We start from the raw sequence: 72,089 nt of genomic DNA, 5'->3' as shown, positions 1-72,089 counted from the left end.
TAATGTGGCGCTGGAGAAGGAAAAATGCTGTGCCATTTTTTTGTAACCCCTTGCACCATATTATGACTGCCGGTCAAGAGCTCATCAATGATATAATATGTGGAGTGATTAGCTGTGCATGGTGAAGGCATGAGCTATAGTTACCCTAGGGCATGAGTTATAATAAGTGGAAGAAACTCTAACTGCTAAATTTCCATGTTTTTTAAAGTGTAAATTCAGAACCTAACTACAACATCCAGGTAACCTTTGTTTTTTCAGTGAATTTCTATGGTTTTTTAACATAAAGTGATTTTGATTACTATGGCCCTCATTATGACTTTGGTGGTAACTGCCGCCAACCGCCACAGCGATGGCTGTCAACATACAGTTGCTGTGGCTACCAGCAGCCCACCCGCATTATGACCATAGACAGAATTCCGTCAGAAGGCTGGCCGAATACTGTTGACGGTCATGGTGGCATACGGTGGTAAGGTGGCGCTGCTGCCTGCAGCAGTGCCACACCACACCAGCAAAACACTGCCAACCGTATCATGAGCCATGATATGGCCTGGTGGTGTTTTGCTAGCGGACGCTGCTGCTGGCAGCAGCGCCGCGTCCCGTTTCCTGCTGGAAGACCCCCTGCAAACAGGTAAGTCGGGTTCTCTGACAAGAGAGGGGTGGGGGTGGTGTGTGTGTGGGTGTGTATGTCTGTTTTTGTATTCGTGCATGCGGGTGTGAGTTGCATTGAATGCGTGTGTGAGTGACTGAATGTGAGTGTACGTGTATGTTGTGTGTTGTGAATGCGTGTGTGGGACAATGTATGTTGGTTTGTGGGTATGTATGTGTGCATGTGTGGGTGTGTAAATGTGCGGGGGTGGCAGGACAGGGAGGGGGAGGGTTGGGGAGGACTCTGGGTAGGGATAGGAGGGCGGGGAGACCCCTACTAGTGTCAGAGAAGGAATTCTCTGGCACTGATAGTGCCTACCGCAATGGGTTTCGTGGCAGTACGCTTTCCACAAAAACCATGGTGGTAGGCAGGGTCATAATCCCAAGGGTGGGATTGTGACGGCCGTCTAGCTGGAGACCAAATTCTCCAGCCCAGCAGCTGTTACCATCCTGTCGGACGGAGTGGTACATTGGCAGTTTGGCTTGAGCCAAACCGTCTATGTCATATATTGGGAAAAGGTACCACCAGCCTGTTAGCAGTACCTCTCCCCAAATTACCTCCGTCCGCCAGGGTTGTAATGAGGGCTCATATGTTATTCCAACCTCCACCTTTAGCCGTGCGCGGAAGGGATTAGTCACAAGGCCTGACCTGCAGCCAGGTCTTCCAGTCAAGCACTTATAACCACCCAACCCCATGCAACGGGGCCATTCATATCACTTGTTGGCCACAAGGCTTGTCTCAGTGGATCTGTGAGTGGGTGTGTGAGTGTCTGGATGGGTATGAAAGTTAGTGTGTGAATCTATGAGTGGGTCTGAGTGGGTGCATGAGTGTCTGAGTGGGTGTGTGAGTTGGTGCATGAGTCTCTGAGTGCATGTATGAATGAATGAATTAATGTATGAATGAGTCTGTGATGTTTCTTGCAAGGGTTTCCATATATGCAAATATTTTGCAAATAATCTGCAAATATTCATGAATTTTCATGAATACCACGCATGCAAATGCAAAATTATTTGAAACCCATAATTTCCCCCTAAACCCACACCTATATCACACCCCTGGGGTCAGGGTGCCTGCACCCTGACCATATTATGCCACTTTCAATTAGGATTTTCACCCCTGGGGACCGTGTCCCCTGAAATAAAATGGCGGCTGCAACTTTATAGTCAGGTTGTGGTCAGTAAATTACAGTGCTTCCTTTCGTACATGTATTTGTGAAAACTTCACAAATTATTCACGTAGATGCAGCTGCCACAGATATACAAATTTAGATTTCTGTAAATTTCCCAAAAATGACTGAACAGATTTACACCAAATAAGCAAAAGTTCAATCTGAGTACTGAAAGCTAGCACTCTGCCAAATCTGGTGCAATTCTGTCCAGTGGTTTGGGCTCTAGACGTGTCTAAAGGTTCTATGAGAATTAACATTGGAAGATAGGGGGTACTGCATAGTGGCGAATACCTTTGAGTTGGATAACAGGGTGCATGTAATGAGGGAACACAGGATGTAAGAGGAAGATCCCTTATCAAGGGGACACAGAGTCTGGGATTGTTGAATATATGTGACCTGGAGTTGGCAAGTGAATCCCAGGTACCAACCTTTGTGGGAGAGGGGCTGGGATGACAATTGACTATATTTTTGTATCTCCTTCACTTTGAAATCTGGTCCGGCACGGTAAGGTCATAAGGCAGTATCTTAGTGACCATAACCCTCTTACAGTGTCTATAAACTTCCCATATAACATATGTAAACCTGTGTTCGGAGGGCCTCTAGCTGTGAGAATAAAGGATCAGGGAAGGAGAATTGGATGGAGACAGGCAAACATCCCACAGGTAGTGGAGAGGGTGGTGAGCCAGAATTTACCTTTGATAACAGGGAACCTTCTAGCTGAGTCCCCACACCGGGGGATGTTATTGTGACGGTGACGAGACTACATGAAGCCATTAAAGAATATATGTTTAAAACTGAAAAGCCCACTTCTAAGCTTCACTGAGGTTGGTTCAGTAAACCTTGCAATGAGGCGAGGAAATCCCTGTAGAAGGCTTTAAAGGCACAACCGAGAGATAAGGTTTAAGTGAGCAGAGCATGAGCTCAGTATAAAGCTGTCTTACATGAAAGAAAACAGCAGCTCAAGAAGCAGGCCTTGGAGGATCTGGAACGTGCGTCGCGCACCTAGGACTCAGCCATGTTCTGGAAGATCGTAAATAGGGGTGCCTTTGGGACAGAAAGGCCTGCAGGGCTGGGCTGCAATATTTTACCCGATGTCAGGGGGAGCCATTTCTGCAGCGTTTTAATGGGGGGTACCCAAGGGGACAAAATGGATGAGCTACAGGGACATACCCCTAACCTCGCTATTAGATTTACTCTTGATGAGGTGTGGAAGGTTATACAGGACAGCTCTAGCCATAAAGCACTGGGCCCAGATGCCATTCCTATGGATCTATAAAAATGCTGCCCTCAGCTATGGGCACTCATACTGCTTAATGTCCTAAATGCAGCAGTCAGTGTAGGGATCTTGCCCTCTTGGAAATTGGTGTAATTGTTCCTGTATATAAAAAGGGAAACCGGAATGATCCCAAATACTACCGGCCAATCTCACTCCTCGACTCCTCAGTGAAAATCCTGGGCAAATAGTTTTAAGATGCATTGAGGACTGGATGAGTGGGAATGATGTGCTGTAGTATTGGATCAATTTGGGCCAGCACCAGACTTGGTCGAGTCTACTGCTCCTTTGTTCTCGTCTGGTTTGGTAATTCGCCATGTTTATTCAAACAAATGTGACTAGATGGTTGTCTGTATATCAGGCTTAATGGGAGGGAGACATTACGTAATCCAAAAAGCAAAGTTGATATCTTTTCACTATAAAGATAACTATATACTTTTTTGATTAATCCCTATCAATACATAAATACTAATGGGATTGAAACCTTCACTTCTCTTCTCTCTGCTAGCACCAGTCTCATTTCTAAAAACGTCACAACTTTATGAGCATGAACCTTGAATATCCTTTTCTCATGGACACTCATCTACAGTTTATTTCACTGTATTGGGTTAGGAGTACGGGACTATCGCTTGGATAATGATCTTTAGTTAAAGATTATCTTTCCTTTTTTCCTTTATCACTTCACTGATTCAATGGGCTATTCTATGTTATTCTCTTTAGTTTGCACTCATCTTTATCATCTTGACTGTTTCACAATTTGATTTAACCACTATCTATTATTTGCAGCCTTGAAAAAGCCCCAGTGAAATTATCACAAGGGGCAAAACACGTGTCGGCTGTTTTCCTTCATATCCTTATGATATCTATATTGAACAAGATTTTTACAAATCTTCCTGATCTTTAAGTCAAATTGTCATCAATAAACGCACTTAAACTGAATGAATGGATTTGATGTATCATCATTGACTATAAACTGAGGCACTACTACAACTTTGACACTTTATAAAAGTGGGTTCTCTACGTTTTTGGAGCTCTATTTCTGATTTGGGGCGAACTGGTCCATACCCCTATTGACAACCCACCTATCGACTGAGAATTGAGCATGGACCTTTTCAACTTTGCATTTATTCTACATGTAATGATGGCGGCGGCTGGTTAAGGAATACAGAGACATTGGACTGTCGATGATTACCATGAATTACCAGACCTGTGGCCACGCCCTGAGCCCTTACAAGCACCCAACCTTGCACCATACACAGCCTTTGCTCATGCACAGCAGTAGTTGTCCACAAGAGCTTCTGGAGCCTGGCCCTGTGGCTAACACCCCCAACCACCCATCCCTACTCTGCATATGGTTCTTTGGCTGTGCGCAGTTGAGTTAGCCGCAGCCTATTTCGCTGGCTGTGAGAATAGGTGTAACAGGCTCTATCTGGGGGTGAGAGTGGCTGTGACAGTATTTGCCTCGGTGATGAGAGTGCATGCATCAAAGTGTTAGTGGGTATGTCAGTGTCTGAGCAGGTCTGTGAGTGGCTGCATGAGGGTGTCAGTGGGTCTGTGAGTAAGTGAGTAAGAGTTTTAGTGAGCCTGTGATTTGGTGCATGAGTGTCTGAGTGGGTCTGAGAATGAGTGCTTGAGGGTCTGAGTGGGGCTGTGAGTGGATGCACAAGGGTCTGAATGGTTCGTGAGTGGGTGCATTTGTTTGAGTGAGTCTGTGATTGGGTGTGTCAAGGTCTGACTGGGTCAGTGAGTGGGTGTATGAAGGTTTGAGTGGGGCTGTGAGTGGGTGCACTTGGGTCTTACTGCATCTGGGAGTGGGCACATAAGTGTTTGAGTGGGACTGTGAGTAGGTGTAGAAGGGTCTGAGTGGGTGTGTGAGTGGGAGAATGAGATTAAAAGAGAGAGAGAGAGAGTTTGAGGGAGATATATAGTTCTTTAGGCTTTGATGGAATGATGTACTTAGAATTAGATCTTTCTACACAAACTGAAGAGAAAAGTATTTGTCAATTGAAAACAGTAAGATCACCTTTCATTATGAGCCTTAAAGATTTGTAACTCAAAAAAGAAGAAAAGCAAGTCCAGCTGGACTCAAATCCTCATGCTCATTGTGGTCTGTGCCATTCATACATCAGCTATTATCTTTTTTTACATTTTGTTTAGCCCTTTATGGGCTCTCTGGGACCGCAGGGGGGTGCCTCAAGTCCTCCCCTGTGGTCCTTGACCATTTCTAAAATGTATTTATTTTGAAATATGCCCTTTACGGGCTATGTGGGATTGCGGGGGAGCCGCAAGGACTCCCTCGCTGGCCCATTGCTTCAGCAAGCAAGGAGCTGCTTTAAGTAGCAGATCTGTGCTTGCTGAAGTAAGTCTGTACGCTGGCCCCTTTTCTTTTTTTAAAACTTTTTTTCTGGGACTCAGCTGCTGAGTCCCAAGATGGCTGCCAGCACATCCTGGTTAAAGTGTTGACAGACAATCAGATCTCATCACGAGATTGGGAGGGTTCACAAATCCTTCATGTCCCTAAATATACTGTTTTTTCCCCTTAATTTCTCAAAAACTACAGGGCATATTTATACTCTGCGTTGAATTAGTGTCTATTTTTTTATGCTAAATCAGCGCAAACCTAACTCCATATTTATATTTTGGCACTAGGCATGTCTAGTGGCAAAATATTGGAGTTAAAGCCATTTTTTGCCTGGGGAAAACTACCTTGCATCAATGAGAAGCAAGGTAGGCATTCCTAGGCAAAAAGGACTGTAAGGCCTATGCGCCAAAATGGTGTATGGGAGGGAGGCAGACCTAAATAGCGCCATTATTTAACTTGTGGTTCAGGGCAGGCATTAGGAGACCTGTGGCCTATTTCCATGGTGGAGCACTGAGAATAAGCCCACAGGTACCCTCCCCAGACCCCAGTGACACTCCCACCTACACCAGAGGAACAGCAGAGGATGGGGGACCCCATCCCAGGTAAGTATAGGTAAGTAGAGGTAAGTATTTCTGTACTTTCTTAAAAGTGTAATTGGGGGCTTGAAATGCCCCCCATACATGGCACAAGGTGCAATGGCCATGCCCAGGGGACCCTTGTCCCCTGTGCTGGCCATCGGGGTGGTAGGCATGACTCCTGTCTTTTATAAGACAGGAGTCATGAAGTATGGTAGGTTTAATGTCAATAAGTGATGTTGGGCTGGTTAGAGTAATCTTTTTGAACTCTAACCACCCTAACGTCATTCTTTAACGCTTAACCCACTATTCCCATACCACCACCCCCACCCCGCTAACGTCATTCTCCAGGACGTTAGCTCACCCTTTGCGCTGGATTACACTATTCCATAAGTAAGATGCCCGGCCTGCGTCTTTGAATGGTGCTAGCCGGCTGTATGCTTTTTGAAGCTAAACTGTGTTAGCGCAGTTTAGCGTCAAAAAGTATAAATCAGGGCCTACAGAACAGATTTACACAAAAAAATTGCTTTCTTGACCAGGAACTATCTGTCTGCCAAAGTTTGGGTAACTCTGTCCAGTAGTTTTGGTGCTATTGCTGTTTAAAATCCCTACTGCAAAATGAATAGGCAAAAAGTGTTTTGGAACCCCCCAGCCAGTCCCTCCCCTGGATTTATCACCCCAAAAGATGCAGCTCAAGTGAGCATTGTACTTTCTAGGAAAATTTTGTGAAGATTTGTCAAGCCGTGCCAAAGTTAGCTCTTTCTATACAAACTTGGTCCTAACTATAACTACCTAGTGGTGACCATCACTAGGTAATGGTAATAAGTAAGTCAATGTAGGAAAGTACCATCTTGCCTGGCATGTTACCCCCATTGTTTACTTGTGTGTCAGTTTGTTTTTGCCTGTCTTACTGGGATCCTGCTAGCCAGGTCCCCAGTGCTCATAGTTGTGGCCTGAATGTGTTCCCTGCGTGGTGCCTAACTGTGTCACTCAGGCGCTGCTAACCAGAACCTCAGTGCTTATGTTCTCTATGGCTTTAAAATTGTCACTGCAGGCTAGTGACCATTTTTACCAATTCTGATTGGCACACTGGAACGCCCTTATAATTCCCTGGTATATGGTTCCTAGGTACCCAGGGTACTGGGGTATCAGGAGATCCCTTTGGGCTGCAGAATTTCTTTTGCCACTAATAGGGAGCTCAGACAATTCTTACACAGGACTGCCACTGCAGCCTGAGTGAAATAACATCCATGTTATTTCACAGCCATTGTACACTGCACTTAAGTAACTTATAAGTCACCTATATGTCTAACCCTCACTTAGTGAAGGTTGGGGGCAAAGTTACTAAGAGTGAGGGCACCCTGGCACTAGCCAAGGTGCCCCCACATAGTTCAGGGCAATTTCCCCAGACTTTGTGAGTACGGGGACACCTTTACACGCGTGCACTACATATAGGTCAATACCTATATGCAACTTCACAATGGTAACTCCGAATATGGCCATGTAACGTGTCTAAGATCATGGAATTGCCCCCCATGCCAAATCTGGTATTGGGTTGCCAATCCCATGCAAACCCGGGGCTCCAGCATGGAACCCGGGTACTGCCAAACTAGCTCTCTGGGGTTTCCACTGCAGCTACTGCTGCTGCCAACCCACAGACGGGCTTCTGCCCTCCTGGGGTCTGGGCAGCCCAGTCCCAGGAAGGCCGAACAAAGAATTTCCTCTGAGAGAGGGTGTTACACCCTCTCCCTTTGGAAATAGGTGTTAAGGGCTGGGGAGGAGTAGCCTCCCACAGCCTCTGGAAATGTTTTGAAGGGCACAGATGGTGCCCTCCTTGCATAAGCCAGTCTACACTGGTTCAGGGATCCCTCAGATCCTGCTCTGGCGTGAAACTGGACAAAGGAATGGACAAAGGAAAGGGGAGTGACCATTCCCCTGTCCATCACCACCCTAGGGGTGGTGCACAGAGCTCCTCCAGTGTGTCACAGACCTCTGCCATCTTGAATGCAGAGGTGTGAGGACACAATGGAGGCCTCTGTGTGGCCAGTACCAGCAAGTGAAGTCAGAGACCCCTCCTGATAGGTGCTTACCTGACTAGGTGGCCAATCCTCCTCTGAGGGCTATTTGGGGTCTCTCCTGTGAGCTTCTCGTCAGATAACGAATGCAAGAGCTCACCAGAGTTCCTCTGCATCTCCCTCTTCAAGTTGGAAGTTAACTCTAGGCCACCCTTTGCACCAGCTTGCACCATTCCATAAATATGGTGCCCCGCTGGTGCACAGAAATGGTGCAAGATGGTGCTAAACGTTTTTCAGCAAAAAGTATAAATAAGGGCCAATATTTTGTACGTTTGCGCCACTTATGCATCAAAAAATGATGTTAATGCGACACAAAAAAAGTATAAATCAGGGCCTTGGTGCTAGACAGGTCTAGCATCAAAGTATAAATATGGAGTTAGATTTGCACTGAATTAGAGTAAAAAAAAATGACGCTAATTCGGTGCAAACAGAGTATAAGTATGCCGCAGAGTATGAATATGCCCCTAATATGGCGGTAAGGCCATAGAGTCATTTTTTGCACGGGAACGCCTACCTTGCATCTCATTAAGACAAGGTAGGTCTCCACTTTCATAAAATGACTTTAACTCCATAAATGTGGCACTTGACGGGTCTAGCAACAAAGTATAAATATGGAGTTAGTTGTGCACTGAATTAGAGTAAAAAAGAATTGGCGCTAATTCAGTGCAAACAGAGTATAAATATGCCCCTTAGCGTCAAAAAATTATGCAAATCTGGTTAGAGTCATATATTTTGACTCAAACCGGCCTAACGCCATTTTTTTTAAAGCTAGACTACCCTTTGCACCGGCTTGCACCATTCCATAAATATGGTGCCCAGCTGGTGCTAAAAAATGGTGCAAGCCGGTGCAAAGCTTTTTTGTGCAAAACTGCGTTAGTGCAGTTTTGCACCAAAAAGTATAAATAAGGCCCTAGATCTCTTGTTCCTTTATAGAGATTTAAGAGTCCCAAATGAGCATTCCAAACAATACGTTTGTCATCAAAGACTTTAGCAAACTATTTCACAAAGTTTATAAAGTTAGCAAGTATCAGGGTATTTCCATTAATATGAAGTGCTGCCCCAGTAAGTGCTCCCTTAGTTAAACTGGAAATAATAAAGGTTATTTCACAGTATCAGTGGGAAATGCCTGGGGTCTGTTTAAGAAGTGTGATCTGCATTCAGCCAGGAATGCTTTGAAAGTTTGAGGATCCCCTGATTATTTGGAGAGAGGGTGACCCATGCACACCTGCTCCACTCAAATGATGAAATCATGCAGTCTGCGCCAACATCCGTGGTCTTGCCCACCCCAGGGGTTCTCTCCAAAACTGTTGTGGAGTCCCACACCTTACATCTATCGGGGAGTCAGATCCCTTGGAGCTGAATATCTCTGTCTCCAATTGACAGATTTTGACCATTGTGGGCTCATTGTGCTTTTGTGGTGAGCTCTATCCACTAGCAGGCCTCTTGGGATAAAAATACTTTCAGGGAGCTAGTTCAAAAGTAAAACTCTTCCCCATGCTGGTCCTTAGGGAGTGTGAGGGTACAGGCTTCCATAGTCCTGGTTCACGTGTAACCAGCTACGTGCCCCTTACCCTTGGTGCGTCACAGCAGCCTTATCTTAAAAGGTGGTCACTGGCAGTAAAAATGCACAGTCCATTCACCATGCATTTCCCATAGGTAAAAGAAAAGTATTGAGAGTCACCCACTGTAAAAAGGTCAAAACCAGGTGATCTAAAAAAAGCAAAAAATTGGGGAGTACTAAATAGAAGGCAACCCATTTGCACCAGTTAGCAATTGAAGTATTTTCTACTGTCCAATTCACATTGTTAATTTTTATTATCCACAATGTCAATTCATGTGAAATCTACATTTCTGACCTTATATTGTCACAATACATTGAAGTTAATAAAAGGCTATTGTCGATGATATTGGCCAATTGAGCTTCAAAAGACTCAAACTATTGAACAAACTCAAAGTCCCAAATTCATGAAAAGTTTGCACATCCTTTTCGTAATTTTGTTTTACGCAAAAGCGTCACAAACCTTAAGTCATATTTATATTTTGACGCTAGGCCTGTCTAGCAACAAAATAACCATGTTAGCTTCATTTTTTGGGAGCACCAACCCACCTTGTGTCGTATTCCGATAATGATATGCAGGGTAGCCGTTCCCTTTAAAAAAATGATGCTAGCCCTCCAGTGCAATATTTACCTCCAATGCAAAAACGACGCACAGAAAGGAAGTGGACCCAAAAAATTACGCCGATTTGCGTCAAAGTTTAACAGCTAGTCAGACCAGACATTGAAAAGAGGCCCACACACCACCACTTAAGGAAAACACACACCAGGCAACCTCCTGGACAACAACGAAGTGTTATTGCTCCAGCTTGGCACACGCCACAGACATCAGCTATGACAACATGTCCCTCCACCACCACCGCAGCAACCCCAAACTCCACCACAGCTGCCACAAAGGCAGCGCAGAAGGTGGGAAAGGATCTTTCGACAGTGTGCAACCATCCGTGGGCTCAGGGTACAAGATGTCATCAGGAATTACCATCTGAACCGGGAGTCAATTGTACGCCTGCTGCACCACATGCGTCAAACATCACTGCAAGAGTGGCAACTCCAACAAACATACCACCCATGACCACACTTCTTGCTGTCCTCACTATGCTGGCATCAGGATTTTTTCAGACAACGGCCGCACAAGTGGCTGATTTTTCCCAGCCATCCTCTTCGGGCTTCCTTCCAATGGTTCTGGACACAATAATACACCTCACACCCCACCACATCTGCTTTCCAAACACACAGAAACTGCAGGACAAGACCAAGCAAGATTTCTATGTAATTGCTGGGGTTCTGCATGTGTTGGGTGCAATGGACTGCACCCATGTCCAACTGGTGCCACCTGCAACAACAGAACACCTATGCAGGAATCACAAGCACACTGTTTCCATAAATGCACAGGCCATTGTGGACCACCGTTGGATCTTCTCAAACATCCTTGCCAAATACCCCGGCAGCGTAAATGATGCCTACATATTCTGGCATTCCACCATCAATGAGTGGTTCCAGGATGGGCAATATGGCAATGGCCTACTCGTAGGTAAGCCACCATACTAATCAGTACAACAAGCCTACCATGTGGGGCAAACAAGACATACACCACTCTAAACACACATAGGCAGGGGAACAAAGATGTACAGGCAACAACACATATGCTACATGCCACACTACACCACAGTCATTGCACATCACACACACATACACCACACATACATAAAACGGCCACAACCTGACTGGCACACCACGTGAGGACAGGTGAAGCTATGCCCCCTTTGTATACAGAAGCTGGGCACAAACTACTATAAGTGTCCACTGGTTGACACCTAAATACAAATCCTACACACATTACACCTAATAATGTATAGCTCAGCAATGTGAACGGTATAGGCCATGTCAATGTAAAGAAAGTCACACATAGGCACAGGCCCATATCCGTCATGGGGTTCAAGCATCTGGCTGCACCAATATCAAATGCCACCCAAGTGTTGCCATGACCAACTACATATCACATATCACCTACACATACCTGCATACCTGTACTGTGCACATTCACGTGTCTGCTGCATTGTGTTGCACACATAGGAATCCAACATTACCTGCCATGGGGCAGAATGAAGGGAAGACGTGCAGCACCTATTCCAGTGCCAGCTCATATGCACCCCTTAGCACCCCCTAATGCCACCATGTGTGTGCCGTATACAATGAATGGTCCACCATTGTGCAGAGTTTGTGTAATACTGTAAAGATCATGGATGCCATTGTAGGACTCTGTAGGCTTGTAGAGGATATACCTGACCTTTCATGCACCGTGCATAGGAACCTATGTAAAAGAATGGTGTGCCCCCTCTCAACGCCTGCACTGTGCATGTGTTAAAAGTGTCTGTGATAAATCATGTACAGAAACTTTGTAGATTCCATTGTGCCAATTTTTGATCATCCTACAATTGTGTGATTCACACCCTAGTACACTTGATGGCTGGCACATCCATCACCAGCCACAAAGGGTCACTATGTGTTACACTGCATACATAGTGCCACATGGTAACATGGAGGCCAGATTATGGCTTTGTAGGGCTACCATGGTGTCTCTACTTATGACACAACTGTGGTGCAAGGAGGTGGAAGGTTCCACCAATAATAGGATACTTCCACAAACATGGACAATACAACACATATTTGCAAGGGTTGAGCCATCTGCTTAGATTAAATATTACAATCCCCAGGTCCCTCAGCCACAACCATGTGTGGTACTCATTAAATCTTCCAAAGCCAGGCAATGGGATGGTAATTATCATGTAGCCAGCAGTAGAAGATGTGTACATCTACAATTTACACAAATTACACTTTGCATCCTGTCCATGTATGACCGGACAATGTTGCTGTAGAAGATGTATGCAAAGTGTAAGCAGCCTAAATGTTGGCAGTAACGTAGGAACCAAAATATTCCTAACAAGTAATGTGGTAATACGTGGAGAAGAGACACACATAGACCAATACTGACTGTGCAACACATCAATGTCTACATGTGATCACCCAACATATGTACAGAGACGATGGCTAGGTCAGTACATAACCCACGCATGTTTGCCACTACCATAACCTGGAGGCAGTGACAGATAACACCATCTGTCACTAGGTACATTCCCAAAATAGAAAAATAGAAGTCACAACAGAGATACAACCCCTAACCAAGCTGCCCATGGAAATTACTAAAGACATAACATCATGTCTGTTAGACCATGCCAAATGATGAGACATGTCCTACATATGCAAGTAGCCAGTCCTCAGTACATTATAGGGGAAGGCTGACATCAAGTACCCCAGAGGAAACATTTATATCCCAGTCTGTTTGATCACAATTGTGCATTTGTCTGTCTGCAGGGGACTGCACATTGCTCTGCTGAATTGCAATCATGAAAAGGCTAGATCCCCACCCAAAACACCCTAACACCTAACACCACCGCTCAGGTTGCATAGACTATTGACATTGTCAGGGGTCTGATGCATGTGCACAGTGGACTGAGTAGTCTGGAGCTCCGTTAACCTGAGTCTTCACATGCAACCATCGGTCGGTGCCAGCATAAAAACTCCCACAGTAGAGGTGAAGAGTAGGATGCCATCTTTGCCAGACTACAACACTGCTACATAGTGGTATGCCATTGTATGTGACAGTCATAACAAGCTTTATGTGGTTGATTACGAGTACCTAGTGATTTGCATGGACAAATATGCTAGATTTCTCTGGACACATATACCACTTAAATGGCACAGGCCGGGTAATGTGTAATGGAGTCTGCACAAAAGGCAACTTACCACAAATGTAAGTGCACATGTATCACAAGATAACTGACAGAAAAAAATGACCTTCACCTGTGTCCCGAGATATGGAAACATAGGTGGCACTGACATGACTACAATGGCATTTGTCAAAGTCCAACCTGTGTCCATGCGTGAATATAGATATGTGATCTTTCATATCCCATGAACATACTGCCGTGGTGCAATGTTACTGAAATGGCACTACACATATCTTTACACACATAGCACATAGCAACCTTCATTGACATATGTGTGTGTACACTATCTCATGAAAGCCAAAGCAACAACACACCACAGAGTGGACACACATGCACACACATTGCCAGAGGTAATGTGATTTCAACTCAACCATAGTCCATTGCATCCTATGAGTACAATTTGTCATGGCTGTCACATGCTTTACCATGTATTGGACATAGCCCATCATATCTATTGTGTTGTTGGCATTAGTACATTTGTATATCAGACATAACAATGTGGTACACCCACACAAAAGTGTTTGAACACATATGTACACTCATAGTACACATGTGCTAACATGTATTTGGACACAGTCTAGCTATATATGCACATATGCATACAGTATCAGTCATTGTATGCATCACACACATAAACAAACACATAGGTTAAACATATCAATGTCACTGTCAAGATTTGAAACGGACATGCACACACATGTAGCCATACCATACTAACAACAAAATTGCATAGCCACTGTTACATGGTTTGTGAATCAAGGTGCACTGTAAGCCTTTCTAAATAATTTCCATGCATTTCCATCATGCGTCAAAAGTTTTTGATGCAAGCAGCTAAAATACATACTCCGCTAGCCCAGAAAAATTACACCGCCCCTGTGCGCCAATTGCAGGGCCACAGGCCTTGTCAGTCTGTATGGGAATGAATACCACGCATGACCGTCATGTGTCAAAAACTTTGACACAAACACCTAAACTTCATACTTTCCTAAGCGGTAAAATGACGACTGGCCCCTGAGCGTGAATCGCAAGTCCACAGGCCTTGTCAGGCACAATAGGATAAAATCAGAGCATGACTGTCATGTGTCAGAAAAAACTGACACATAACTGAAAATGTGATGCACAGGCCCCGGAAGTGATGAAACAGGGCATCCTGCCTGCATACATGGTACAGTGAGTTTACTTTCACTTCTCAGTCTTATTGTATGGAACTGTGTGAGGGTGTGTGGAGTTGGTGTTGTTAGTGGATTGGAGTTTTTGCAGTGTTTTTGTGCTGTGTCCTGTTGCTGTTGTGTCATATTTGTCTTTTGTAGTGTATTTGTACTGCATCTGTCACTATATTGTGAGGTGTTTGTCTAGGTGTAGGATAGTTTGTTGGGTATTTGGGGTAGGCGAGGTAGTTTTATCTTTAATTTTTTTTTGTGCAATTACATTTGCATTATGCAAACACTGCATGATGTCTGGGAAAGGAAGGATGTCGAAGATGATGGCTGACGAACTGGGGGTGGGGGGCTTTATATGACTTGTGCAGCATTACCTGCCAATGATGCTGGTTTTGGGTGGCCACATTATCCAGGGCTACCCCACAGAGGCCAGGAAGCTGCAGTGGGGCAAGGTGCTCCATCACCTAACAAGAATTTCCAGAGCCGGATGCAATGCCCACCAACTTAAACACCATTAGGCTGACCTGATCTCACCTGGATCACCTGGTGATTCAGATTGGTGGAGCAGTTGGTAAGTATCTCATTTGCATAGCAACACCATCATTTGCATGTGAATCACAGGTGGTTATAAGGTTGAATGCAGCATATTTTTTTTAAGGATCTGGACATGTTGTATTGTGCCTGTAATAAGAGCCCTAGAACCACCTTAGGGCTGCCATTGTAATTAACATTAATGAAGCAGAGCCAGGGCAGAAGTGCCATCTTCCCTGTGCAATCTTAACAAAGTGGTGCGAGGCATCATGTATGGGAGGTGGGCCCTACACCTGTATTGGGGGCTAAAATACATGGCTCTGGGAAATATGATACATTTCCTATTGCCATATTTCCTGTACTTTGAACCACTGCTCAGATCAAGTGTTATAAGGTGACATATCATTTTATATGATGGGCCCCTATGTACTCAGTAGAAGTTGTGTTAATCTTTTTGTTGATACTCCTGCTGAGTACATAATTTGCGTCCCTCTAAATTGACGCAGTTGCCACCTACCTGCACCATGCTGTGCCGTATATTTCATAAGGTACACACATGGCAGGGGAAAGGGGTGCACTAAGGGCCACAAGAAACATAGGAGGTCATTACAACCCTGGCGAATGGTGTTAAAGTTGCGGTAATACCGCAAACAGGCCGGCGGACCAAAAAAGGGAATCATGACCCTGGCGGAAACCGCCAACAAAGACAGCCATTTTAACACACCGCCCGCCATGGCGGTACAGACAATCAGCGCGGCGGTCACCGCCAACAAACACGCGGAAGACAATGTACCGCCCATAGTATCACAACCCGCCTATCCGCCACCTTTTCCGGGGCGGATTCACTGTGGATAAAAACATGACGGAAACAGCAATTTCAATGGGAAAATGCTCTCCTGAACACATCCCACGAGGAAGGAGGACTCCATGGAGCCGGAACTCCAAATACTCCCTGCGCTTGTCTTTCTGCTCCTCTACGATCACCATCTACGTAGGCACCGAAGACAACGGTGAGTACTGCACCTATGACATAGGGGAGGGGGGAGGCAAAAGTCAGGGGGGGGGACACGCAACACCCCCACCCCCACCCTCGCATATTACAACACACACACCAATGCATTCACAAAAATCACAGTAACAACCCACAACCCCCCCGGAAGAATGCAAAGCCAAAACGAAATCAGTCCAAACATTGTAATGTATCAATATACATGTCTCAAAAATACACACATATGTTAGAAATTCATACAAAAGTATATATATTCCGAGAAGTAGTGCAGATATGCACATATCAATGTCCGTGCACCACTAGTCCAAAAATGCATGGGTGGGGCCCACAAAAGATACCTGTCCACACACGGAGAGAACACTGCCGGGGCATCAGATCAAAATACTACAGGCACCTCAGGGGGAAGGGAAGGGGGGCACCTCAGCCGGAGGAGTGCAAAGCCAGATCCACGACGGGGCTCCATGCCCATTGATGTATCCTGGGGAGTGCAAAGCCACAGTCTCTCAAGTCTCTACAGTGGGTGGCTTGCCCACTGTTCCAACCTGGGGAGAGCAAAGCCACAGTCTCTCAAGTCTCTACAGTGGGTGGGTTGCCCACTGTTCCATCCTGGGGAGTGCAAAGCCACAGTCTCTCAAGTCTCTACAGTGGGTGGGTTGCCCACTGTTCCATCCTGGGGAGTGCAAAGCCACAGTCTCTCAAGTCTCTACGGTGGGTGGGTTGCCCACTGTTCCATCCTGGGGAGTGCAATGCCACAGTCTCTCAAGTCTCACAAGTGGGTGGTTTGCCCACTGTACCATCCTGGGGAGTGCTAAGCCACAGTCTCTCAAGTCTCTACAGTGGGTGGTGTGCCCACTGTACCATCCTGGGGAGTGCAAAGCCACAGTTCCGCAAGTAGATAACAGCCTCCACTGGTTCTGGAGGGGGACTGGTGCCCAGACTGGATTTGTCTCCCCGTGGAACTTCCTGTCCCGTCACTGTCCCACCTGCACATGGGATAACAATGCTTGAAGTGGCGGCCTTTTCATTCTTCCCCGGTGCATGCCCTGTTCAGCGGTGCTTTGCCATGGCGGTTCTGGACTGTTCAGCGGTGCTTTGCCATGGCGGTGTCTGGACTGTTCAGCGGTGCTTTGCCATGGCGGTTCTGGACTGTTCAGCGTGCTTTGCCATGGCGGTGTCTGGACTGTTCAGCGGTGCTTTGCCATGGCGGTGTCTGGACTGTTCAGCGGTGCTTTGCTATGGCGGTGTCTGGACTGTTCAGCGGTGCTTTACCATGGCGGTGTCTGGACTGGGCATTAGTGTGTGGCATGACGTTCTCTGGACTGGGCATTGGTGTGTGGCATGACGTTCTCTGGACTGGGCATTGGTGTGTGGCATGATGTTCCCTCATTGCCCAGCGGAGCTGTGGCAGCTGGGGCCCTCCTGGGCATTGACTCCGGCGGTGGTCTCCTGACCAGTGACGATACTTGGGCCCTTCTGGGCACTGACTCTGGCGGTGGCGGTGGTCTCCTGACCAGTGACGATACTTGGGCCCTCCTGGGCACTGACTCTGGAGGTGGTCTCCTGACCAGTGACGATACTTGGGCCCTCCTGGGCACTGACTCCGGCGGTGGTCTCCTGACCAGTGTCGATACTAGGGCCTTCCTGGGCACTGACTCCGGTGGTGGCGGTGGTCTCCTGACCAGTGACGATACTTGGGCCCTCCTGGGCACTGACTCCGGCGGTGGCGGTGGTCTCCTGACCAGTGACGATACTTGGGCCCTCCTGGGCACTGACTCTGGCGGTGGTCTCCTGACCAGTGATGATACTTGGACCCTCCTGGGCACTGACTCCGGCGGTGGCGGTGGTCTCCTGACCAGTGACGATGCTTGGGCCCACCTGGGCACTGACTCTGGCGGTGGTCTCCTGACCAGTGACGATACTTGGGCCCTCCTGGGCACTGACTCCGGCGGTGGCGGTGGTCTCCTGACCAGTGACGATACTTGGGCCCTCCTGGGCACTGACTCTGACGGTGGTCTCCTGACCAGTGACGATACATGGGCCCTCCTGGGCACTGACTCCGGCGGTGGTCTCATGACCAGTGAGGACGGTGCTGGCGGCGGCGTACCGACCGCCGGGAAGGATGCCGCCCTTCTCCGCCGTGCTGCCCATACTAGGCTGTGCAGACTTCCTCTGGCCCTTCCCCACCTTTGGAGGAGTCACAGCTGACTCTGCAATCCCCCTGGAGCCCCTGTGAGTTGTTTTGCCTCCAGGAGTCTTCACAGGGTCCCGTCTCCCACTTTCCAATTTCAGTGCCTTTACAGGGGGTGGGCTGCCAGTGCCTTGGCTCCGGGTCACACTGCCTTCCCTGGTGGCCGGTGCACTCCATACACCTAGAACAGGAACAACTGGTTTTGGATGCTTTTTGGCTGAGGCGCTACAACGCGACTGATGAATTGGAGAGGGGGCAAAAAGGTCAACTTTACACAGGGACAGTTTCTGACAAACACTGGGGTGGGTAGTTGGAGGGGGTCTGGGAGTGGAGGAAGAGGAGGTGGTTGTAGGAGGTGTCACTTTAGGTGTTTTGGGTGCAGGTGCAGGTACTGGAGGCTGTCGTGTTGTGGATGGATGTTGGGTGTGTGGGTGGCCGCGTTTGTGTACTTTGGGAGGGGGTGTCACAGACACACTGGGAGAGGACCCAGGGGACGTGTAAATGGGAGTGGAAGTGGTGAGTGCAGGTGAGCGGGGTGTGGTGCTGGGTGTACTGCTGCAAGTCCTAGTGCCTGTAGATGTAGTGCATGCAGGTGAGAGTGTAGACGACACTGGGAGGGAGGAGGGAGATGACGAGGAGGGGGACACAGTGGAGGCAGTGGATGTTGCTGTGTCTGCACGTGGGTGATGCTTGTGTGTGTGCCTGTGGGTTGTGTGGTGCCTATGTTTGCCTGAGCTACTTTTGTGTGTTGAGGTGTGTACATGCTGGTCTGGTGGTGTGCTTGGGATAGGCTGGGGTACAGGGGACTGGGTCTGGGTGGAGGAGGTTGGAGGGGGGAGGCTAGACACGGGGACAATGGCTGCCATCAGTGCTGAGGCCAGAGATTGCAGGGTTCGCTGATTGGAATGAATGCCCTCCAGGAATGCATTACCATGTTGCAACTCCCTTTCTACACCCTGGATGGCATTCACAATGGTAGACTGCCCAACAGTGAGTGACCTGAGGAGGTCAATGGCCTCCTCACTGAGGGCAGCAGGGGTGACTGGGGCAGGGCCTGAGGTACCTGGGGCGAAGGTGATGCCACCCTCCTGGGTGAGCGGGCACGGGGCGAACGCTGAGGGGCTGCTGGGAGGGCGGCGCTGGTAGGGGAGGTGGCGGCTGTACCTGTTGAAGTGGGGCGCACAGATGGTGCCGCCCCCACAAGGGAGCTCCCATCGGCGGACGAGTCCGTGTCGCTGCTTGGTGATCCGGTGTCCGATGTGAAGCTCCCCTCGCCCTCCTTCCCACTGGTGCATTCTGAGTCCGTGGTGTGGCCCTCCATGGCCATGTGGGATGCAGCTCCCTCATGCCCCGGTACCACTGTACCTCCGCCTGATGATGCTGATGCACAAAAGAACAGGGAGAGCACAAAAAGGGGGGGGGAGACAGAAGAAAGACAGGTTGAGTGCATGGCATACCGCGACCGTTGGCGGACAATACAGACACAGCAGCCCCCTGCACTACGCCGTGCTCCTGGCCTCTACAGATGCAATTCCTGGGATCTGGCCTACATGGCTATGGTGGACATCTGCACACAGGGATGCCACAGGGGCATCTATACCTGTACATGGCACTCTACTGAGGTGGGGTAGGGTGCCACATGGCCTGCATTATGGAGGGGCCTAGTCTTCCTATTTCTGCCTGGCCTAGGTACACCCACAGGGCTCCTCCCCCACCCAGACCCCTCCACTGCGCACAAAGTCCGCAGAATGATGTTGTACTCACCCCCTTGTGTCTGCTGTGATGCCCTCAAGCACCCATCCAACTCAGGGTAGGCCACCGCCAGGATCCTGAACTTCAGGGGGGTCATGGGGCGACGGGCACCCCTCCCACATTGGGAGGCCATCCCCAGCTGAGCCTCCGCCGTCTTCTTGCTCCAGCGGCGAATGTCCTCCCATCTTTTCCGACAGTGGGTGCCCCGTCTCTGGTGGACCCCCAGGGTCCGGACGTCCTTGGCGATGGCATGCCAAATGTCCTGCTTCTGGTGGGCGCTGACCTACATAACATGCACAAGGGAAGAAGAGAAGTCATTAGCAACCGCACCGTCAATGTGCGTGGCCCCCCTCCCTACCCTAGCCATGTGGCACATTCATTCACATACATTAATGTTCCCTGAACTCTGCCCCCTTCTCTCTTACAACCAGCCCTCTCCACCCAGGCCTAGCCCATACAACGTGCTACCTGTGTACTAACCTGTTGGTCTGGAGGACCGTAGATTAGCGTGTACTGGGGGAGGACCCCGTCTACCAGTCTCTCCAACTCCTGAGCAGTGAAGGCAGGGGCCCTTTCCACAGACGCAGCAGCCATTGTCTCTTCCAGACCGAGGTCACAGCAGCACTTGCAGTGTAGGTCCTCTCCTGTCGAAGATCAGGTATCTAGTGATTCAACAGATAGAAAATGACGGTGACGTCCGCGGCGGTGACGTCCGTGGTGGTGCGTATCATCACTTCCGGCGCACTTCCTCATTGGCTCTTGGGACCCATAGGGTCCAATGTTAACCAATGCAGCATTGCGCCGCGGTCTATGACCGCCTACCGCAACGGTGTGCAACAGCAACGCAGTTGCCCCACAATCCCATTGTCCCAGTTTAGAGGTCAGGCAGCCGCCATTTCAAGGGCCCACATGTCTTCATTTACTTCTGCGTCACACATAGCTAGGCCTACACTCAACACACATACAGGAAGGGTTTTGTGTTTGGTGTCGTGTTCTGTGTAACAGTGGGTACATACCTGGAAAAAAGTTGACCCGATCCTCGCTGTTGTCCTTCCTAGGCGCCGTCAGCTTGGACATTTGAGAAGATGGCGGAATCCTCCGGTGTACCGACCGCTGGTGGACCTGTTGACAATGGAGGAGCGACATTTAATCGTGACCTACAGGTTTGACCATGCCACAATCCATGAACTATGTACCCAGTTGGAGCCAGACCTGATGTCACCAATCCGCCATCCCACTGGAATCCCCCCTGACGTGCAGGTGCTGTCAGTGCTCCATTTCCTTGCAAGTGGCTCTTTTCAGACAACAGTGGCCATGGTATCAGGGATGTCCCAGCCTATGATTTCCAACGTGCTGTCCAGAGTGTTGGCTGCCCTGCTGAAACACGTAAGGAGATACATCATTTTCCCTGAGGTGGAAGATTTGGCTACAGTGAAAGGTGACTTCTATGCCCTTGGACATATCCCCAACGTCATAGGTGCTATTGATGGGACCCATGTAGCTCTGTTCCCCCCCCACAGGAGTGAACAGGTGTACAGGAACCGTAAGAGTTATCATTCGATGAATGTACAGATGGTATGTTTGGCAGACCAGTACATCTCCCAGGTAAATGCTATGTTCCCTGGCTCAGTGCATGACGCCTACATCCTGCGGAATAGCAGCATCCCTGATATGATGGGTCAACTCCAGAGACACCGTGTGTGGCTATTAGTGGACTCTGGTTACCCCAACCTTTCCTGGCTATTGACTCCAATGAGGAATCCCAGGACCAGGGCAGAGGAACGCTACAATGAGGCCCATGGGCAGACTAGGAGTGTGATCGAGAGGACCTTCGGCCTCCTGAAGGCCAGGTTCAGGTGCCTCCATATGACAGGTGTTTCCCTATTCTACTCACCGAAGAAGGTGTGCCAGATCATCATCGCCTGCTCGCCTGCTTCACAATCTTGCTTTGCGATGCCAGGTGCCTTTTCTGCAGGAGTATGGTCCAGATGACGGTGTTGTGGCAGCTGTGGACCCTGTGGAGCCTGTGGACAGTGATGAGGAGGAAGCTGAGGAAGAAGACAACGACAACAGGGAGTCAGTCATACAGCCATATTTCCAGTGACACACAGGTGAGAACATTTTCATTTTTTACATTACATTCACTGTCACACGTCTTACTCTATCCTGTGTGTAATTTACTGGGATTATTTGGTAACTGAGTTGTTCCTTTCCATTACGGTTTCACAGGTGTGGTTACCAACGTGTGTCATTTGCATGCATCCTTCAAGGACTTGTGATGTGTGACATTGGTATGTTGCCTTAACAAGTATAAAAGCATTTTGACAATGTCATTGATAATACATTTTACAATATCACAGACTGACTCCAGAATGTTTTGTGGTTCAAGGGTGTTTATTTAAGTGCTCAAAAATGGAGAGGGGTTGTAAAATGGTGATGGGTGATGGTGGAGGAATGTCCATGGCAGAGTTCAGTCTATTAGTCTCACAGGTGCACTGCCCATCTGGGCATAGGAAGTGGAGCTGGGGCAGTTTAAGTATGGACAGGGTAACAAAGTGAGACAGTGGGGGGACAATCAGGGTGGTCTCATTTCCTGGCGGGGGTCTTGCCATCTTGCTCTGTCCTGTTCCTGGATCTCAGGGACCGCTTGCGTGGTGGTTGTCCGTCTGTAGGGGGTGGGGTGCTGGTGTGGTGGTCCTGTGGTGGGGCGTCCTGTCCACTAGCGCCGGCAGAGGTGGTGGGCAGTTCATCGTCCTGGCTAGTGTCAGGGGCCCCTTGGAGTGCCACGGTGTCCCTCAAGTTCTGCTGTATGTCCTTCAGCACCCCTACGATGGTGCCCAATGTGGAGCTGATGGTCCTGAGCTCCTCCCTGAACCCCAAATACAGTTTGTCCTGCATGCCCTGGGTCTCCTGAAACTTGTCCAGGACCGTCGCCATCGTCTCCTGGGAGTGGTGGTATGCTCCCATGATGGAGGAGAGGGCCTCGTGGAGAGTGTGTTCCCTTGGCCTGTCCGCCCCCTGTCGCACAGCAGCCCTCCCAGTTCCCCTGTGTTCCTGTGCCTCCATCCCCTGGAACGTGTCCCCACTACCACTGTCCCCAGGTCCCTGTTGTTGTTGGGGTGGTGGGTTATCCTGGGTTCCCTGTAGTGGTGGACACACAGCTGATTGATCTGTTCTGAGTACGGAGGTTTGGGCCCGCTGGGTGGGTGCTGTGCTGGTGTTACCAGAGGGTGGAATGTCAGTGTTGGGCTTTGCCTGTGCAAGGGGAACCGACTGTCCCAAGGCCCACGATGGTCCGGGCTGGTCATCAGGCTCCAGTAGGGCAGAGCTGCTATTGTCACTGTGGGCCTCTTCTGTGGGTGGAGTGGAGATGTCTGTACCCTCCGGTGTGGTGACGGTCCTTCGTGATCCTGCAGGGGCATAAGAGCATGATTATTGCATGTGTGTGTGTGATGGTGTGCAATAGATGGGTGTGCGTGTACCCCAGTGCTAGCATTCCTGTGTGGGGGCTTGTGTGATGATGGTTAGGGGGTTGTTATGGGTATGTGCAGTGAGCATGCTTTGGTGAGGGGTGACCATGCTTAGTTGTGTCATGCAGGGCTTGGTGTTGGGATGAGTGGTTTGTGATATTAGTACATTATTGAGGATTTGGGGTGATAGGGGAGGGTGTGAGGGTGGGGGTGTGTGATAGCATGCAGGTAGGGTGGGGGATATGATAGTTAAGATTTGTCTTACCAGTGTCCATTCCTCTACCGACTCCTCTGAGGCCCTCTGGATGCATGATGGTCAAGACTTGCTCCTCCCATGTTGTTAGTTGTGGGGGAGGAGGTGGGGGTCCGCCACCAGTCCGCTGTACCGCGATGTTGTACCTGAAGACCGCTGAACGCACCTTCCCCCGTAGGTCGTTCCACCTCTTCCTGATGTCCTGCCGATTTCTTGGGTGCTGTCCCACTGCGTTGACCCTGTCGACTATTCTGCGCCATAGCTCCATCTTCCTGGCTATGGATGTGTGCTGCACCTGTGAGCCAAATAGCTGTGGCTCTACCCGGACAATTTCCTCCACCATGACCCTGAGCTCCTCCTCGGAAAAGCGGGGGTGTCTTTGGCGTGCCATGGAGTGGTGTGTGTGATGTGTGAGGTGGTGTATGTGGTGAGGAGTGTAGTGATGTGTAGTGGTGTGTGGTGTTTTGTGCGTGGATGGTGTGTGGATGATGGTGTTGTGTGCCTCTGTGTGGTGGGATTGTCTAATCAGTGCTGTCTCTCTGGCCTTCGTCTCAAATTTTTGTTCGTAAGGGTTTGTGGGTGATGTGGGTGTGTGTTTTATATTGAATTGGGTGTGTGTGGGTGGTGTGTGTATGTGTATCAGGTGTGTGTATTTTGATTGTCCAATGTGGCGGTGTTTTGGAGATGTGTGTGTATTTTGAGCGCAGCGGTGTGTACCGCCAATGGAATACCGCGGTTCAAAGACCGCCACGTGGATTCGTGGGTCGTAATAGCATGGGCGTGTTTCTATTGGCGTGGAGGTTTTGTTTTCGCCAGTTTAACACTGGCCTTTGGTGTGGCAGACTTGTGTGGGTGACTGAATTTTGGCGGATTCCGTGATGTGTGTCATAATAGCTGTGGCGGAATTCCGCGGCCGTGTATTGGCGGTCTTCTGCACGGCGGTAAGCGCTTTTTACCGCCAATGTTGTAATGACCCCCATAGTGTTACACTTGGTGCAGCTCCACTTTCCTTAAATCTGCCCCTTGAGTCATTGGCCAATGCCATTTAAGGGAGCTTAACTGCGCGCTGGACCCAGACTATTAGCACTTTCCTCTTCCAGACAGCATGGGACAGACCTGCATCTGCACCAGCACTGCCACATTATTCAGAAACCTGCACCAACACAGGCATCCACAGAGCAAGTGTGTCTACTTTGAGGCAAAAGTCTATGTGCATGCTGGTTTCCCTTCCTGGAGAATTAATGGTATACCATGGCAACAATGGCCGGCCACACGGTATTGGCAAGACATCCGTAATTTCAATAAGTTAATGTGCAGTCAGGAACAACTTAATAAACATAAGTAAACTGGCATGGCATAATAGCTCAAGTGTGTGTGCCTTTTAAAGGCACACACATATTAGAGACAAGAAACAATGATGTCTAAAAAGCATTCTTCAGCACTTTGCAATACTCACACAACCCCAGAGCAGTTCAGCCCAAGGGGGGCAGAAATGGCCTAAATATAATTTGCCCCCTATGGGAGCGACCCTTGCCTAAGCATTTTTATCCCTGGTGCCTAGAGGTTTCTGCCCCCAGGGGGGGTAGAAAAGGCCTTAAAAAAAAATGCCCCCCCCCCGGGAGCGACCCTTGCCCAAAGGGTCACTCCCTTATGCCAGTTTCATTTTCTAAAATAAATCCCTGGTGTATAGTGGGCGTTGCAAAAGCCGGATTGCTTTGCAATCCGGCTTTTGAAACGCTCCGAGAGACTTCAAAGGGAAGGAAATTCCTTTCCTTCCCTTTGAAGCCTCTCTGGGCCTCCCCCACGTGATCGGAAGAGAAATGCTTTGCATTTCTCTTCCGATTCCAGCGCGATGGGAGGAGGCCCTGTGACAATCAGCACGCGATCGGGCGCTGATGTCACAGGGGGGGTCGGGGTGGAAGGGGAAGGGCTTCCCCTTCCATCCCTGCCTTGGGGGGATGAGGGGGAACCACAAAGAGGGAGCGCTAGCGCTCCCTCTGGGCTCTGTGCCCAGGACGTAATGGTTACGTCCTGGGCACAGGAGCACAGTGCCTCAGGAAGTAACCATTACGTCCTGGGCACAGAAGGGGTTAATACAAGCAATAGGAGCAGACCTTGGGACAATTGACACTTCTTTGTGTTCCAACATATATGCAGATATAGGCCCTCATTACAACCCTGGTGGTGGGTGTTAAAGCAGTGGTAATACCGCAAACAGGCCGGCGGAAAAAAATGGAATCATGACCATGGCGGAAACCACCAACATAGACAGCCACTTTAACACTCCGACCGCCTCGGCATTACAAACAAACAGCGCGGCGGTAACTGCCAACACACAGGCGGAAGACAATGTACCGCCCACCCTATCACAAGATGCCTATCCGCCAGCTTTTCCGGGGCAGAACTAACACGAACAAAAATACGGCGGAAACAGTACTCAGAAGGGAAAACACCCACCTCTCCACACCCCATGAGGAACCAGGACGCCATGGAGCCCGAATTGCAGATACTGCGATGCGGGTGTTCCTTCTCTTCTATCAGGAGCACCAACGATGGTGGCGACCCCCACGGTGAGTACTGCACCTACAACACATGGGAGGGGGGAGGAAAAAGAGAGTGACACACACATGCAACACGCAGCACCCCCACCCACACCAACAACACCATACACACAAATACATGCAGCAACAGTACACATACACACCCCACCCCCTGTAAGAACGAAAGGACAAAAGGAATTGATTTGAATGAATGTAATCATGTGAGTCCAGATAGTGCACCAATCATTGTCTGTGGACCACTGGGCCTAAAATGCATGGGCGAAGCCCACACATGATACCTGACTGGAAACGGAGAGAACACTGGAGGGGCATCAGATCGAAATAAAACAGGCACTTCAGGGGGAGGGGGGCACCTCAGCCAGATGAACACACAACGCCACTGCTCCACAAGGGCCTCCATGCCCACTGCTTTATCCTGGGGAGTGCAAAGCCACTGTCGCTCAAGTCTCTCCAGTGGGTGGTTTGCCCACTGCTGCATCCTGGGGAGTGCAAAGCCACAGTCTCTCAAGTCTCTCCAGTGGGTGGTTTGCCCACTGCTTTATCCTGGGAGTCCAAAGCCACAGTCTCTCAAGTCTCTCCAGTGGGTGGTTTGCCCACTGCTTTATCTTGGGGAGTGCAAAGCCACAGTCTCTCAAGTCTCTCCAGTGGGTGGTTTGCCCACTGCTTCATCCTGGGGAGTGCAAAGCCACAGTCTCTCAAGTCTCTCCTGTGGGTGGGTTGCCCACTGCATTATCCTGGGGAGTGCAAAGACACAGTCTCTAAAGTGGATAACAGTCTCCACTGGTTCTGGAGGGGGCCTGGTGCCCAGAGTGCTTCATCCTGCCAAGGACTGAGGTAGTGGATGTCAATCTCCACTGGTTCCTGAGGGGGCCTGGTGCCCAGAGTGCTTCATCCTGCCAAGGACTGAGGTAGTGGATGTATCTCTCCACTGGTTCTGGAGGGGGCCTGGTGCCCAGAGTGCTCCATGTGCAGTGTGGCCGGTACAATTCACTCACCTGGGTTTGTGTGTCAAGAGATTGCCGAGGTACAGGTTGCATGACACTCCATGGAGGCAGTGACATACCCCACACTGCTGCGGCTTCACATTCCACCTGCAGGTGGCAACAGGGATGACAGTAATGCTTCATTGAAGCTGCCCAGGAACCTGGAACTCACCACCAGCCTCGGACGACTGACCACTGGGGATGGTAGGCATGTCAGTGGAGGTGCCACTGTCCGAGGATGTCGCGGGCCTCTGCCGGTGCTTGCGGCGGTGTCTGTTGTGGTGGTGCTGGCAGCGGTGTCTCTTGCTGCGGTACTGGCTGTGGGGTCTGTGGCGGCGGTGCTGGCGGCAGGGTCTGTGGCAGCGGTGCTGGCGTCGTGGTCTGTGGCGGCGGTGCTGGCTGCGGGGTCTATGGCGCTGGTGCTGGCTGCTGAGTCTATGGCGGCAGTGCTGGCTGCGGGGTCTGTGGCGGTGTTGCTGGCGGCGGGGTCTGTGGCAGCGGGGCATGTGTCAGCACCTGCTGAGGGAGAAAGCAGGCTGGGGACTGTCGCAGCGGCTGTAGACGTGCCAGAGGCAGTGCAGGAGGCGGTGCAGGTGGTGGTGTTCGCCGCTGTACAGGTTGGCGTGGACAGAAGGTGTGACACTGGTCCCTCAGTCTGTGCCACCATGCCCTCTCCTGACCTGCCCTTCTGTTTTTGGCCCTTCCCCACCTTTGATGGTGGCGCAGTTGTCTTGCCACTATCCCCTTTCATTTTCGCTGACCCCATGGTGTATTGTGTTTTCGGCTTCTCCTTCCGGGATGTGGGCACCTTTTTCACCTTGGCAGGTGGCGGAATATCCTTGCCCTTGCTACGTGGCACACTGGCAGCCCTGATGGTTGGCGCACTCCATAACCCCGCAGTTGCTGGCACCACTGTGCCTGGGAATGTGGTGGCTGGGGTGCTGGGCTGGGACCTGGAAAGTCTGGCCCTAGGGGAAGGATGGGGGGAGGTGAAGGGAAGAGGTTAAGGTTTGCCAGGAAAAGTTTTTTAGACACACTGGGACTGGTAGATAGAGGGGGTTTGGGAGTGGAGGAAGAGGTAGTGGTTGTAGGAGGTTTACGTCTGCTGAATTTGGGTGAAGGTGCATGGGCTGGAGGCTGTTGTGAGGTGGATGGCTGTTAGGTGGGTGTGTGCCTGCATTTGTGAACTTTGGGAGGAGGGCTCACAGACACACTGGTAGAGGACACTGGGGATGTGTGAATGGTAGTGGTGGTGGTGAGTGCACGTGAGCGGTGTGTGGTGATTGGCGTGCTGGTGATGGAGGTAGTGGCTGAGGATGTAGTGCATGCAGGTGTGAGTGGAGACGAGACTGGGAGCGAGGAGGGACACGTGGAGGAGGGGGACACAGTGGAGGAAGTGGATGTTGGTATGTATGCATGGGTATGTTGCTTGTGTGAGTGCCTGTGGGATGTGTGGTGCTTATATTTTCCTGAGCCACTCTTGTGTGCTGATGTGTGTGCATGCTGGTCTGATGGTGTGCTTGGGATAGGCTGAGGTAGAGGGGATTGGGTCTGAGTGGAGGAAGTTGGAGGGGGGAGCCTGGACACCGGGACAATGGCTGCCATCAGTGCTTAGGCCAGAGCCTGAAATGCTCTCTGTTGGGCTGCCTGGCCAGAATGAATGTCCTCCAAGTATGCATTTGTTTGTTGCAAATGCCTCTCAACACCCTAGATGGCATTCAGAATGGTAGACTGCCCAACAGTGAGGGATCTCAGGAGGTCAATAGCCTCCTCACTGAGGGCAGCAGGGCTGACTGGGGCATTGCCTGAGGTGCCTGGGGCGAAGGAGATGCCCACCCTCCTGGGTGAACGGGCACGAGACACAAGCTGAGGGACTGCTGAGAGGGCAGTGTTGGTAGGGGGTTGGCGTCTGTACCTGTTGATGCGGTGGGCACAGAGGGGCCCACCACCGCAAGGGAGCTCCCATCAGAGGAGGAGTCGCTGTCGCTGGTCTCTGCTCCTGTCCCCGCTGTGGAGCTCCCCTCACCCTCCGTCCCACTGGTGGCTTCAGAATCCGTTGATTCACCCTCCAGGGCCAAGTGGGATGCAGCTCCCTCCTGCTCCGGTGCCAATGCTCCTCCGCCTTATGATGCTATTGCACACAAGAACGGAGAGACCACAAAAAGACGGGGAGAGACAGAAGAAAGACATGTTCAGTGCATGCAACACCACTCTAGTTGGCAGACACAACAGACAGTGAGCAGCCCTCTTCAATATGCCATGCACTTATAGTTCCTAGATTTATCGCATGCCCATGGGGTACGAGGCCTAAACCCAATTTCTGCACACCTGGATGTCACAGGAGCCTGACTAGGTGTAGATGGCTCTAACCACTAGTGGGGTTGGGGTGCCACATAGCCTGCCTCACAAGGGACCTTGCCTACCAAGATCGCCCTGGCCTCGGGGAACCCACTGCCCACCTCCCCCACCCAGACACCTCATAATGCACGAAAAGTCAGCTGAATGAGAGTGTAATCACCCCTTTGTGGCTGCTGTGATGCCCTCAAGTGCCCATCCAACTCCGGATAGGCCACCGCCAGGATCCGGAACATCCGGGGGGTCATGGTGCGACGGGCACCCCTCCGACGTTGGGAGGCCATCCCCAGCTGGGCCTCCGCCATCTTCTTGCTCCAGCGGCGCATGTCTTCCTATCTTTTACGGCTGTTGGTGCTCCATCTGGGGTAGCTCCCCAGGGTCCGGAAGGCCTTGGCGATGGCACACCAAATAGCCTTCTTCTGGTGGGCGCTGACCTATAGGAATGGTACAGGCGGAAAGGACATTACTCACCCGTCCGGACCGTCATACTCATTGCCCACCAGTTCCCACCAATGCCAGGACGCACACAAACTCCCCATCCGCACATGTAGGCCTCATCCCCCCCATGTATCTTCCAGCCACACCACTCAAAGCAGGCATTGCCCATTCAGCATGCTTACAGTGTACTCACCTGTTTGTCTGGAGGACCGTACATTTGCCTGTACTGGGGGAGGACCACATTCACTAGTTTCTCCAACTCCTATGAAGTGAAGGCAGGGTCCCTTTCCCCAGACACATGAGCCATTGTCGCTTCCAGACACAGGCCACAGCAGCATTTGCAGTGTAGGTCCTCTCCTGTTGAAGGTCAGGTATCAAGTGAGTGAACAGACAGAAAATGGCAGTCACATCGGCGGCGGTGCGTACCGTCACCGCCAGCGTACATCGTCATTGGCTCCTCGGACCCATAGGGCCCAATGTTAACCAATGCAGAATTGCGCAGCGGTCTTCAACCGCCCACTGCGACGGTGTACAACCCCAGCACAGTTACCTTATATCCCCTTGTCCCACCTTACAGGTCAGGCAGCCGCCATTTCAGGGGGGCACATGGCATTAATAATAACTGCGTCACACCTATGTAGGCCTGGAATACACACAGTTACAGACACATTGCGGATTAAGAAACTTGTGCAAATGACATTTTGGGATAGCTCAGTGTTGTCTGACTCTCTGCTCTCCTCCATAGGGCACGTCTTCTGGGGCAGGTGATGAGATGATGGCATACTCCGGTGTATAGACTGCTGGTGGACCTGTCGACAATGGAAGAGAGACACATCATAGTCACATACCGACTTGATTGCACAACAATCCAGGAACTCTGTGCCCAGTTGGAGCCAGACCTGATGTCAGCTATTCGCCATCCCACACGGATGCCCCCTCTAGTGCAGGTCCTGTCAGTACTCCATTTCCTGGCAAGTGGTTCCTTTCAAACAACAGTGGCCATTGCATCAGGGATGGCGCAGCCAATGTTCTCTAACGTGTTGTCCAGAGTGTTGTCTGCCCTGCTGAAACACATGTGCAGCTACATCGTGTTCCCTCGGGTGGGAGATTTGCCCACAGTGAAAGGTGACTTCTATACCCTGGGACATATCCCCAACATCGTTGGTGCCATTGATGGGACACATGTTGCATTAGTACCCCCATGCAGGAGTGAACAGGTGTAGAGAAACCAGAAGAGCTACCATTCGATCAATGTGCAGATGGTGTGTTTGGCAGACCACCACATTTCCTATGTGAATACCTAGTTTCCAGGCTCAGTGCATGACGCTTACATTTTGAGAAATAGCAGCATCCCTTATGTGATGGGGCCACTCCAGAGGCACCGTGTGCGGCTAATAGGTGAGGCTAAGGACCCAATACAGTGTGAATAGGTGTCTGGGTATGGAGTTGTCCCTAAGGGGTAGTGTCTGTCTAACAGTTGTCCCTCAATATTTGCTGGTGACTCTGGTTACCCAAACCTTTCATGGCTACTGACCCCGGTGAGGAATCCCAGGACAAGGGCAGAGGAACGCTACAATGAGGCACATGGGCGAACTAGGAGGGTGATCGAACGCATCTTCAGCCACCTGAGGCCAGATTCCGGTGCCTCCATATGACAGGTGGTTCCCTCTACTACTCACCAAAGAAGGTGTGCCAGATCATCGTGGCCTGCTGTATGCTGCACAACCTGGCTTTGCGACTCCATGTGTCTTTTCTGCAGGAGGATGGTCCAATTGGTGGTCTTGTGGCAGCTGTGGAGCCTGTGGACAGTGAAGAAGAGGAGGCAGAAGAAGAGTATATCGACAACCTCAACAACATAATCATGCAATAATTCCAGTGAGACACAGGTAAGAAGATGTCACTGCCTCCAACATGTCATACAATTTTTGAAGCTAGCATAAGTCTGTCATTTTCACTCAGTGTATGGACCCTGACTTCTCACTTTGACTTTTCATTTCACAGATGTGGGTCCCACTTTGTGCCCTCTGCTATATTTCCTCCAGGCCTACAGCTGTGTTACATCGGTATGTGCACAATTAAATTGACATTGAATATTCCGTGGCTATTGCAATTACACATTTGTGAAAGCACAGACTGACTCCAGATTGTTTTGTGATTGAAGTGTGTTTATTTCTGTGCTAATAAGTGGAGGGGGTTGTAAAGTGGGCTGGGGGGATGGTAGAGAAATGTCCATGGCAGAGTCAGTCTATTTGTTTCGCAGGTGCATTGTCCAAAGGGGCATAGGAAGTGGAGCAATGGCAGTTTAAGGATGGACAGGGTGACAAAGTGGGACAGAAGGATGACATTCAGGGGGGTCTCATTTCCTGGCCGGGGTCTTGGCAATGTTCTCTGTCTTGTTCCTGGATCTCAGGGACCTTTTGCGGGGTGGATCTCCATCTGCAGGGGGTGGGGTACTGGTGTTGTGTTCCTGTGGCAGTGCCTCCTGTCCACTAGCACCAGCTTAGGAGGAGGGCTGTTCATCATCCAGGCTAGTGTCAGGGGCCCCTTGTTGTGCCACTGTGTCCCTCCTGGTGTTGACAAGGTCTTGCAGCACCCCTCCAATGGTGACCAGGGTGTTGTTAATGGACTTCAAGTCCTTCCTGATCTCAAGGTAGTGTTCCTCCTGCAGCCGCTGGGTGTCCTGAAACTTGGCCAGTACTGTTGCCATCATCTCCTGGGAATTATGGTAAGCTCCCATGATGTTGGAGAGTGCCTCATGGAGAGTGGGTTCCTAGGGCCTGTCCTCCCCCTGTTGCACAGCAGTCCTCCCAGCTTCCCTGTTGTCCTGTGCCTCTGTCCCCTGAACTGTGTGTCCACTGCCCCCAGGTCCCTGATCGTCCTGTGTTAGTGGGGTTGCCTTGGTTCCCTGTAGTGGTGGACACACTGCAGATTGACGAGTCCTGGGGACAGAGGTGGTGTTTCCTCGGGGGGGAGGCTCTGTGGTGGCTTGTGACTGTGTCAGGGGAACCGACTGTCCTGAGATCCCTGATGGGCCGGGATGGTCATCTTGATCCAGTTGTGCAGAGCTGCTGTCATCACTGTGCGTCCCTTCTGTGGGAGGACTGGATATGTCTGGCACCTCCTGTCCGGTGACGTTGGGTAGGGGTCCGTAAGGGTGTAAATTGTGTGCAATGGGTGAGTGACCCTGTACTCCAGTGCTTGCATTCTTGGCTTGGTCCTTGTGTGATAGTTGGTTTGGGGTATGTGTGGGTATCTGTAGTGGGCATGCTTTGGTGATGGATGTCCATGCATTGGTGTTACATGCAGGGCTTGTTTTTGGGATGTGTGGGTTGTGTTGGTGGGGTATCTGTGGGTTGTTGGGGTAATGGGTGTGAGGGTAAGGGTGGGGTATGTGATGGCATGCAGGTAGGGTGGGGGATAAAGTAGTAAAGATTTGCCTTACCAGAGTCCAGTCCTCCAGCTACTCCTGCGAGGCCCTCAGGATGCAGTATTACCAAAACCTGTTCCTCCCATGTTGTTAGTTGTGGGGGGGGAGGTGGGGGTCCATCGCCAGTCCTCTGTACAGCAATCTGGTGTCTTGAGACCACAGAACGCACATTCCCCTGTAGGTCGTTCCACCTCTTCCTGATGTCATCCCCTGTACTTGGATGCTGTCCCACTGCGTTGACCCTGTCGACGATTCTGCGCCATAGCTCCATCTTTCTTGCAATGGATGTCTGCTGCACCTGTGATCCGAATAGCTGTGGTTCTACCCAGACGATTTCCTCCACCATGACCCTGAGCTGGGGTGTCGTTGAGGTGCCATGATGTGGGGTGGGTGATCTGTGAGATGGTGTGTGTTGTGATGTGTGAGGGGATGTGTTGTTGTGTGTTGTTTGAGGTGCGTGGATGTTGTGTAAGTGATGGTGTTGTGTGTCTATGGATGCTGGAGTTGTTTTAGGTAGTGTCTCTCTCTGGCCTGCTTTCAAATTTCTGGTAGTAAGGGTTTGTGGGTGATGTGGGTGTGCGCTTTATATTGGATTGAGTCTGTGTATGTGCATCAGGTGTGTGCATTTCGGTTTGTCCAAAGTGGTTGTGTTTTGTATATGTGTGTGTATTTTGAGCGCAGTTGAAAGACCGCCGCGTTGATTTGTGGGTCACGATAGTGTGGGCGTATTATTGTTGGCGTGACGGTGTCTGTTTTGTTATCGCCAGTTTATCACTGACCTTTGGTGTGGCGGACTTGTGTGGGTGTCTGTTTTGTGGCGGATTCCGAGCTGTGGGTCGTAATACCTGTAGCGGAATTCCACAGCCGCAGCGGTATGTTGGCGGACTTCTGCACGGCAGTAAGGGGGATTTACCGCCAGGGTTGTAATGAGGGCCATAGTCTATAAAGATAACAAGAAACTTTTATTTTAAACGTATGTATTATTATTTATAGCAAACAAGTAAATACGCATACATCACTTGGCATGGTGCACTGGCACAGAGTTCCTGGTAGTCATCGGCGAACTACTATAAAACATTAATTCAATTTTAATAATTCAGATCACTAGGTTTTGAACAATAATTGTAGATATCTTTATACTGATATACCACACTCGTATTACATAAGAATTCAAATATACAGTCATGTTAGCTGTGGAAGACTTATCATAGTGACCAGAAGAATAAGGTATAGCACCCCAAGGGAGATGTAAAAGCTTGAAAAATAGTTATTTATACATTTTAACCCCTTAAGCATTGAATCCCCCACCCTTGGGCGCTGTGCCCTTTTTTGACATTGGGGCAGTTTTCTGTAAAACTATTTGGATTTGCTTTCTACAAATAATATCCAGGCCACCTTTGAATTCATTATTCCCCACATGTAGGGAATTGTAAAAATACCCAGGGTTTGGATTTACCCTAATGGATCCAGAGAAAAGAGCCATAGTGTGACAGAAATTAGTTTCAAACAAATGTAAATGTGCTGCACAAGAGAGGGAATGTGTGTTTTTCCATATAAATGTCTTCAACGAAAGAGTTCTGCTGCTATTACCCTGCCCAGTTTTCACAAGCAAGAAGATCGGAAAAAAAAAAAATCATCAGGGCTTTTGCAATTTTCTAAAATGCTGGTCAATATTGCATATTTTCAGTGTTCCAAAACAATAGTGATGGAAATATGTATGAAATGAATGCCGCAATAGATCAAGTCTTCATATCACTCAAGGTTTACAGACAAAAATAGTAATGGAAAATAAAACTAATCAATATAAGGAAAAAAGAGAAATAAGCAACATTTTGTAATATATTTTTGTTCTGCTAGCTTGTTTACAAGTGTAATATACTTTTACCTTTATCCATCCCTCTCAGTAGCAATTGTAGGAAAGTGCCTCTTTTGACATGGTCACCCCCACTTGTTGTCTGGTTTCTGATGTAGCTGCGAACCAAGTCCAAAGTGCCAGATCTCTTTTCCCCGAAACTGCAGGGGCGTTTTTCCCAAATGGCAAAACTTTTAGAACTCTCTGTAAGTCCCAAGTTAATGGTACCCCTGGTCCCTGGGGTACTAAGGAGGGTCCCTAAGGGCTGCAGCATGAAGTGTGCTATCCTAAGGCACCCTAAGGAACATGAGAGGCTGTCATTGCAGTCTGCGTGTCTTGATGTAGACAAAAGTGAAAACAGGACATGGCACACAACCTGTGTGCCATGCTCCCTAAACATTGCATGCAATATATGTAAGTGACCCTTCTTAAAGGCCTTACAACCCTAAGGCAGGGTGTATTATATTACAAGTGAGGGCATATCTGCATGAGCAGATATGACCCTGTTATGTCTTTGTCGAATCGCAGACATAGTAAGTGACCAAAATGCATGTGCTGGACACTGCTCACTACAAGTTTCCCAGCTACATGATGGCTCCTCTGAATATAGGGATGTTTGGTATCACACATCTCAGATTAATAAACCCTCACTGGTACCAGTGATAGATTTATTGATAACTGCACCAAGAGGGCACCTTGGAGGTGCCCTCTGAAAACCTACCAGCTACTAGTGGGTTGGGTGTCTGGTTTTGACCAGTTCAGCCACCTCAGTCTTCTTTCTGCCCCCCCAGGTGAGCACCAGCGCTCTCAAGGGCCAGAGACAAAAGCGTGCACTGGGCAGGGATGTTAGAACCTCACCCAGGTATGATGGACATTCCAAGGAGAGGACCTTCAAAGGACCAGCTGCCTTTGTAATGCGACCCAGGTATCTCCAGATGGTGGAGATGACCCACCCTCTGTCCTGTCCCCAATTTTAGAGGCACAACAGGTGGGAAAATTAGTCAGATTAGGAACTGTGCCCACTTCATGTCAGTTCCACCCACAAGGTAGATGAGCTCAAGTGGATACTACTTTTTAAATTCCTCTATCTGCTTGTAAAAAATTAGGCCACTATGGTTGGGGTTCTGCCCACTTCCCAGAGAAAGTGGTCATAGGAATGGTGTAGTCACCCTAAAGGCAGTCAGTGCATTGGCTACCACCTGGCACTCCCTATAACACCTCTAAATTGCATATTTAAGTAGAACTCCTGAACCCCAGAGCTCAGATCCTGACTACCTACAAAGAAAAAGGCAAAAGAAGTCGCACCTGCAGAAGAGGAAAAGAAGAAGCAGCTGACTTGGTACCAGCTCCACTGGACTGCCTGCTGACCTCGATGGATACTGCCCATAAAGACGACTCATCCTACAGCTAAGCCTCCAAGAAACCAAGGAGGACAGCCTGTCTTCCACAAAGACTCAAACTCCTCTGAGCACTGGATTTTCTCTGCAATAAAGTCTCAAGAAAGGACTGTGCAGCCTCCTGAACAGCAAAGACCCAACACCTGAAGTGACCTCTGCACTCGACGTCTACAACCCAAGGTGAAGCCAACCAGTGGTGCCAGCAAGGTTCATGAGCTGTCCAGTGTCCGGGTCCAATCAGGTGTCACCCCTATTGGACTACCCCAAGTTGCTTAAAATCTCTGCACGCAGGACCCCTCTCACGCAGCTTGTGGTGAAAGAAAACCCAACACCTCCAGAAACCACTGCACCCGTCACCCGCGACCCAATCTGAAGAGGGTCACTGGTGCGAATGATGTCCCCCTGTATCCCCTGAGCTTGAGTCCACCCTGGATTCACTCCTTTTGGACGATGATTGCAGCCTCCAAAAAAAAGACCCCCTGACTACGAGTGGTCATGCATGGAGAAACCAACTCCTAAGGACATCCATGCATGCGTTGCCCCTGGGCCTTGGAGAAAAGTGCCAAAGATGCACGTACATCCCTGAGAACCCCAAGTCTGCAACCTACCTGTTGGTTGTCCCTGATTGGCTTCCTAGCCAGAGCCTGCAGCCTGTCTTCAGGAGGACCAATTTCCATAGAGAATCACTAGGCAACCAAATCCTTGCTGCACCCCTGCACCCTGCAGCCCCAGTGCTGCCCAGAGGGACCTGCTGGTGTGGTTCTGGTCAGTGCCCAGTACTTACTGTAACTGTCTGAGATTGGCTTCATAAGTCGTTGTTAACTCTGTGTTTGCTGAACATTGTTTTCCTCCAAAGGTTAACATTGAAGAACTCTGAAATTGCACAGTCGATTTTCTTAACTAAAAAGTATTTATGTTTGAAACCGTACTTTCCTAGTAACAAAGTTCTTGGATTTAAAGCATATATAAATAAAAGTATTATTTTTCTAAATTGGTCTCATATTTATTCTTTGAGTGTGTATCTCAGTTAATGCCTCTGTGAGTACAACAAAAGTTTAGCATTCTGATAAGCCTAATTGTTCACCACACTACCACAAAATAGAGCATTAGTCCTATCTACTTTTGCCTCTGCAAACCACTCAGGGTCCCATGTTACTGTCTGATTGGTGTACTTCCTATTAGTGCACCACATACAGAGCCAGCTTCCTACATTGATGGAACAGCATTGAGGTCTGGGACTTTGCATTTTCTTGATATCACTTGGCCAATAAATGACTACATGAGTAAATGCAAAAATTGCCTTTAGTTAAATTGCACTTTTGATTGGGTATTTTTTTACCAAATTCTTAAACATTACTGTTAGGGCCCTGGTTAGATGCCTGCAGCTTAACATTTTAAAAATCTTAACAAATTACTTTAGTTAGGACTGTAAAAAATGTGCTAGGGTTTTTTCTAGCTCACAAAAGTCCCAACATTAGAACAAAAAGTTGTACCACAGTGGGTGTGGATAAGGAGCTCGACCTTTACCCCTTACCTTCAGCTTTCTCACAAGCTGCTAAGAGGCCCAGGTAAAGGGTGCAAAATTACAACAGGCTCAAACCCTACCTCTGTAAAGCTCCAGGAGCTGTTGGCAGAGTATGAACAGGTCCAGCATACTGATGGAGCCACTGACCCTGCAGATCAGGGAAAATCAAGTGAAGAATTGGGGCTGGATCCTCCATCACTTGAAAAAGTGGAACCTCTACCCCACAAACAACCTCAGGTGTCTAGGACAACCCCCTTTTGTGGAGATGGCTCAGGTTCTTCAAGGTCCAGAGAAAGACTCTCAGAAGAGGTGATTATTTTAGAGAGACTAGCTCAAAGAATTGCCCTTGATGACAAGATCCTGGCAATATAAAAGGAAAGAGCAGAGATGGGTTTCACACCCATGAATGGTAGCAGCACTTTCATAACTAGGGACAGAGTAGGGTACTTTGAACCTAAAATTCCCAAAGGGTTTGTCCCCAAGTATGAGGAAGATGATGATATCTTCAATTTCAATTTCAGCTTTATTTCGGTAAAACAATACCATAAAAGCATACCGACACAATTCATACATTTCTAAAAGAAAACAAAAGCAATTTGGTTAAAACAGTAAAACCAGACCCATCATAAGATTAAAAAAAATAAAATCCAGGACTCCCCCAAGGTCATACAGTACAGTTAGATAAAAGAAAAGAATAAGCAAATGATCGATTAAAACACTGTAGAAATACACAGTACACATCACTTTACAAAACACCAAGAATATTATAGAATAACCATAAATACAATCTGTGTGCACAAAACAAATGGGATTGATATCTGACTGTTAATAGCAATGGCTGTGTACTGGCAAGAAAGTTCACTTGGTCTCTAGAACTATAAGTAAGCACAAAAAATGACCATTGTAAAGATAGAATTTTGTGCTTGTTTTGTAAGACATTTGTCCCTAGCATACCAAAGTGCCTCTAAGAATCTTGGCAATGTGCCTACCACCATCACATGTGGTCTTGATTTGCTAGTTTTTAAGAGCTGAGTGAAAATCTCTAATGCCCAACGATTTCTTTTTCCCATACATGCCTATATTCGGCTGAAGGCCAAAAAAGGCAAACAATCAAGTATTACAAAAGACACATTATTCCAACAACAATTAATATTCATTTAGCTACTAAAACCAACTGTCTGGATAGAAGCAAATATTAATCTTAAAAGCTATAAATAAGAATCAATTACAGTATTACATTTTTATAAAGCCCTTAGAATTTGCCTCCAGTGCCATCAGGCACTTATTTTGTTTTGGTAGGGGAGGACTATTTAAAATAAAATGAATAAATAACTGAATCCTAGAGCCTTAGGCCCGCCTTGTCTCTAATAAATGAAATTGCTAGTAAAAAACGGCTTAAACCAAAAACAACATATGGTATCGTACTAGATCTCAAGAATCTTGCTGCTTCATTATAGTTCCTGATTCCAACGTTCCTGCAAATAGGTCGAAGCCATTTCCTCCTTGGTTTATCATAGGCATTGCAGTTTAAAAGGACATGGTCAGCCGTTTCAGGAGTCTCCATATTACACAGCCCACAAATCACCTCTTGTCTTCTCCCATTAGAGGGGCCCCATTTAGAAGTAAAAGCCTTAACCTGGAGAGTCCCATATCGAAGCTTCATAAATAAAACTTTTGCTCGTCTAGGTTGGATAGTATCTATCCATTCCTCAGCATACGGTAATGGTTTGATATCCAGGAAACTTAAAGTAAGTCTGCCTAGATCCTTGCTGTAGAGAGGGCTGTTAAGGGTAAAGTCCCAAAATACTTGTTTTAGTTGAATCTTAGATTGTTTTGTTAGTGTATGTGGTTCTTCCCAGTAAAATTTTAGGCCAAGAGTGTAAAAGCATTGTCTTATATAATGGAGCCACGGGAGGGAAATTGCCTTGTCCAAGTCTATAATCTCAATTAGCGCTTGCCTATAATTGATTAATTCAGGGGTAGACCAGAGTCTACACCAGTAAAGCAAGGGCCTCAAGGCTGCCAATTTACCTATTTGTTTCATGTTAATATCATAGGTTAAAGGAATCAGTGGAGTAGATGGAGGGAGACCCAGTACCCCCCTCATAAAATTATTTTCCTGGGTAACCAATGGGGTTAGATTTATGAATCCCCAGAGTTCAGCACCATATAGGGCAGCAACCTGTGCTTTGCACCTATAGATCTCAAATACTGGTGAAACAATACTAGACCTTGAACATTTATAATTTTTGCTAATTGCCATGGAGCTATGCGCTAAGGAAATAGCAGCTTTGTTAACATGCGGTGCCCATGACAATTTAGCATCAAGGAGTATCCCTAGATAGTTGAAATTTGTTACTCGTTCCAATGCCTGCCCTCTAATCTGAATGTTTCTCTTGAGTGCTTTAAGAGGGTTAACAGTCAGGTATTTGGTCTTGTTTGTATTGATTTCTAATCCCTTCCGGCTGCAGTACTCGCTAAATTTATCTAATAAAGTTTGCAAGCCCATGGGAGTTTGAGATAATAGGATGGTATCATCTGCAAAGAGGAGGGCGGGGACAGAATCACCGTTCAATCTTGGTGAGTCATGGTTGCTTTGCTTCAGATAGTGAACCAGATCATTAATGTATAGTGAGAAGAGGGTTGGGGCAAGCACACAACCCTGTCTCACCCCCCTCTTAATAGGTATTGGGTCTGTCAACTCACCCTTTGGCCCCCACCGAACCTTTGCAAATGTATTTTCATGTAGTCTCTCTAGCTGGCTCAAGAGGTTCCCTGGCATACCCTGTTTCCCTAGTGCAGCCCATAAGGAGGCTCTTGGCACTAGATCAAAGGCTGCGCGCAGATCCACAAATGCGATATAGAGATGGCCTTTCGTTAGTCTAGTATATTTCCACATTATCGTCAATAGCCTAAAGGCCTGATCGACTGTGCTCGTCTGCTGTCTAAAGCCAGCTTGGTATATAGTCAGTATGCTGTTTCCATCTATCCAGCTGTTAATCCTATTCAGCAGCTGTCTAGCATATACTTTTTGCGTGACATCTAAGAGGCTGATAGGTCTATAGTTCCCTGGTTCATCCCTGGAACCTTTTTTGAAGACTGGGATTATTTCTGCCCCTTTCCATGTCTCGGGCACAAGAGCTGCCCTTAATATAGCGTTACTTAAAAGATTTAGATTAGGTGCCCAAATTTCTAAACTATGTTTGAACAGGTCCCCCGGGATCTTGTCCAAACCGGGGGCTTTCCCCAGCTTGATTGCTTCAATGGCGTTCACCGTCTCCTCCAGGCTAAATTGTAACTCGGGTAAGATGCCCTGAGTGGCTAATGTTTTATGTCTTGAGGGATAGAAATCAAGGCTGGGGGGATCAGAATAAAGGTGTGTAAAATAGTTAACCCATGTATTGGGATCTATATGATGATCAGTAGAAATTTTCCCCTCTTTGCTACCATGGGTAACTATTTTCCAGAAGATCCTAGCATCACTGGTTTTTGCTGCTTCCAGGAGATCTTGCCATTTTTGATCCTCCCAGTTACTTTGGGCAGTTGCCAGTGTTTTCTTATAACTGGCCCTTGCCTGCTGTATGGCCAATTGGTTATTTTGCTTTAGAGCCTCTATCAGCTCCCTTTTCCTCTCCCTACATTTGGTAGTGTACCATGGGCTGCTTGGGGTGATCTGCACCATCTCCTTTTTGGGCTTGTACCGTGGCTGTTTGGTCAGGAAGGGTCTTAGTGCAATACTCATTGATTGGTGGATGGCCGTCATGGGGATATCAGTAAGTTCATTTTCAACATAAGGCTCTAGGAGATTAGAATATGTATGGTAAATATTTGTCATAGTCTCCAGATTGCCTATTATTGCAGGCCATTTTATATCCCGTCTGTTGTTACTGAGGAAGGGTTGTAACTCCACCTTATTATGTTCTACATATTCCAAATCCAAATCTAGGAGGTGGGCGCTAAGTTCAATTATTAACGGGAAGTGGTCGCTTTCCCTTCTTTTATCTATTTTAAAAGTCATTAATCTTCCCCATGTACTTATACTATGTAAAATATAATCTATTTTCGAGGTAGAGTTGCCTCTCTGGAAGGTATCCAAGTTAAGGTCTCCTTCACCCACTCTACCATTAAATGCCCTCAGTCCATGTTTTAATGTAAGGCCCATAAGTTGCAATGCAGCCACTGTGCCTGGGACAGTTTTTTCTATTGTTAAATAAGGAATTGCTCTGGCTCGATCTTCTTCTTCTGCTAAATGTTCAAATCCAGTTATGGGTTCATAATTTCAATTAAGGTCACCCCCTATCATAATTGTCTCTCCTCCTGGGATCTTTTTAAGCAGGTCGTCTAATAGAGTTATTTCAGGCGACTCCAAGTTTGTCCTTCTAGGTCTTATATATACATTGAACAAGTGGGATATTATCTTATTTTTTCCCCCCATTATCAACCATAAAATGTCATCTGACTCTGTGGCTTGCATACGTATCTCAACATTTAGTGAGATTTTCACCCAAACAACCAGTCCCCCCGACGGTCTCCCTCTAGCACCTGAAATTGCACTAATAAAGTAGGTTTTATATCCTAGCTTATACGGCGGGTCTTTAAGCCAAGTCTCTTGGAAAAGACAGACATGGTATTGATCAATATAGTCCTGCCATTCCGGGTCTGTAAGCTTATTTTTTAAGCCTGCTACATTCCCGGAGATCATAGTGATAGGACCCCTCCCGTTTGGGGTTGTAACATTAGAAGTAGGGCTCAAATATGCTGTCGAGTCTTTCCTACGGGGCAAAGACTCCACTATATTCCCTGCCCCTGTAACATGAGGATCAGGCCCTATGAGGGGCTCACCTACTGTTGGGTCCCCAATTAGTCCCACTTGTGCCTGATCAATCTGGAGTAGTCAATCTACTCTTTCAAGATTGGAATCACAGCTTCTCTTTTGCGATCCCTCCATGACATTATACTTAGGCCTCGGGACTAGGGGTTTGGTAATGTAAGGATCCGAACTGAACCTCATGGCATTGATCGTGGGGGCGGCGGTTCTCTGTTCCATGTCAATCAGGCCTCTGGATAAGCTTCCATCCTTAAATGTTAATGCAATAACATCATGTTGCCCCATCCCTCCTGAGATTCTTTCTGCCCTCTTTATATCTGAATGAATTATGGATAGACAGTGTCTTTTAGTCCTAATCCAATGTGTAAGCTTATTCTTTAGGGAATCTTTGTCTTCACTACTATCTAAGGCCAATTTTGGGACATTTAGCACTAGCATTACTTCTAGGGTAATTGCGTGGACCAGTATTTTCCCCGTTTACCCCTCTCGTATATCCCTGCGGTTGCTGTAGAATCTTAGCTATAGCTGGGGTAGGGTTGGGGTTAGTATTTAAATTTTGAGAACGTGTGGATCTACCTTGTGGCTGAAATGATATAAGGGGGGTCTCCTTTTCGCACTGAGCTTTGTGGGTACCCCTACCCCCCTCCTTTTCCACAATATCTGATAGGGTTCTTACTTCAAGTTTCAGGTCCTTAACTTCCTGTATTAATCCAGAGAGTAGGTCATAGAGGTCTGCTATAGTTCTTGTTTTATGTTTTGGAGGATTCATTGGTTCTAAGTTGCATGGAGAGATCCTCTCTCTAGGTAACTGTACAATTGGAATAGTTGGGTATAACTCATTCAGCAATTCCCCCTCTTGTGTATTCTGCACTTTATTACTATCAAGTTCTGCCAAAACTGCATATTTATTGCAACATACAACTTCACACTCCTGCTTGTGGCCCTTCTTCCTAGTACTATCTATGGTGCATGGATGTCTGGATCGAGTTGTAGCATCCTTAGGGCTACCAGTCCTAATATCGGGTGATACCTCCCCCTCTTGCTGACTAATAGTCTTTGTCACTATATCTTCCTCTAGTTCAACTTTTTTTGTGTATTAAGAGGTGATATTTTTATCAGGTCCCTCCCGGACAGTGGCCCTACTACTTAATAATGACTCTACCTCCTCAATAAGATCATCAATTTCGTCTATAGTGCAATTCTCGCCCGCATTCCTGAGTTTTTTTATAGATTTCTCTTTCCCCCTTGGGGGTTCTGATGCCTTACGTTTTCCCATACTTTGGGCCACCTATATGATACTTCAGCTCTAATGAAACCAGAGCACAAATATGTATTTATGGACAAGAATAGAAGTAGGTCTAGTGGGGGTAAGCCTAAATGATAAATACTGACAATGAATATGACAAGTATTTAAATAAAGGTTTTACACTCAAAAATTACAAGTAAACTTCTTGCAATAAAGTAGAGAGGCAACGACCCGGCCTGGCCCCACTTCAAATCTAGCAGGTAATAATGAGAAAAGCACTATGCTGGGAAAGGGTGAGTTCCGTCCTAAGGCCCTCTATAAAAGGACCTTTTTTAGGGGTAGGTATTGGCACAGTACCTTCAGGCGGCCAGCTACTTGTGAGCTGCCTAAACCGAGCGTCTTGATGTGGAAGTTAGGGGGGTGGCCCTGCCCTGCCTCTTCCTGGCAATGACGGGCAAGGACCGGCCCGCCCTTGGCCCGGGCTTCACCCGGGCGACGCCCGCGCGCGTCCCGCGACGGCGGGAGCGCTGTAGAAATTTAAAGGGCTCCTGCCCCCGGACACACCTCTGAATGCGCTGTAGCGCTGTAGAAATTTAAAGGGCTCCTGCCCCCTGGACACGCCTCTCAATGCGCTTCCCGCGACGGCGGGAGCGCTGTAGAAATTTAAAGGGCTCCTGCCCCCGGACACGCCTCTCAATGCGCTTCCCGCGACGGCGGGAGCGCTGTAGAAATTTAAAGGGCTCCTGCCCCCGGACACGCCTCTCAATGCGCTTCCCGCGACGGCGGGAGCGCTGTAGAAATTTAAAGGGCTCCTGCCCCCTGGACACGCCTCTCAATGCGCTTCCCGCGACGGCGGGAGCGCTGTAGAAATTTAAAGGGCTCCTGCCCCCGGACACGCCTCTCAATGCGCTTCCCGCGACGGCGGGAGCGCTGTAGAAATTTAAAGGGCTCCTGCCCCCGGACACGCCTCTCAATGCGCTTCCCGCGACGGCGGGAGCGCTGTAGAAATTTAAAGGGCTCCTGCCCCCGGACACGCCTCTCAATGCGCTTCCCGCGACGGCGGGAGCGCTGTAGAAATTTAAAGGGCTCCTGCCCCCGGACACGCCTCTCAATGCGCTTCCCGCGACGGCGGGAGCGCTGTAGAAATTTAAAGGGCTCCTGCCCCCTGGACACACCTCTCAATGCGCTTCCCGCGACGGCGGGAGCGCTGTAGAAATTTAAAGGGCTCCTGCCCCCGGACACACCTCTCAATGCGCTTCCTCCGATGATGATATCACCAAATGGTTCACAGCATATGAGAGTGTCTGTGTGGTCCGAAAACTTGACAAACAGCATTGGGGCTCTCTCATTTGGGAAATGCTCTCATGAAAGTGCAGGGAAAGACTTCTGACACTGATGAGACAGATGCTAGATCCTGTGACCTCATGTGGACACCTTGATTGAGGGATTTCAGCTTACTCCTGAGGAATACATAATCAAATTCAGGGAGACTCAAAAATCCTCAGCCCTGGGTAGATTTTGTGGATTTCTTAGTGAAAACACCAGGTGGCTCGTTAAAAGGGAACACTCTGCATGATTATGATTTGCTTTACAATTTACTGATGAAAGAGCATCTGATACCAATTGTGCTAAGGAAAAGTTACACTAGTTCCTTGTAGGCCTATGTCCACCTTCTCCTCAAGAGATGGGGAAGAAAGAGGCTCACTGGGTCAAATCAAGGGTGACCAAAGCATCCACTGGTGGGAAAGACCAAAAGAAAGAGGCCAAAATGCGTTCACAAGGGAAAGAGAGTAACCAAAACAAGGATTAAGGTAAAGAGTCTTCAAAAGGCCCCAAAAAACCGACAGAGAAGGGTAGTCCCTGAAACGTTTCACAATCCAAGTGGGGGGTATGAAGGGAAAAAATCGAATTCTAAAAAGGCTTGATGTGATGATTGCAAGGCTCTTGGACAACAAACTGGAGACCATACCTGTCCCCACAAAAAGAATACCTCTAGTGCACCTGCAGTAAATGCTGTGGTGAGTTTCCAGATGGGATTTCAGGTAGGCCTTGCCCATGTAAGTGAGCCTACTGAGGAAACTTTAGTCTCAGAGAGTGAAGTAGACATAGCTGCTGTGGCTGTCTGACACAGTAATCTGGAGAGATACAGACAACAGTGTAGGAAAGTACCATCTTTCTTGGCATGTTACCCCAAATTCTGCCTGTTTGTCAGTGTGTTGTGCCTGTCTCACTGTAATCCTGCTAGCCAGGTCCCCAGTGCTCATAGTTTGTGGCCTAAGTGTATTGTCAGTATGCTATACTTTGTCACTGAAGTTCTGCTAGCCAGAATTCCAGTGCTTATGCTCTCCCTACTTACCAAATTTGTCACTACACTTTAGTGACTCCATATTCCAATTCTGATTGCCACACTGGTCCCTAGTGTATGGTGCCGAGGTACCCAGGGCATTGGGGTCTAAAGAGATCCTTATGGGTTACAGAAATTCTTTTGCCACCCATAAGTAGATCATACAAAACGTTCATCATGTACATACATGTATCAATACATGTATGTAGCTACACAAAGGTAACTCTGAGTATGGCCATGTGAGGTGTCTAAGATCATGGAATTGACCCCCCAATCCGAATCTGGTATTGGGGGGCCAATTCCATGCACCCTGGGGGCTCTACCATGGACCTCCAGTAGTGCCAAACCTGCTCTCAGAGGTTTCCACTGTAGCCCCAGCTGCCACTACCTCACATACAGGTGTATGCCCTCCTGTGGATTGAACAGCTCAATCTCAGGAAAGTAGAACAATGCATTTCCTTTAGGACTGGGGTGTTACACCCTCTCCCATTGGAAATAGGTGTTACAGGCATGGAAGGAGTATCCTCCCAGAGCCTTTGGAATTGCTTTGAAGGGCACAAATGGTGCCCTCCTTGCATAATCCAGTCTACACCTCTTGTGTGACACTAGACAAAGGAAAGGGGAGTGACTACTCCCTTGTCCATCACCACCCCAGGGGTGGTGCTCAGAGCTCCTCTAGAGTGTCCCTGGCATTAGCCATCTTGGATTCCAAGATGTGGGGACCCTCTGGAGACCTCTGAGTGGCCAGTCACAGTAGGTGATGTCAGAGACCTTTCCTGATAGGTGCATACCTGAGTAAGTAGCCAATCCCCCTCTCAGGGCTATTTAGGGTCTCTCCTCTGGGTGTTTCCTCAGATTCGGTTTGCAAGATTCCTCCAGGACTCCTCTGCATCCTCTGCTTCAGCTACTGACCAGGAGACTGCTCCAGGAACCACTGTAACTGCAACAAGGTATCCAGGACGACTCCAGAGACCTGTAACTTCAGCTCCAGACAGCTTTTGCAGCAGTTTCCAAGGTGTGCACTCTCTGAGGACTGCCTTTCTTCATCCTGCACCAGATGAACTGAATGAATCTCCTGTGGAGTGACGGAGTCACTTCCCTGCTTCAGCAGGCACCTCTCTGTGACGATAACCGGTACTCTAGGACTCCTCTTCTGTCGACGAGCTTGATCCCTGGAACATAGGTGGTGGACCAAAGTGACCCAGGCTGTCTAAAGGTCCAGCTGTCCAAATTTGGTGGAGGTAAGACCTTGCCTCCCCGTGCTGCGATAGTACCACTGTGCACTGTGTCCTCTGCAGCTCCTTGGGCTTCTGTGAAATTTATCCAAAAGTTCTTTATGCACAGCGTAGCCCAGGTCCCCAGCACTCCATCCTGTGACGCACAGCTCTCTGAGTTGTTCTCCGGCGGCGTGGGATCCTCCAGTGTAGTGCTGCAACAAAAGCACTTTGCAACTTCTTTGTCCCCATGTTTTGAGACTCCTGTGGGCACTGTCTGGTCTTCTGGGGGCTCTCGGAAATGCTGAGATACCCTCTATCTCTTCAGTCTGAGTTGAGACCACCCGGTCCCTCCTGGGTCCAGCAGCTCCTCTTTGACACAAACTGCATACTTGCTTGAACCAAGGCTTGTTGGAGGAATCCAGCAACGCAAACAGCCTGCATCCAACAACTCGATGTGGGACATCTCTTGCACCAAGCAGGAACCCGCAGCTATCTTCTTTGGTGCATTTCTGTACTTTTCTTCCAGCTGGAGAATCCACTTTTGGACCTTCTTCCAGGTTGGCAGGGGCTCCTGTTCTTCCTGGACTCTTCTTCGACTTCGGGACTTGGTCTCCTCTGTCCACAGATCTTCAGGTCCAGGAATCCATTGTCTGTTGCTTGTAGTCTTGATTGGTTCTTACATAATTCTTCATCACGACTTATAGTGTGTTCAGAGGAAACTTGCTGTACTTTACTCCTGCTTTCCTGGACTGTGGGGTTGGGTACTTTACTCCTGTGTTAAAGTTTTGTTTAATTCCTGTTATCACTGCATTATCTTGTTTTCTGTCTTTCATTGACCATTTTTATACCGAGTCATCATCATCATAAACTATAGCTCTGCCCCTCTATTACACAAAGTTTTTGGTTGGCTTGACTACCTGGCTTTTCCAACATTGTGAACTAACAAAATGACCAGAGTGATATTTTTGATGGAAAATACTGCAGTGCTAATCAAACTATAGTGAGCATTGAGGCTGCATCTTTTTGATTACAAAAATTAAGGGGAGGTGACCTTGCATCTAAAAACTGTAAAATGTTTTTTTTCTAGCCACACTGACCACCAGTGGAGCCAGCTCAAGTTCTGCTACAGGAGCAGATGGAGCAGGGGGAGAAGTAGTGGCAGGGACGAGGATGAGCGGTGGTAGGTCACATTACTTACTTATTGACAATTAGTATTACTCACTAGCTACAAGGGTGTCATCTGATCGTGAGTCCCAGCATTACCAGCTACAGCAGTAGTTGGCGTACTTATGGCCTCTTCTATCTGCAACATAGCAAAAGCACACATAATTCATGCTAAAAATGATGGCTTGATGGTAACAGGAAAGAACAGAAGGTTAAAATAAAGGATAGGTGAAATGACTGGAAGGAAAGGGTGCGTTGGTGGGTGAAAGGATGCATTGGTGCATATTCAGTAACTGGATGAATGGGTGAAAGGAAGATTGAAAGAAAGGGTGGATAGTGGATACTGAATGGATGGATAAAGAATTGTGAATTTTGATGAAAGACTAGATAAGTGAAAGTAAAGCTTACAATGTGGTGGCTATGGGTGAATACAGTATGAAGAATGAAAGGATGATTGAATAATTGCTGGGATGAACAAACAAGGGAGCTGTTCTGGAGAGGGGCATGCAGCTCACCTACTTCACTTACTTTGTGTTTTATGGTTATCACAGCTATGGTTCAAAGTGGGAGCTATTTTCATTTGTGTTATAATCCTTTGACTCAATCTATTTGTTAAACAAGGAAGATATGTATCCCACCCATCTTCATTCATCAATCCCCTCCCTCCCTGCTCATGGCATTTCTTCACTCACGGAATGTACCCTCTTTTTGCCATGTTATCCCATCTTCTGCCTGATGTCAGTGTGTTTGACTGTGTCAGTGGGATCCTGCTAACCAGGACCCCAGTACTTATGCTCTTTCTCCTCTCAAATTTGTCACTACATACTGGTAACCCAGTATTTCATCCCAAATTTGCATCTTGGTGCCCCCTTATAAGTCCCTAGTATATGGTACCTAGGCACCCAGGGCATTGGGGTTTCAGGGGATCACTAATGGCTGCAGCATTACTTTTGCCATCCATAGGGAGCCCATGCAAAGACTTCTGCAGGACTGCCATTGCAGCCTGTGTGAAATGGTACATGCACCCTTACACAGCCATTTTCACTGCACCAGGTCACTTATAAGTCACCTATATGTCAGGCCTTCCAACCCTGAAGGCTGGGTGCACAGTGCCTGTGTGTGAGGCCACCCCTGCCCTAGCAGAGGTGCCCCCACATTGTCCAGGACCATTTCCCTGGGCTTCATGAGTGCAGGGATGCCATTTTACATGTGCACTGGAAATAAGTCAATTCCTATGTCCGGCTTCACAATGGTAACTCTGAATATGGCCATGTGAGGAGTCTCACACCTGGGAATTGTACCCCAATACTCATTCCAGTATTGTTTTTACAATTCCATGCACTCTGGGGGCTCCACAGTGGACCCCCAGTACTGCCATACCAGCCTTCTGAGGTTTTCACTGCAGCCCCAGCTGCTGCCACCTCACAGACAGGATTCTGCCCTCCTGTTACTCAACCAGCTCAAGCTCTGGAAGGCAGAACAAAGCCTTTCCTTTGGGAGAGGGGCGTTACACCTTCTCCCTTTAGAAATAGGTGTTACAGGTATGGGAGGGGTAGCCTCCCAGAGCCTCTGGAAATGCTTTGAAGGGCAGAGATGGTGCCCTCCTTCAATAATCCAGTCTACACCGGTTCAGGGACCCCCAGACCCTGCTCTGGCACGAAACTGGACTAAGGAAAGGGGAATGACCACTCCCCTGTACATCACCATCCCAGGGGTGGTGCCCAGAGCTCCTCCAGAGTGTCCCTGGGTTTGCCATCTTGGATTACAACGTGGTGGGGCACTCTGGGAGCACCTGAGTGGCCAGTGCCAGCAGGTGACATCAGAGCCCTCCCCAATAGGTGCTTACCTATGTAGCTAGCCAATCCCCCATTCAGGGCTATTTAGGGTCTCTCTCCTGGGCGTTTCATCAGATTCAGATTGCAAGACTCTAGCAGGAATCCTCTGCATTCTTTACTTCATCTTCTACCAACAGAACTGCATCTGGACCCTCCAAGAACTCTGCAAACTGCAACAAAGAAGCAATGACAACTTCTGCAACATTGTATCTTCAGCTCCTGCCAGCAACTGCGACTGTTTCCAGGTCATGCATCCTCCGAGCACTGCCTGGCTTCAGCCTGCACCAGAAGAAGTGAAGGAATCTCACTTGAGAGGAAGGAATCACTTCCCTGCTTCAGCAGGCACCCCTCTGCAGAGATGACCAGTGGCGTGGGTCCCCTATCCTGATGACTAGCATTGATCCAGCAACACAGGTGGTGGACTAAAGTGACCCTGATAGTCCTAAGGTCCAGCTGTCCAGCTGTGGTAGAGGTAGGTGCTTGCATCCCCATGCAAGGCAGTACCCCCATGCACAGCGTGAATTGCAGTTGTCAAGGCTTGTGTGCAACCTTCCACAAAGTTCTTCATGCATAGCACAGCTTAGGCTCCTAGCACTCCATCATGCGATGCACAGCTTCCTGAGTGGTTCTCCGGCAGCTTAGGATCCCTTTGTGTCATGCTGCATGGGCCTCCATCTGCACCTTCTTTGTCCCCGTGCTGTGGGACTCCAGTGCGCACTGCCTGGTCTTCTGAGGGCTCTATGAGTTACTGAGAGCTCCCTCTACCTCCCGGTAGAGGCCACCAGGTCCCTCCTGGTCCTGGGCAGCACCATTTACCGCTAAACACGTGCTTTGCGCGTGCCTAAGCTTGTTGGCAGAATCCAGTTACCCAAACCAGACTGCAATCTGGGACATCATCTGCACCAACCAAGAACCCGCATCCGTCTTCTTGGGTGCAGTACTGACTCATCGGTGGTTCTCCTTTTACACCTTCATTCGAGTTAGCAGGAGCTCCTGTTCTCCCTGGACTCTTCAGTGCTTCTTGGACTTGGTCACCTTCTTCCACAGGTCTCCAGGTCCAGGAATCCATCACTGGTGGCTAGCTGCCTCTTCTGGTTTTTGCATTATCTTCTATCATGACTTCTTGTGTGTTCTAGGAAACTTACTGTGATTTACTCATGTTTTACTGGGCTCTGGGGTGGGTTCTATTACTTACCTTTGATGTTTTCATACAGTCCCAGCGCCCCTCTAAACACTACACTTGCCTAGGTGGGAAAAATACTATCACATTCCACTACCTGTTTGTGTTCCCCTTGGGCCATTACAACCTAATGTGGTTTCCACTATTTGCACTGTTTTCTAACTGTTTTTACAGCTATTTCTGCATTCTAGTGTATATATTGTGTATATTACTTACCTCTGATGGGAGTATAGTCTCTAAGGTATTTTTGACATTGTGTCACTAAAAATAAGGTACCTTTATTTTTGTAACGCTGAGTATTTTCTTTTGTGTGTGAGTACTGTGTGACTACAGTGGTATTGCAAGAGCTTTGCATGTCTCCTAGATAAGCATTGGCTGCTCAGCTACAGCTACCCCTAGGCAGCCTGGCTTCTAGACACTGATTACATTTCATTAATAAGGGATAACTGGACCTGGTATAAGGTGTAAGTACTTTTGGTACCCACTACAAACCAGACCAGCCTCCTACATCCATCCATGACCAAAGAGGTGCCGTATGGTTCAATTTGTGCCTGCATTGTTGGCTGTGCAGTGTGTGTCTGCTTAATTTAATGCAGCATTTACAAAGTTTTTAATGCATTGCATACCGAACACACAAGAAGTGTAGTTTCTCTTCACCCATTCAATTGTCTCTAAATACTTCACTCCTTTATTCTTTCCTAAGTTATTTCGCCCCAACCTACCAAGCAAATTTAAAAATCCATGCTTGACTTGTGCCACATTTTTATGGCCATGTAAAGTGTTTCCAAAATATATTTCATGGTTTTTCATAACAGATTTATTTTAAGCCTGTTCAGATGTTTCCCTTTAGACTTTCATCTACACACTGACTGAATAAGCAAAGCTTAGGCACATGAGGAATCAATGATCAGTGACATCTCCCTATTCTATGCCAAAAGCTCTACCTATGAGCCTAATCCCTGTGCCTTACTCTGCAGTAGAGTAAGTCAAGGTTCCTTTCCATACTGCCCAGCGAATGAATTTGTTGGAAAGAATTTGTGGTGGTGGGCGAGGCCAGTGAGTAAAGTGGGACTAGTAGGTGCCTGATTTAATTTTAAGCTTGGCATAAGTGATACTCTCTGACAAATATGCCAAATACAATCTATATAACCCATTCCATTCCCTGCAGTACATTGCATCATTTTCCCCACTGTCTACTTATGGCAAACAGGATAATACATACACATTTTATACGTGACATGTGTGACATATCTTACTTATTCATCTGCCTCTTTGGAGTCGCGGTAGAAACTAAGTGAAAGGCATTTGGGGGTGAGTAGGGCCTTTGGAATTAAAGATAAAGATAATTGTCAACTACAGCTGCCTCAGCCGCAGACAGTAGCAAAGTACTTGAAGCGCTGGCTAGTATACTTCGATTGATTTGGCAAAACAACTTGCACTCTGTAGTGTATAATGTCTTACTCATAAAAAAGAGGTAGTTCACTTTTATTTTTCTACAAAAAGGGCCTGTTTAGTTACTAGGAAAGCCTTTGAAAGAAAATAAATAAAACCACGGTTTTGTTATTCTGGTGTTACTCAGCCTTAATTCTTTTGTACCAGATAGTCTCAGTGCTTTTCATGTGAGGCATGTGTGGGTAAAGATACAAAGGGCCCTGTAACTCTCCTAATCATCCAAATCACATCAAATTCCAATGTCCCTAGGTGACCAGCAATGTACTGCTACTGTGTCACATACTACCTAATTTTGAAGAAGTGTTTTTTCAGAGCATTGTCTACAACTTTTTTTGTTTTGTTTCTCGATGTAGCTACTCCTTCTAGTCAACCACCACCACCAGGCAGGAGGTAGCAGCCTGTCTGCGTCAGCAAGGCTGGAGAACATCCAGGCCGAATACCACAGGCTAGTGGTTCTCGAGGAGGAAGCGGATGAAATAGCTACCTCTGACTCAGAACCCAGCTCAGCACCACAGCAGCCACAGCCTCCAACCTCCTGGCCAAGACATCACCAGTGCTACTACCAGCTGTCAGGTTCCCTGACTGCATCTGCTGCACCCCTCTGGCTCTGACAGGGCATTGCTACACTGTATCATGCAGCAGCTGGATCAGAGGGAGAATCCACTTGCCAGGATCGAGCAGAGCCTTGGCCGAGATCCTGACCCATATAGACAGTGCCCTTTTTTGAGCCCTTTTTAATTATTTTTTTGGGTGGGAGAGACTTGTTGTGGGTGGAGAGGGTGGGGAGGGAGTTGGGACTGGGTTTCACATTGGACTTTTCATTGCACTTTTTAGGGACAGAGCTATTTGTTTGGGAGAGACGTGGGCCTGTTATGGGTGGAAAGGGTGTTTTTTTTATTTGTTAAAAATAAAAAGAGGATCATTTATTTTACTTGATTTAATCCTCAAACGTTTACTAAGTTGTTTGAGTTTGTATTGCTATCTTTTAATGTAGCCTGTTTTTTAAATCTGCTAAAAAGTGTGTCATTTACTTATACCCTTACTGTACTGCCCTCTGCAACTATATTAACACTATTCAATACTGAGCAACAATGTACATTCTTGTCTCTCCCAAAGGGAAATTTAAACCAACAAATCAAATATCAAAGCATTCACTTGTATTCCAATGCAATATCTGAGTATACTTTGGGTGAGAGCAATTCATCCTGGCAATTAAGTTTGTATTCTTTGTATTCTTTGATAACAAGTAGCTGTCAATGGCTGTCAGTCTCATTATTCAAATAACGCATTTGCAAGAATATATCACAGGCATATTTGACTGGTTTGTGCTATCAAGATAACATGAAGTAAGCAATTTAACCACGCCCCTAAAGGGCATTGCTTATATAATTACATCCCTATGTAATTATAGACTTTCATATTTTGGGGGCGTTGTCAGTAATTCATCACATTCAACATAAAAGAAATCAGCAGAAAAATACTGCACATTTAACACCTTCCCTAAAGGACATCACTTTAGTGATAACAAAAGTGTCATGGCCACCCTCCACACCTAGGAAGTGTCTGCTAATATGAAAAACTTACATTATACTAGCTTAGGCTACAAGCACTGCAGCCATGCTCTCTGTCCCTAGAGTGAACAATATTCCTAGCTATAGAGCACACACTCCAGTCTGGAAAATGCTTGAAAACATAACAAAACATGCAAAGGATTTTCAGTTATTAGTCCCCCGAAGCTGAGGTTGGGGACTTTTGGATTCTTTTTAGGGGGAGGCTGCACTCCTCCTACAGCTCCTCCTGCACTTTAGTATCATTTTAATGGTGGCCCCACCCGCCCTGCAGCCATTACAAGCTGGAAACAAGCATTCTTTATTTAGGTAAACAAAATATATGCAGGCAAGCCACATAGGGCACTATGGGGTGCTCCTGTCAAAGCCCAGCTCACCTGAGTTCTTGTTCAGTTCTGATGGAGGTTGAAGACAATCCGACACCACCCTGAAACTGCTTTTTCCAGCACACTAGTTTTTAAAACAGTGCACTAAGAACAGAAGCTCAAGGGAAGGGGGGAAGTGGATAAAATAAAAAAAAGAGAGACAACACCGTTCTTGCGTTTCCACTGTTGAAGTGCTGCACAAATCTGCGGCCCTTTCTGACTTCTGTAGAAACTGGTGCCTAATGAAACATAAACAAAGAACAGATAAGTGCAACCTATTCCTAAATGGGTTCCTGACTATCCCTTTATTTATTAGAAATTCTCTTCTAAAAGTACCTCTTGGATCCTGGTCTCTAGTTTCCAGGTTTGGAATGTGTTACTGCTCTGGGATGGGTTTTCTATTACTGTAAAACTTTTTTCCCATATTTCCAGAATCTTTTATAAAACCAAAAATACTGTACTTTTACATCAAAATACAGCATGTAATTTGTGCAAGTCCTTGATTTACTGTTTGCCTTGCTGTTAATGGTTTCCACTGTTCGATTCTTAAAAGTTCCATGAGAAAAAACAATGTTTGCTTCACAAAGTTCTGCAAAATATTCTTGTAACAAAGAGTTTGAATCACAATGTTCGTGGAAGGTATTTTGTTTCAAATTGTCTATACACGAATCCAGAAATTGTTGTCAAAGTTCTTTCAGGTAATAAAAGGTTTTGCACTTACTTGTTGCTGGCAAGAGATACTGATCAGTCTAACCTTGTCTTCTTTCTCTTTTGCAGGTTACTCATAGGAGAGAGGCTGAAGCAAGGAGGAACCGGAAACCGGAAGAAGGAAGAGCCAGAAGCTGCGCCCATTGAAGTCAATGAAAGTATGTAAAGAGCAGGAGTGCCAGCGCCGAGGGATCTGTTCTCAGGTAAGCGGGAGGTAGACGAGCACAAGCACTGGGTGAGGCTCGGGGGATGCCTTTTATAGACAGGGCTGGGTGTGGTTTGAAGGGCTGGGTGTGGTCCTCACATGCTGCACATGTTCTTGGAAGGTGTGCAGAGCTGGGTGTGGTTTGAAGAGCTGGGTGTGGTCCTCACATGCTGCACATGTTCTTGAAAGGTGTGCAGAGTTTCAGTTATTATGCAAATGAGTTGGATTAACACATGGCCTAGGGAGGAGTGTTTTAAAGAAGCCTTGGTAAAAGCAAGGCCCAATGTGTAAACAAAACAGCACATTAAACAACATACACAGAAGCCTAGGGGGGGGGAAGGTGAGATAACAAGAAAGGCTTTCAATAGTAAGTTTAAAAGGGAGCTATTACAGAACCCACTAGTGCAGTGAGAGGGGACATGCTCTTTGCTGTGTACAAACCCTAACAGTTGCCCCCCTCAAAGGCCCTCCTACAGGACGGGGTTTTCCTGGATTTTTTAAATAAAACCGTCTAATCAGCTGTGGGGCATGTACATATGATGCTGGTTCCCATGAATTCTCAGATTCATCATATCCTTTCCATTCTACTAAATAAAACAGACGTCCACTAATTATTTTTGAGTCTTTTATGCTTTTCACTTCATATTCCAGATTTCCCTTAATTGGTATGGGTGGAGGTGGTGGTTCTGGTCGGGTTTTTGAGTTGTACGGCTTAAGCAAGGACACATGGAATGTAGTATGTACTGGATATTCTTTTGGTAAATCTAATTTTACTGTTACCGGGTTTACTATGGCAGTTATACTAAAGGGTCCAATGAAACGTGGTTGCAGCTTTCGGGATCCCTCTATGTTTAGGTTCTTTGTGGAGAGCCATACCTTGTCACCAATTTTATACATTGGGGCCTCAGACCTGTGTTTGTCTGCTTGTCTTTTCATGCTTTCCTTGTACTTTAATAAATGTTTCCTGGCTTTGTCTTGTATGTCACCTAACCTCGTTAGTCTATCCGTTACTGTAGGCAACAGGGAATCTTCTAACAAAATGGGTATAGCTCTTGGATGATACCCCTGCAAGAAATAGAATGGTGAGCAAAGTAGAGCTGAATGCTCAGGATTATTATAAACAAACTCTGCTACAGGGAGAGCTTCCAACCATTCACTAGAATAATCAGCCAATAAACAACGTAGCGTTTGAAGTAAGGTTTGGTTCAGTCGTTCAGTCTGTCCATCTGTCTCTGGGTGGAAAGCAGTGGATAAGGCCACATCTATTTTCAGTTTTTCACATTATTTTTTTCAAAATCTGGAGTTGAACTGGCTCCCTCGGTCTGAAACCACTTTGCTTGGCAAACCATGTAAACGCACAATTTCCCTTATAAAAATATCGGCAAATTCTGCCGCCGTGGGTAATTTCCGTAATGGTACAAAATGTGCCATTTTAGATAAAAAATCCACTATAACCAACTCTGTTGTGAAGGATTTTACAGGTGGTAAACCTACAAAAAAGTCTACGCTCACAGTGTGCCAAGGTTGTTTGGGTGTTGGCATTGGTATTAACAAGCCGTCAGGAGCCTTATGAGAAGATTTATGTCTTGCACAAATTGGACAGGTAGTGACAAATTGCTTAATGTCCTTTCTTATAGTGTCCCACCAAAAGTGTTTTTGCACATTTTCCAGGGTTTTTACCCAACCAGGATGACCTGCCAAGGGTGAGGCGTGATGCCAAATTATCACCTGTGTTTGTAATTCAGAGGTGGGCACTAACAGCATGTTGTCGTGATACAATAAACCTCGTTGTATTGTGTTATGGGAATCCTTTAACCAATCCTGAGGTGCTATTTGCATGTGTGCATTATATAGATCTGTGATGAAATCCTTCTGTTGTACTGGTGCCAACAACTTTTGGGGAGGAATAATGGGTTCTCCTATTTTATCTTGTTTCATGTCTGAGGTATGTCCGTATCTAGATAACACATCAGATTGAATTTGTTGTGCACCTGGTCTATAGGTTATAACAAAGTCAAATGTGCTAAAAAAAAATAACCAGCGCATCTGACGTGGTGTTAGTGCTTTAAGTGATCCAAAAAACTGTAGGTTCTTATGGTCAGAAAAGATTGTAACTGGGTACTTGGCTCCCATTAAATGGTGCCTCCATTCTGAAAAGGCTACTTTGATAGCTAGTAGTTCCCTTTCAGCCACAGTGTAATTTTGTTCAGCTGGCAATAACTTTTTGGAATAGAAGGCTATAGGATGTAACTGGCCATCTACTGCATCTCGTTGAGAGAGAACTCCTCCTAAAGCTACTTGTGAAGCATCCGCTTCAACAAAAAAGGGCAAGTCAGGATCAGGATGTTTCAGAATTGGGGCTGAAGTGAACTTTTGTTTTAGAAGTTGAAAGGCGTGTGCCGCCTCATCAGTCCAAATAAATCGTTGCCCTTTCCGCAACAAGGTAGTTATTGGGGCCGCAATGTCTGCAAAATGTGCAATAAACCTCCTATAAAAATTGGCGAAACCCAGAAATTTCTGAATATCTTTTACAGAGGATGGTTCTGGCCAATCAGCAATAGCACTGATTTTCTTTACATCCATAGTTATTCCTTGAGGTGACAGGCAGTACCCTAAAAAGTCCACCTTGTTGACATTAAAAGTACACTTTTCTAACTTAGCAAAAAGATGATTATCTTTTAACTTTGATAATACTGCACGAACATGTTGGGTATGTTCTTCTGAGTTCTTAGAGTAAATGAGGATGTCGTCTATGTATACTATGACACAAACGTCCAGGAATTCGTGTAGGACCTCATTTATAAAGAACTGAAAGGCCGCAGGGGCATTACATAACCCAAAGGGCATTACTGTGTACTCAAATAAACCAAACTTTGTCTTGAAAGCTGTCTTCCACTCATCCCCCTCTTTTACTCGGACCAGGTGGTAAGCTTCCCGCAGATCTAGTTTAGTGTATACAGTAGAATGTCTTAATTGATCCAACAACACAGGTATTAGAGGAAGAGGATATTTATTCTTTATTGTAGCCTTATTAAGTCCTCTATAATCGATACACGCGCGCAGGGATTTATCCGGCTTCGGGATAAAAAAGAGTGGAGATGACACCGGAGAGGTGGAATGACGGATGAACCCAGACTGTAGTAGGTCATCTAGGTAGGTTCTTAAGTATTTGGTTTCTTCGTCAGTCAAAGCATATACTCTGTTATTAGGTAAAGGGGCCCCTGGGATAAGATCTATACGGCAGTCATAAGACCGATGTGGGGGCAGCACACTAGCCTTTACTGGATCAAAGACGTCTTTAAAGTCAGAATATTCAGGAGGGAGACTTGGTTCATCTTTTGTAACACTAGCACAGTGTAATACTGTGCTCTGTTCTGTACCTGCTTCTTGATAGCAATTGGTTCTACAGAAAGAGGAATCCAAAGTAACAGTTCTATTCACCCAATCAATTTTTGGGGTATGAGTTGTTAACCAGGGTACCCCGAGAATCAAACCAAAATTGGGAGTATCTATCAGATCAAAGCTAATCCCCTCTGTGTGCCCGTTCGGACAGACCATAACAAGTGGACTTGTTTGTTTTGTGATTAATCCAGAGGTCAATTCTGACCCATCCACTGCACATACTGCTTCTGGACAAGGCTTTAGGCACATAGGAAGTCCTAAGATTTCAGCTAACTTATTATCCACAAAATTTCCTGTCGCGCCTGAGTCCAGTAGGACAGGGAGAGAATGCCTCACTTGGGTAGTAACAATTAAAACAACCTGAATTATGAAATGTCTAGGTATGTGCGGTACCCTGAAGGCTGCAGCATTAGAGGTTTGATTAAGATGTTTTCTCGAACAAGTAACCTCTCCCCTTGTCGAGCTTAATCGTTTCCCGATTCAGTTGAGGAGGTGGAGGAAACAGCACCCTTTCGTGGAGTTTTAGGCTTTACTGGACATTCTCTGACAAAGTGACCTGCCCTGCCACAATATAAACATAATTGAAATTTTCTCCTTCTTTCTTTTTCCTCTGATGTGAGTGGACCTCTGAGTGTCCCTATTTGCATAGGCTCTGGTTCAGGGAGTTTATTATCTGTGTCTTTCTTCTCGTGCCTAATAAAAGTTAACCGTGATTCCAGTTTGTATTTATCTCCCTTTCTTTCTCCTAGTCTATGTTCTAATTTCACAACTAAATCTACAAAGTCCAAATAGTCTTTTGGCAAATCAACGATATGAGCCAGCGCGTCTTTTAACCCGTCTCTCAAACCTTTATAAAAAAGGGAGACACGCTTTTCTTCTGGCCACTGTGTCTCAGTGAGTAAACGATTAAAACTAGTGAGATAGGTCAATAAATCCTTGTTACCTTGTTTAAGATTTAAAAGCTCATTATCACTTGCCTGCATGAAAGTGTGTTTTACAAAAAGGCTGGTCATGGTACGTTTAAATTGATTCCAATTATGGAGGATGGGATCATCTCTATCCACGAAAGGAATTGACCAATTGGCTGCTGTGCCACCCAAATAAGACAAGACGAATGCCACTTTCGTATCATCAGTAGGGAACTGTTGTGGCTTACAAATGAAGTGTAATTGACATTGATTGATAAAAACATGGAATTTGTTACTATCTCCATGAAAACGTTCAGGTGCTGCTAAGGGCACAACATTAGGAACATTAACAGTAACCTCAACTGGGGAAGGCAAAGTTGTATGTTTTGATGGCGCCCCTGTCTCTGAGGAGGTTTTAAACAAAGGCGTAGAAGCTGTGTTCCACTGAGATCCCCTAAATTTATACCTGCTTAAATCCTGTTTTAAAGAGGTATTCTCCATCTTTAATCTCTCTATTTCCTCTTGCATATGTTGCAAGATGCCAGACACTGATTCATTATGAGCCAAGTCCTCATTTAGGGCCTGCGCCATATCCGTGACGACAATGCCCTCTATTTCTTCCCCGGTATTCATCGTCCACCAGAACTGAAATTTTTTAAAGGCTTGTGCTTCTGTCAAAGCCCAGCTCACCTGAGTTCTTGTTCAGTTCTGATGGAGGTTGAAGACAATCCGACCCCACCCTGAAACTGCTTGTTCCAGCACACTAGTTTTTAAAACAGTGCATTAAGAACAGAAGCTCAAGGGAAGGGGGGAAGTGGGTAAAATAAAAAAAAGAGAGACAACACCGTTCTTGCATTTCCACTGTTGAAGTGCTGCACAAATCTGCGGCCCTTTCTGACTTCTGTAGAAACTGGTGCCTAATGAAACATAAACAAAGAACAGATAAGTGCAACCTATTCCTAAATGGGTTCCTGACTATCCCTTTATTTATTAGAAATTCTCTTCTAAAAGTACCTCTTGGATCCTGGTCTCTAGTTTCCAGGTTTGGAATGTGTTACTGCTCTGGGATGTGTTTTCAATTACTGTAAAACTTTTTTCCCATATTTCCAGAATCTTTTATAAAACAAATACTGTACTTTTACATCAAAATACAGCATGTAATTTGTGCAAGTCCTTGATTTACTGTTTGCCTTGCTGTTAATGGTTTCCACTGTTCGATTCTTAAACGTTCCATGAGAAAAAACAATGTTTGCTTCACAAAGTTCTGCAAAATATTCTTGTAACAAAGAGTTTGAATCACAATGTTCGTGGAAGGTATTTTGTTTCAAATTGTCTATACACGAATCCAGAAATTGTTGTCAAAGTTCTTTCAGGTAATAAAAGGTTTTGCACTTACTTGTTGCTGGCAAGAGATACTGATCAGTCTAACCTTGTCTTCTTTCTCTTTTGCAGGTTACTCATAGGAGAGAGGCTGAAGCAAGGAGGAACCGGAAACCGGAAGAAGGAAGAGCCAGAAGCTGCGCCCATTGAAGTCAATGAAAGTCTGTAAAGAGCAGGAGTGCCAGCGCCGAGGGATCTGTTCTCAGGTAAGCGGGAGGTAGACGAGCACAAGCACTGGGTGAGGCTCGGGGGATGCCTTTTATAGACAGGGCTGGGTGTGGTTTGAAGGGCTGGGTGATGTCCTCACATGCTGCACATGTTCTTGGAAGGTGTGCAGAGCTGGGTGTGGTTTGAAGAGCTGGGTGTGGTCCTCACATGCTGCACATGTTCTAGAAAGGTGTGCAGAGTTTCAGTTATTATGCAAATGAGTTGGATTAACACATGGCCTAGGGAGGAGTGTTTTAAAGAAGCCTTGGTAAAAGCAAGGCCCAATGTGTAAACAAAACAGCACATTAAACAACATACACAGAAGCCTAGGGGGGGGAAGGTGAGATAACAAGAAAGGCTTTCAATAGTAAGTTTAAAAGGGAGCTATTACAGAACCCACTAGTGCAGTGAGAGGGGACATGCTCTTTGCTGTGTACAAACCCTAACAGCTCCTCTCACTGACTCCATGAATTTTAGAGCAGCTGCTCTCCTGCTGTGTTAGAGACAGCTGCATTCTTTACCTTTCCTTGTTTTTTTGGAGAGCATCTAATGGATCCCACCCATGGCCACTCCTGCTCACTCTCTTCAAGTAGACTCATGCTGTGATGTCCCACTCGTGCAGTTGGATCCCGTCCGGGCAACCCACGTGCATTCCTTGGATGGAGAACAGCTTGCGGATCCCATCCCCAGAAGTTCTCACCGGCTCCCTGCATGGATAACACTCTGGCCTGGGGCTGCGGGAGCCCCGCACCTTCACTCACGTCTGTCTGCTCCTGCGGGCAGACATGCACTGCTGTGCTGACCTTCCTGCTCCCCAAGGACATGGGCATGGGGAGCAGGGAAGGCAGGGCATGTTGGGAGAAGTGTGGCACCGCTCCCCTGGTCCTCACTGCCTCTTGGGGCCCATGGATGGGGTCATGGGCCCCTCCTTGACAGTGCGAGAGGGCGCAATGGTGTTCTCTCAGGATTTGTGTATGGGTGCCCAGGAATGGGGTCCTGGCCCTTTTAGGGGATTTGTAAGGGAGTGGGGTACAACCGTGATCTCTAGAGGTTCCTTTGGAGTGCAGGGATGGTGTACTGGGTACCCTGCCACTTCTCAAGCTACAGAGCTCCCGTGAATATTTCCATTGTGGAGGCTGCCTCCTGGTCTTAGCCCACCCCAGAGGCAGAGACCAGTAGGGCCCCAGGCACTTCATTGCCAAAAGAAATTGGTCAAAGCCCACCCAAATGTAACCAGCTGTAGCTGCCTGGAACACTCACTTCAGGCCTCCTGGCCTCCAAGATACAAACTTAGCAGAAACAAGTTTCACTGGCTTGTTTTCCTCTGGGTTTCTTGTTCTCCTTTTGCAGAGCCCAGTCTTCCCTCAACTGGACCTCATGGGCTATAGGGGACCAGCTTCCCTGGTCCTGGGGCATACAACACTGGTCCTGGGATCAATCAAAGGAAAAGTCTTTGATCCAGTGGTCAGACAGGCGGTTCTTCCTTTCAATTGTTCATGGTGCCAGCCTCCAGTCCCATCATTCTACAGAAAATCATAACCCAGAGAGAGCTCTCTTTCCTTTGCAGGATATTCAAGTGGGGGCGAGAGTGTCCAGTAGAGTTGTCCCTCTGATCTATCCTAAGCACCCTGCATAGTCCTCTGGGAAAGCTCAACATGGCATCACTCAGGAGTCACATGCCACATGTACTCAGGGAGTCTGAGCTCCACTCCTCACTGGCATCAATGAGAGGGCCTTCCCCCAGCAAATCTTCAAAAGAGCTCATCCTCTGGTTTGGCTCCAGAGGTCTGGACTCCCTCCTTTGTTGAGTGGCCTGGGGCTGGCCCTCTACCTGGCACAAAATGACAGCTGCCTGATTGATGCCTGGCAGCAGTTCACCCAATCCCTTCTCCCTTCAGAGCCGGCTTAAGCACCGCTAATTGCTTCTTTTGATGGGTGAGGCCTTTGTTCCTGCAGCTAGAGAGAAAAATGATTAACCCCATCCAGCAGGGCAACAAAAAGCCTGGGCTATAATCCTATGCTGGGTCAAGGAAATATGACATTCCTGGATGACCCAAAAACAGTAGAGATATGCCTTTGGACAACACAGCAACACTCTTTTCACACAGGTTACAGTGTACATTTGTGCAACTTTGAAGACTGTTGATCCTAGGGAACTGGAGTTGAACCCTAGGGCAGCCTTTCCCATGGAAGTATAATGGAGAGTCACTACAGTAAAGACAATGAAGAGGCCTATTACAGGTCACCACCCAACTCTGCATAGTTCCTTCTGCGCCAGGCTACCTGTGCGCAGTTTCTGGGCTGCACATGACAGAAGTCTGTTGCGTTCCGCCGCCCACACCATGCAATGCGACACATGTGTTCACTTGTAACCAGCCATGTGCTTCTTATCCTTGCTGAGTCACAGTGAACTTGTCTTGAAAGGCTGACACAGGCGGTAAGCATGTGCAATCCATTTTACCATGTGTTTACCATCGATGAGTCACAGATTATGAGACTCCCCACAGTAAAAGGTAAAAAAAACACATGATTAAAAACCAAAAAAATTCAGCACATTAGATGGTCAGAACCACCTTCTCACAGTGCTTATAAGGGGTTGTCCGCAGGGTGTGGCGACAGTACAGGCCCTGTGGCCAACCCACACCATGCATATCTGAACGGCATCCATGGCGCAGGGTTTGGTGCTTGTAGGGGGTTGGCCACAGGACCTGGCCGCAGGCGGTAGTTGGATTAATTTATAAGTAATCGAAATTACTTCATGTTAAAAAAAACATGGAAATTCACTGGAAAAAACTAAGGTTGCAGGGGAGTTACAGTTAGGAAACAGTATTAAAAAAAAAGAAGTTGATTTAAAAAACCAAAGGTTACAGGGACCTTATAGTAAGGCTCACATTTCAAATGTACAAAACCATTGAAATTCAGCAGTTATAGTTAGAATTATTTCAAGTAACTATAACTTGTGCCCTAAGGTCATTATAACATAAATACATTTTAATTACTTTTCATTAATCCAACCACCATTGCTCACAGCCTTTTGCCTTGCACCGAGTTATTTGGCATAGCCAACCCCCTATAAACACATAACCCTGTACTACGCACTGCCTTCAGCCTTGCTCTGTAAGGGTTGGCTGCAGGGCCTAGCCTGTGGCAAAGCCCTGTGGCCCACTCCCTATAACCACCCAACACAGCGCTACACATCGGCTTTGGCCCTGCATGGCAGAGTTTGGCCGTAGGGCCTGGCCTGTGGCCAACCCCACAGCACTCATGAAGTGCTCCTTTCTTTGGTAAAGAAGTGATTATATTCCTGTGCATCAAAAGTGTGTCTCCAAAATCAGTGGGAAACACACTCTGAGGGGCATATTTATACTCTGTTTGCGCCAAATTTGCATTAACATTTTTGACGCAAATTCGGCGGAAACCTAACACCATATTTATACTTTGACGCCCAACCCAGCGAACATCAAAATTCAGCAGTGTGCATAATTTTATGGATGTATGAAACCGCCTTGCGTTGACGACATGCAAGGTAGGCATTCAGGTCCAAAAAATGACTTTAAGGCATGTGCGCCTTATTTATACTCCAATGTCATTTTGATGCACAGGAGGGAGCGGGCCTTAAAAAAAGGCGCCCAGCCTGATTTGCGCCGTTTTTAACACCTGGGTGAGGGCAGGCGTTAAAGGACCTGTGGGCTCATTTCCATGGTCTCTGACCATGGAAACAGTCCACAGGTGCTCTTCCCTGCCCCCAGGGACATCCCCTGCCAACCTCGCCCACCCCTGGAGAACACCTATGGATGGGGGAACACATCCCAGGTAAATATTTTTATTTTATTTTTTTAAGTGGCATGGGGGGGCTAACTTAGGCCCCCCTACATGCCACTGTGCCTAATGACCATGCCCAGGGGACAGAAGTCCCCTGGGCATGGCCATTGGGCAGGGGGGCTACGACTCCTGTCTTTCCTAAGACAGGAGTCATTTCAATGGGGGTTGTGCGTCAAAAAATGGTGCAAGTCCGGTTAGAGACATGATTTTTGACTCTAACCTGACTTGCACCATTTTTTGACGCACAACCCCCATTCTTCCCTACGCCTGCGTTGCCCGGTTAGAGTCATTTTTTTAAACTCTAACCAGGCAACAGCGCTGGCTAACGTCAATCCATAAATAAGGTGCCCGTCTGGCGTGTTGGAATGGCGTTAGCCAGTGGTAAATGTTTGATGCAAACCAGCGCTGGAGCTGGTTTGCGTCAAAAAGTATAAATATGGGCCTGAGTGTCCTTTTAGTAAGGTTTCCAGCTTCCAGGAAAAACAGGGGGAAGAAAATGCATATCACTGATGTATATGGAGTGTGGCCAAACTCTGGTAAGGCTTTTAGGCAAGTTTACATACTTGTAGTTTAAAGGTTTAGAACATGATCTCTGGTCTCAGCAGCAGATGACAAGAAAGAACCCACTTATCACAGACACAGTATGAGATATTGTGCTTGAAAAAAAACAAGGATGCAAACACCTCCATCAAGCATTACAGATAACTGTTTACGGTGGAAAGGCAGAGAAAACACATTTGCTTTGCCTTGGCAATGCGCATGAAGTTATGATGATTAGGGGAATGCTAGTGGAGCCTCAAGGCCTCTGGGGGAGACAGCATTACTCCCGCATGCAGGAAACTGCTGGAAATGATAGCTATAGTTAGGATCTAGTTTCTATAAAAAAGTGTTTTTTGCTTTGATATCTTTTGCACCATTTGTTGAATCTTCTCGAAATTTTCCAAGATAATATGATGTTTACTTCAGCATCTGTCTGGTTCGATTTTGGGTGATCTGCATGTGGGGGCAGAGAAAAACAGGGGTCCCAAAATGCTTTTTCCTCATGCATTTTTCAATAGGGATTTTGAAAACAATAGCGCCTGAACCACTGGACGGAATGTCAACAAATTTAGCAGAAAGGTAACTAGAAAATGACCTTTTTGTTATTTGATATACTTCTATTCAGTAGATTTTAAAGAAATAATAGAAAATCCAAATTTGTATGTATAGATGTGCGAAGGCCTTGCAAACCCTCCCCATCTTGTGCTGAGATCTGGTTGGCTGCCAACACTTTGACCAGAAAATGTTTTGCAGCCTCTTGGGTCTCAGCAAAGTCTAAGAAAAAAAGATTAAAAAAGAAAAGAGGCCAGGGTTTGGACACCCTTACTCCTTAGCTCTGGTACCAGGGTCAGGGACCCCCCAGGGCAAAAACATTTTTTGCCATGAATTCACAGTAGATCTGCAAATCTGTGGATTTTTTTGTTAAAAACAAGTGTTGGGCTCCATGCTTATTCTTAATGAAGATCCCGGGTGGGCCAGGTCCCTGGGTCATGTCAAAAAATAAGGAGGGGGGTGCATGGGGGCCCCATCGTAGACTTGCTGAAGCCCCGGAGACAGCCACATCCCCAGGGCCAAATTTAGAATGAAATGCCAGGGTCCACCCAGGAACCAGGGCTTTAGTTATAATGAATACAGAGGGTGTGTGCAGCCCCCTGCACCTCTCCCGTAACCCTGGGGACCACCACCTCCGCAAGGCCTCAATTATAATAAATGGAGGTGGGTCATACGGCCCCCGCCGTCCCAGGGACCACCACCTACCCAAGGTTTTGATGAAAATTAATGCGGGGCGGGCACCCAGCCTCCATCCTCACAGCCCCAGGGAATGCTACCTCCCTGCGGTTTTAATTAAAGTAAATATGGGAGAGGCTGCCCAGCCCCCCCAACCCTAGTGACCATCACCTTCCCGGGGCTAAAAACTGATTAAATGCAGGGGGAAAACAGCCCCCCCACCCCTCCAGCCTTGGGGACCTCCACCTCACCAGGGCTTTAAACTGAATAGATGCAGGGGCTTGGTTACCCCCTTCCGCAGCCCTCGGGACAGCCACTACCCCAAGTTTTTAAACTAAAGAAATGCAAGGAGCTGCCTGGCCCCCCACAGCACCAGGGACCACCACCCCAAAGGCTTCTAAGTAAATAGATGCAGGCAGCCACATGCCCCCCCCCCCCACCTGCAGCCACGAGGATCTCCACCTCCCCCGTGTCCCTAAGGTAACTATAACTCACACCCACACCATGCTATGCTAATTACCCAACAAATTACGGCATATTTTTTATATCGTCTTTAATAATATCAATGTAATATTTGCAGTAAATATTTTGACAAAAAAGCTGTGCATACCGGGGCGTGAGTTACAGGTACCATAGGGCAAGAGTCATAGTTACTTGAGATAACTACAACAGGTGGTTTTGTATGTTTAAAAGATGAGCCTAACTATAACGTCCATGTAGCCTTTGGTTTTTTAAAGTTTTTATGAATATATATATATATGTATATATATATATATATATATATATATATATGTATTTTAGTTAGGAAATAGAATTTTAAGAAACATTGAAATACACTTAAAAAAACAACATTTATCGGTGGCAGTGGGTTAGAGGGCCTGGCCTGCAGCTAGGCCCTGCAGCCAACACTTGTAACAAATCAACCCCACACTGCGCACAGCCTTTGTCTGTGCGCAGTAATAGTTGGCCACAGGGGCAGGCCTGTGACCAGGCTTGAGCAGGACAACCCCTATAACTACTCAACCCCGCACTGCATAGGGCCTTTGGCAATGCACAGCAGGAGTTGGCCACAGGGTCCGGTCTGTGGCCAACCCTTGATAACCACCCAAACCTGCGCCATGCATGGCCAAAGGCCCTGCAGCCAACCCTTATAATACCCAACCCTGTAGCATGCAAAACCAAACTGTCTGTCTCTCTTCAGGTGTGAAAGGGTGTCTCTGGGTGTGAGAGTGTCTGTCTGGGTGTGAACGTGGGTGTTTAAGGGTCTGAATGGGTCTGTGAACGGGTGCATCAGTGTTTGAATAGGTCTGAGAGCGGGTGCGTCAGAGTCTGAATGGGTCTGTGAAGGGGTGCATATGTGTCTGAGTGGATGTGTGAGTGGGTGTATGAGTGTCTGTATGATTCTGTAAATGGGAGCATGAGGATCTGACTGGGTCTGTGAGTGGGTGCATCAGTATGTGAGTGGGTCTGTGAATGAGTGCATTAGTGTCTGAGAGGTTCTGGGATTATATGCATGAGGGTCTGAGTGGGTCTATGAGAGGATGCTTGAGCGTCTGAGTGAGTTTGTGAGTTTGAGCATGAGGGTCTGAGTGGGCCTGTGAGCGCGTGCATTCGTATATGAGTGTGAGTGGGTCTGTGAATGGGTGTGTCAGTGTCTGAGTGGGTTTGAGCATGGGTTCATCAGTGTCTGAGTGTGTCTGTGAGTGGGTGCACAAGGGTCTGAGTGTGTTTGTGAGTGGGTGTCTGAGTGGGTCTGGAAGTGGGTGTGGGAGTCTATGAGTGGGTCTGAGTGGGTGCATGAGTGTCTGAGTGAGAGTGTGAGTGGGTGTATGAGTCTCTAAGTGCATGTATGAGTGAATGAATTAGTGTATGAATGAGTCTGTGAATTGTTACAATTTTTTTTTTTGGCTTTTTCACAATTAATCTGATGAAAAATCATTTAAAACCCATAATTTGACCCTCAAAAACCCCCTACATAACACTCTTGGGGTCAGAGTACCTCCACCCTGACTCCTTATGCTACTTTTCAGTTAGTTTTTCAACCCCAGGGACCTTGTCCTGGGACCTTAAAATGGTATTCACAACTTTCTGTTCAGGTTGTGGCCAGCCACTACAGTGCTTTCATACGCATCCGAAAAAGTGTGCGCATATTTAGGAATTATTTGCGACCTCAGATATACAAATTTGGATTTTCTTTAATTTCTTGCAAACTACTGAACAGATTTACACCAAATATACACAAGCAAAATCATATATATATATATGAGATATTAATTTATAAAAGTAATATTAATTTTTGCATATATTAGTCATCCTCTCCTATATCAAAGCAGTCGTATTTTGCAATCACAGACTCAATGATTTGCTAAAGTGAACCGCTGATGGGTAGAAGAGTGAGAGGAGACAAGAAGACATATAGGAGCATATTTATACTGCTTTGTGCCAAATTTGCATCATTTTTTTTACGCAAATTCGGCACAAAGCTAACTCCAAATTTATACTTTGGTGCTAGACCTGTCTAGCGCCAAAGATTTGGAGCTAAAGTCATTTTTGCTAGCGGGAAACGACCTTGAGTCAATGAGATGCAAGGTAGGCGTTCCCAGACAAAGAATAATTTTACGGCCTTAGCGCCTGGGTCAGGGCAGGCGTTAAGGGACCTGTGGGACCTGTCAGAGACCATGGAATGGGCCCACAGGTGCCATTTCCTGGCCCCAGGACGCACGCCCCACCTACACTTGAGGGACACCAGAAGATGGGGGAACCCCATCTTCTGACAAGTAAGGTAAGTACAGGTAAGTATTTTTATTTTTATTAAAGAATGCCATGGAGGCCCACATAGCACTGGGTCCAGTGGCCATGCCCAGGAGACATATATACCCAGGCCTTGGCCATTGAGGTGGTGGGCATGACTCCTGTCTTTACAAAGACAGGAGTCATGTCCATGAGGGTTGTGCGACAAATGATGACGCTAGTCTCGTTAGAGGCATTTTTATGCCTCTGCCCATACTAGCGTCATCCTTTGACCAACAACCTCCTGTTCCACCCTACGCCTCCCCACCCGGCTAGTGTCCTTTTTTATGACGCTAGCCGGGCCTTACCGCTGGCTACCGCAATACCATAAATATGACACCCAGCCGGCATCTTGGGATGGCGCTAGCCGGCGGTATACTTTTTCATGCAAAACTGCGTAGGCACAGTTTTGCATGAAAAAGTATAAATCAGGGCCATAGTTGCACATGACCTACAAGCTTCCAAAGCAATACCAAAAATTAGGTGACATTTTTTTCTTCATAAAATTAATGTGCACATAAGGAACACCTAAAGCACTTTAACGGGTGAATACATTAAGTAAATAATCACTTCAAGGGGCAATGCAGTTTTTTGGTTACTAACACGATCAGAGACTTAATCTGAAATTAGTGGTCGTTACTCAAATCAAATGACTCAACACTGTCAAAGCGCATGATTTTTCTAATCTACTTTATTTTTCCTTTCTATTTCCGTTCAGTTTACTGAGACTGAAAGTTGTGGACATTGAATGTTGTTTGTTACACTTGCGACTCCGGGTGACTTTTTGTCCTTTGATTTCTCTGAAGTTTGATGCAAGATGTATTTCATAAGTATACTTTCCAGTAAGAGGCTACCTGCCTAAGTTCCTCTCGTGTGTCAATCACTCTACGTTAGCATTTTAGAAGACATAATTGGTTTATAACTAAAACAGATGTCAGGTCACTTCTCTACACATTCAAAGGGCAGAATACAGAATAAAAATGTTCCAGCATCTCTCAAGAATATACCAGAAAGATAGGAACATCGCTCCATTTTTAAATTCACAATGAGCTATGCTATTTGTAAAATTCTCGGAATGCAGTTACATATTTTAGTCAAAAGTGACGACTTCAGAAAGGCGGATCAAAAGCTAAGTAATATACTTCAAGTGGATGCTAGAGTGCTTCTTCAAATTTCCATTAAAAACCTGCACAATTTGTTTAAATGTGGTGAGCGGTTGGAAGCGCATTAATGCAGTTGCTCCAGAAACCTGTTGGCGCGCCTGACAATAAGTAAACTTATAAGGGGAATAGGTCGATGAACCTTTTGACTACACTTAAGATGTTCCCACCACATAAACCCCGTACAATACCAATCAA

Source organism: Pleurodeles waltl, chromosome 2_1, assembly GCF_031143425.1.
Source record: "Pleurodeles waltl isolate 20211129_DDA chromosome 2_1, aPleWal1.hap1.20221129, whole genome shotgun sequence".
NCBI lineage: Eukaryota > Metazoa > Chordata > Amphibia > Caudata > Salamandridae > Pleurodeles > Pleurodeles waltl.
The sequence above is the reverse complement of the archived record's forward strand: the minus strand, read 5'-3'. Positions refer to the sequence as shown.